Source organism: Canis aureus, chromosome 36, assembly GCF_053574225.1.
Source record: "Canis aureus isolate CA01 chromosome 36, VMU_Caureus_v.1.0, whole genome shotgun sequence".
In the NCBI taxonomy this organism is placed as follows: Eukaryota; Metazoa; Chordata; class Mammalia; order Carnivora; family Canidae; genus Canis; species Canis aureus.
In genome coordinates, this window is record NC_135646.1 from 3,359,489 (window position 1) to 3,431,577 (window position 72,089).

The 72,089-nt window shown below is 40.2% G+C and overlaps 1 long non-coding RNA gene across 1 annotated transcript; it reads left to right on the forward strand.

Annotated features, from left to right (window-relative positions):
- Window positions 1-1,015: 1,015 nt before the first annotated feature.
- Window positions 1,016-15,961, forward strand: LOC144306000 (uncharacterized). The gene is made up of 3 exons (XR_013373034.1): window positions 1,016-1,411; window positions 7,839-8,013; window positions 14,767-15,961. It is a non-coding gene; the product is annotated as an uncharacterized LOC144306000 (long non-coding RNA).
- The last annotated feature ends 56,128 nt before the right edge of the window (window positions 15,962-72,089 follow it).

The window sequence follows — 72,089 nt, forward strand, 5'->3', positions numbered from 1 at the left end:
GGGCTCCCTTCCCCTTCAGGGTCGTGTGGCAGTGGTGTGGGGGATAGAATCTTATTCTTCCCCGCATTTTTAGGTTGTTGCTCTCTGTGGACCTGTAGTGATGGAAAAAGGAGCAGCGCCCTGTAAGTGGGATGCTGAGCGGGCTGGCGAGGTTGGAAGGAGACACCTCTGTGGGACAGGCCGGGGGTGAGGGTGTTCAGATCATTTTTTTTCTGTAGGGAAGGAGAAAGAAGGGGAAGACGGGGGAGATGTTGACAGTAATAATTAGAGGATAAAGAAAGAAATTGCCCATGAAACAGATATGCCCCAAATCCATTTATGTCCAGATATTTGTGTGCGTGTGCTTGTTTGTATACCAGTTATCGAGGAGGAAGGGGTTGGTAACAGGGGGGAATGGCCAGACTTCAAACTCACAGTCCCTGGGTCTGCCAGCACGATGAAACAGGTTATTAAATGCTTCTGGAAGAGATCTTGGGGGTGTTTATTGCAGCAGGGGACTTTGCAATTTCAAATTAAGGCTGGCTCACGATTATTAATTCTGGTGGAGGACCCTTGTAAAATTTTCCACTGGGCAAATTGGGGTGTGCACAGTTAACTGGGGTCAAAGGGCAAAAGTTATCACAGGGAGAATTATTCAGCTCTTCAGAAACATGGGACTCAGGCAGCATAAAAACAAACAGTCTATCAAAAAAGGTCCCAATTTGTCTGTAATCTTACGCGATTCTAGAGAATAGATTATGGGCATACGGGCAAGCATTGATTGGGTCTGACACCCTGAAATAGTTTGACTAGTTTAGTTCATGGGGTTTTATAAAACTCTTTACAAACTCAGCTTCTCCTAAAGAAAAGAAGGAGTTGCGGGGGCGGGGGCGGGGGATCATCTTTAAAGAGCAGTTTGATCCAACACTTAAATGAAGAGAAGGTTTTAACGTTGCAAGTTATTTGGTGGACGATTATGCAAATTTTACGGAAGATTTCTGTAACCTTTGTTCTAAGATGCTAAATAAGGGAGACTTTCTTTGGAAAGCCAGCACACTTTTATCAGCAAGGTCACACCAGGAATTTTAGGAGGACAAATAAAAAATGACTTCCTCAAGCAAAAGGGATCCTTTTAGGTCATCGGAATGAATTGTTTGAAAGCTTCAAAGCAGCCTTGCTTCTCATTACTGGAGCCTGCCTTCACAAGAAATGCCTTTTTTCAATTATTTTCACTTTTCATTAGAAGTCTTTGCAGTTGTTGCTCACCTCATTAAATCCACTAAGATGCTATGTGTTTAATTTCCATGTTATATAATTTGTAGCAAATTGTTTGACGCGAAACCTCGCTTTCGGAGCCTGTGATTTGGGAAGGTTTCCCCTGCCCTTCCCCCAGTCTCGCCAGTTCACCTTTTTGAGGATGGAACAAATTAAGGTAATTAATGTCATTTGTAATTTAACTCGTCTCCGGTACTGGGATTTTGCTCTGATAGGGTGTCCAGGCCGCAGTGCTTCCAGGGCCCAGAGGCGTCCGGAAACGCGTCCCTCCTGCTTGGGACGTGGCCCCGGCGACCCCGCCTGCACCTGCCTGACTTAGGGACCAGCGGGGGATCCGCCACGGGGTCTCGGCGGAGTTTTGGGGTCCCGGCCGCGGCCTCCCTGGGCTCCTCTGCGTCAAGGCCCCTGGGCCTGTTGGCAGCTAGTCCGGCTTTTATCCTTTGCCCCTCAGCTACTGCCCCGTCCGCTTTCTGGGTTCGCTTTCACCTGTTCTCATCGGTCCCTCAGTCCCCCCGCCCCCCAACCCCGGTCCTGTCATCATCTCCACGCGGGTTCTGCTCCGCGGCGCCCGGGGCTCGGCCATGGAGGCCGCCTCCCGCCCGGGGCGTGACCGGGTCCTGGGATCGAGTCCCGCGCGGGCTCGCTGCGTGGGGCCTGCGTCCCGGCCCGGCTCTCGGCGTCTCTCGTGGATGAAGCCACAGGATCCATATGGGGCGGGGCCTCCACTCCCCGCAGGCTGTCCTCGCTGGGCCAGATGCTTGGCGGCCGCGGTCACTTCCCGCACCGACCCCCCCCCCTTCCCAAACGGGCGGCCGCGGGACCCAGCGGGGGTCAGGCCGCGAGACGCCTCCCCGCGTGGGCGCCACCAGCACCGCCCGGCTCTCACTTCCCCGCCAGGGCGCCCTCTCTGCCCCGCGAGCCCGGCGGCCTGGAGACCCCGGAGGGCGCCGGTGCCAGCAGCCCTCGGCAGACCCCCGAGCCGGGCGCCCTGCTGAGGCCCCCGCGGTTGCCGGGACGCGAAGCGACCCTCCCCGGGCAGCCTCGGGCTTCCGGCCGAGTGTGGGGGAGCTACGGGCACCGCGGCGACGGGGCGGGGGTCAGAAGCCGGACCCCTCCTGGTACCTCCGTCTCCGCATCGCAGTGCCTTAAATTTAGGGAATTAAAAAAAAAAAAAAAAAGTTATTTCAGCAAAAGACGAGGCTCCATGCGGTTGCAGTTGCGGTGGGAAGCCCGAGGAGGGGCGCGGCCCCGTGCGCTCCGCTGGACCCCGTGCGCCCCATTTGGCCCCGTGCGCCCCGAGGCTCCGTGCGCCCCGCTCGGCCCGGTGCGCCCCGTTTGGCCCCGTGCGCCCCACTCGACCCCGTGAGCCCCACTCGACCCCGTGCGCCCCACTCGGCCCGGTGCGCCCCACTCGGCCCGGTGCGCCCCATTTGGCCCCGTGCGCCCCGCTGGGCCCCGTGCGCCCCGAGGCTCCGTGCGCCCCGCTCGGCCTGGTGCGCCCCGTTTGGCCCCGTGTGCCCCACTCGACCCCGTGAGCCCCATTTGACCCCGTGCGCCCCGCAGCCCTGTGTGTCCCATTTGACCCCGTGCGCCCCACTCGACCCCATGCGCCCCACTCGGCCCGGTGCGCCCCATTTGGCCCCGTGCGCCCCGCTGGGCCCTGTGCGCCCCATTTGGCCCCGTGCGCCCCGCAGCCCTGTGTGTCCCATTTGACCCCGTGCGCCCCGCGGCCCCGTGCGCCCCACTCGACCCCATGCGCCCCACTCGGCCCGGTGCGCCCCATTTGGCCCCGTGCGCCCCGCTGGGCCCTGTGCGCCCCATTTGGCCCCGTGCGCCCCGCAGCCCTGTGTGTCCCATTTGACCCCGTGCGCCCCGCGGCCCCGTGCGCCCCACTCGACCCCATGCGCCCCACTCGGCCCGGTGCGCCCCATTTGGCCCCGTGCGCCCCGCTGGGCCCTGTGCGCCCCATTTGGCCCCGTGCGCCCCGCAGCCCTGTGTGTCCCATTTGACCCCGTGCGCCCCGCGGCCCCGTGCGCCCCACTCGACCCCGTGCGCCCCATTTGACCCCGTGAGCCCCGCGGCCCCGTGAGCCCCGCTGGGCAGCGTGCGCCCCACTCGACCCCTTGCGCCCCACTTAGCCCCGTGCGCTCCGCAGCCCCGTGCGCCCCATTTGGCCCCATGTGCTCCACTGGGCCCCGTGCGCCCCGCGGCCGCGTGCGCCCCATTTGGCCCCATGTGCTCCACTGGGCCCCGTGCGCTCCGCAGCCCCGTGCGCCCCATTTGGCCCCATGTGCTCCACTGGGCCCCGTGCGCCCCACTCGGCCCCGTGCGCCCCGCGGCCGCGTGCGCCCCGCTCGGTCCGGGACTAGCACAGCCGCAACGAGCTCCCCGTTGGCCCCGAGCATCTTCCTCGGGAGCAGACGGCCCCGCGGCCCCTGGTGTGCTTGGCCCCTCCGGTAGCGACCGCTGATCCGGGAGGAGCTCCCCCACCCCGGGGTATCCCCCCTCCCCCGTGCCTTTCTTTCCTCTCTTCCCCGGGGACCCCTATTTCCTCGGGCCGCAGGCCTGCGGGCTAGTCGCCGAAGGAGGCCTCCCGGAGCTCACACGCGTTTCCGGGCCGCGGGTGGCCTGCCGTGTCCCCCCCCACCCTCCACCCCACGTGGGTCCCTGAGCGATTCCGAGGGTCCGCCCTGCTCCTCGGGGCGCAGAGGGACCGGGGCGCCTTCAGGTCAGTCCCGCGCACCCGCAGCACAACGTGGGCCTCGTTCGCAGACAGAGAGCAATGCCTGTGCTCAAGACCAAGAACACATGAAAGGGGATGAGGCTAAGGATGGAGACAGTTTCTGGGCGTTCACAGGTAAGCTGATACTTCGAGATTCTGGGAGATTAGTGTTTCTCTCAAACAGCAGAACATCTTTGGCAAAAAGCAACCTAAGGGATTAGCGGTGGGGCGTTGGGGGGCGGCAGACCGTGAGAGTGTGGGGGACAGATGTGCACGGAGGGTGTCAGAGTCATTCTCGGAGCTGGGAAAAGTTTAGACATTCTGGGGATGGAGCCAGCGAAATTTTATTTTAAGCCTTCCAGCTCACAAGATTACAACAGGCACGGGCAAGTTTAATTATAGCGGAGGGAAGGTTCAAAAGCACACACACGTTTACACCGAGTGTGAGCACACATACGCACAGGCAGCGCAGCTCTGTTTTTTGTTTTGTTTTTCTGGCGAATAGGCGCGAGCGCTAATTGCTGGGGGGGACAGATTTGTTGGAGCAATAGCAGAGCTCACTGGCACATGCTGTAGAATAATTTGGAAATAATCAAAAGAGAAGTTAACTTTGACACTATCCTGACACTTGGAAGAGAGCAAATAGAGTAAAAGCAACGTTGGAGCATACACAGGGCTCCTGGCCAATTCTAAACATTACACGTGTGAGTGTGTGTGTGTGTGTGTGTGTGTGAAATCAGTCACGAGGCACACAACTAGATGATGCTCCAAAAAATGCACTGGAGGTAATACAATGGATTGTTCTAGGAATAATATAGAAACAGCCACCAAAATGGAAGCTGCAGAGTTGAGTTAGGGCAGGGTTTCTTTTCTGTTGTCTCTCGAAGGGTAACAGACCATGTGCCGCAACTTAACGATTTATTTTTTGTTGTTCTCCACAATTCTCTATCTTGACTGGACTCCCTGGGGCAGCTCTGCTGCAACTCATGTCATTAGCTGGGGTCAAAGGCTTGGCTGCATTCAGCTGGGAGCACATGTGCAGCTGGGAAGTTCAAGATCACCCCACTGGGGCTCTGGTGGGGACAGCTGGAAGGAAAGGAAGGACCCCTCTTTCTCTACATGGTCTCTCTGGGGAGGTCACTGTGCGGCTTTACACGGTGGCTCAGAGGCCACAGAGAGTCAAAGCAGAAGCTACCAGGCCTCATTGTATTGATTGAAGGCAAGTCACAAGGCCAGCCCGGATTGGAGGGTAAGGGGTTAGAGACCTGTTCCTGGAGGGGTCGACGGGCCAGCAGGTACAGGCTCTGTTGGAGTTGGTGCCCGTCACTTTGTAGATGGTTTACTTCAGTCTTGTAAATATAGCCCATCAAAAGAGAGGGTAAAAATTTGAACTCTGGTTCGATTCCAGAATAAGTAGTGTCTTCACACGTGAGATGGAGTTGTACTTCCAGGTCAACGCATGGGCAGTCACAAAGTTCTTCCTTTCAGGTTTCAGCTGAGAAGTGAAATTAGGTGCCTTTATAGGTTTGCACTTAAATGCAATTCAAATGCGCCCTCGAGGTATTATGCTGAGTGAAATAAGTCAATTGGAGAAGGACAAACATTATATGGTCTCATTCATTTGGGGAATATAAATAATAGTGAAAGGGAATAGAAGGGAAGGGAGAAGAAATGGGTGGGAAATATCAGAAAGGGAGACAGAACATGAGAGACTCCTAACTCTGGGAAATGAACCAGGGGTGGTGGAAGGGGAGGAGGGCGGGGGGTGGGGGTGACTGGGTGGCGGGCACTTAGGGGGGCACTTGACGGGATGAGCACTGGGTGTTATTCTCTATGTTGGCAAATTGAACACCAATAAAAAATAAATTTATTAGTAAAAAAACCCCCCAAAAACAAAAAAAACAAATGTGCCCTCGAATTTCAGAGAATCAGTGGACTGGGGTCTTGAAATTGTTACCATGTTGACGTTTGGTTTACTTATATCTTTAGTCATTGTCTTATTTCTTATATACCTTGTATCTTAAGCTGAATAATATAAACTTAATAATACTACATGATTTTGAGTTGAAATTATCAGGTCTTTGCTTTGGCTGTGTTCTGCTTGAGTTTATAATGCTTTTGGAAAATGTGTCTTTCATTCAATCAATGCATGTTTATTGAGTATCTACCATGTGCTCTATAGTACATATATATATTTTTAGAGATTTTACTTATTTATTTATTTATTTATTTGAGATACTGAGAGAAGCAGAGATACAGGCAGAGGGAAAAGTAAGTTCCTTGCAGGGAGTCCAAGGACCCTGGGATCACGCCCTGAGCCAAAGGCAGATCCTCAACCGCTGAGCCCCCCCCCGCCGGGGCCCCATATACTGTGTATTTTAAGTAAGTGTTCTGTCAAGAAGTTGTATCATTTGGACAGGTCCTTTTGATGCTAACTCCTGTAGGATCATGAGCCCTGCATAGACTGAAATATAAATATAGAATAAATATAGAAAATAGACTGAAAAATAAATATGTTAAGAAACCTTGAACTAGTTGCTAAAAAAATGGATCAACAAAAATAAGATATTCAATGGCAAATACAAATGTAGTCTTTGGGTCTTCTCAGAAGTTAAAACATTTTTATACCACAGGAGGCCATAGGTCTTCCTAGAGATTAATGAAAATACAGAAAATAAAATATCACTAAATAACATGTTAAACATAATCAAATTATTTATAAGCTGTAATGCCATGGCAGCCAATGCTTGCAGAGTTGGATCTTCTGATACATTATTTTAATGAGATACTTAATGGCAAGTCATTATTGAAAGGTGAAACCGCCATAAGTTAAAATATATGCATACATATAACAATCAACATTATTCTACTCCACTCCGGAGTCTTAAAAAAAAAATAAAGTGTTTTACAGAAAGTGAAAGAATGAACATAGAGATAAAATAATTGTTTTTAGTTACTTATTAGCTTTTAAGAAAAAATAAACAATTATAATAATCTTTTCTATAGTCAATTTTTAAAAATTCTAAAGTCTTCATTACAGCTCTAAGTAGTTTTCTCTGACAAGAAAACATACCTTGACGTTTTAAAAGGTGAAGTCTTTCATCTCTATCAGAGGTCAGCAAACCGGATCAAGTCCTTCCTGCCACACCCATCCGTTTAGATGTTGTCTACACTGCTTTCCTGCAACAACTGGCCATAACAAAGGATGAGGCCGTACACCTGCAGAGCTGAAAATGTTTACTATCTGACCCTTTACGGAAAAGATTTGCCAACCCCTGATCTAGATTTTATGGCAGTTTTAAACATTTCTATGGTAAACATAAGGAAGACTTTGCATCAGAACAATCAGGGTAGGAATGATTCCTATGCTGTATTAAAATATACTATTCTCATCAACTCCATTTTATTCTACTCCATAGCACAAGATTTTCAAGAAGAATTGTTATTATCAGAACTCTCCCCGGCTCCTTCCAAATAAATCTTAACCTGGAATTTCTGTGTATAAAATAAAGACCGAGGTAGCGATGTAAGGGAAGTTGTGATGTTTCAGATCGAGATGGGGGCCTTGGACTCTGACAGCGACATTGTTTTATAAGCCCTCCTTTCTTCAGTGAAGCCCATGAAGTCTCCTGAAGAAGCTTCTGGACTCCAATACTGCTTGTGGGCTAAATGGATAAAATTAATGGGATGTCAGGGCTAAAAGGAATTGTTGCCATCGTTTTCCCTTTACAAAGAATTCAGAGCCCAGGGCATTTAAATGCTTTAGGCCAGGTCCTACGCCAGTTATTAAGAGAACCAAGAGCCACGACCAGAACCCAGTAAACTGATTTGCAACCCACACTGCCTCTGTTCTTCTTTCCAGATAATGATGCAGGGGCTCATCTCCTTTGGTGGCATAGTAACCCCAAGACCAGCAGTATCTTCTTAGGACGCACTCCAGCAGGTTCCTAAATAGATTTCTAAGCAGTGGGCTAGGAGGAGAGAGACAAGAAGACTCAGATGAGAACAAACAGGCACATTTCAAAATAGAAAAAAAGGTAAGAAATGGGTCGCTGGAAGTGATTTTAAAGGAAAGTTTTAACATAAACTGATGACATTAACTGTCAAGTGTTTCTCTCCTATGGAAGCTGTTGTAGGATTTCATATAGCCAGGGCTACATTAGACCATACTCATTTCTGTTTATACATTTTTTTTTCTAATTTCAGATTAAGGGAGCTGGTACAGGGCAGCAATCATTAACTCTTAGAGAGAGAGATAGAAAGAGAAAGAGAGAGAGAAGGAATGACGTAATAGAATGAATGACAAGGCTATAAAATTAATTTAGAAGAGGAAGTGGAGAATCATTTACTTACTTTAAATTATAAGGAGATTTAGGTAGAGAGAATTGAATTACTAAGGCAGGGATTTGGCAGGGCACTGAGGTTAACAGCTTGAGCCTTATGACAAAGGTTATAGGATCTCAAATGAGGACAAGTGGCCATGAGCATCTAATTAATATCCTTTTCAATTTATGGAAGAGGTTAGAAAATCTATTTTGGCCTGAGATTTCCTCAGCCTTGCAAAATAGATTTCTGTTTATTACACTTCTAATAATATTATCACTGTTCATTGATAAAAGTTAGAAGCAAATTAGACCATTAGCCTTTACTACCTGTTATATCTTTCAAGAGGAAGATGTTTTTCAAGTACCATCAAAGATCTAATAGTAATTACTGAACACTTGATGCCTGTGTCTTCTTACCTTAATGGCACTATCAATTTTATAGATGAAAATTTGAATGAAAACTTTAGGAAACTTTAGTTGTGGGCATCTAGCCAAAATGAAATTACCATGCCCAGGAGAGTCAAAGAAAATAATTGATAGGAACTCATATAGATCTCCTTTTCCTGAGATACTCCTTGTATTTGTGTTCTATATTGATCTGTCCTTTATTATTTTAAAATTTATTTTATCCACAAATTAACTTTTAATGGTTTGATCATAAATAGCCTTGCAAGAAAAAAGATGAAATTCATAGTATTTTTAAAATTTTGTATTTAAATTCAATTTAGTTAACATATAGTGTATTATTAGTTTCAGGGGTAGAATTTAGTGACTCATCAGCTGTATACAACACCCAGTGCTCATTGTATCAAGTGCCCTCTTTCATGCCCATAACCCAGTTATCCCATCCCCTCATCCCCCAACCCCTCCAGCGACCTTCAGTTTGTTTCCTAGAATTAAAAGTCTCTTATGGTTTGTCTCCCTCTTAGTTTTTATCTTACTTTTCCTTCCCTTCCCCTATGTTCATCTGTTTTGTTTCTTAGATTCCACATATGAGTGAAATCATATGGTATGTGTCTTTTTCTGACTTATATCTCACTTAGCATAACACCCTCTCTTTCATCCACGTCATTGCAAATGGCAGGATTTCATCCTCTTTGGACCTGTCCTTTAAATGACCACTGATCTTAGAGTCAAAATACTTATAAAGAGAGTTGGCTTCTGCTTCCAAGGGGACACATGTGACCAACATGCTGTAACCATACCCAAGTATATTGAAATAGGAGTAGTAATAGCTTGCAAAGAGAAAAGAATAATCAACTAGAAATCAGAATTCCTGAATATGAGTTCTGATTTGTCCATTCATTTGCTTTGTGACTTTGGGATGAAGTGCTGAATCTCCCTAGAAATGGCTGTACTTGTCTATACAGGATACGGTTGTAAGTACAGGAATCTGCACAGATCTCGCCTCATGATTTTAAAATGAGACATTCTGTGATAGCTTCTATTTTATTTGGGCAGCCCCAAAGGAACTTTATTTATTTATTTATTTATTTATTTATTTATTTATTTATTATTTATTTATTTATCTATTTATTGGAGAGAGAAAGCATGAGTAGGGGGGAAGAGCAGAAGGAGAGGGAGAGGGAGAAGCAAGCTCCCTGATGAACAGGGAGCCCTATGTGGGGCTTGATCCCAAGACCCTGGGATCATGACCTGAGCTGAAGGCAGATGCTGACTGACTGAGCCACTCAGGCACCCTGAACTTCATTTATTTATTTTTATTGGAAAACTTTACCATTTCTATTAATTTTTGCTATCCCTTAGAAGTTTCTGAATCCTATAGATTTTTGATTGGAAAAGACCTGAGATTACTTCGCTCAGTGGTTCTCAGATTTAAGCATGTATCAGAATGAACTGGGATTGTTTGTTAAAATAGTGAGTCCTGTATCCTCCACCCTTAAGGTTTCTGATCCAATAGGTCCTGAATAGGATCCCAAATTTTGCATTTCTAGAAAGTTCCTAGGTGATGTTAACACACTGGTCCAGGCACCAAGCTTTGAGAACCACTGTTCTCACATAATCTCTGTTTTTACCAGATTGGAAAACAGGCCTTGCAAAGTTAATTGAATTACCCATGCTTACTCATCAAGTTAGTGACTGAACCAAGACCAGCAAAATCCTGGTCTCCCAGATGCTGAGGTCAGAGACTTTTCAAGGACACCACAATTCCTCACTTTGAATTTGGGTTACATGATACAGACTAAAAAATCCAAATGAATTTATTCCAATCCACACTGCTGCTCAGATTAGGATAAAGGAAAAGCAAGAAGTCTTTACACTTCTATAGAGAGAAACGTTAGCAACAAAGATTTGTAGTTAGCAGCATTGATTCTAAATGCCCAGTAATTTGTGTTTGTTGTTTTTTTTTAAGTTTGTGGCCTACACCTGGGCCGTGTTTGCATGATGAAGAATTAAAGCTGAAATGGGGGAAAGAAAGCGAGACTCACTGTGAGTGAAGGGTGTCTGTCACAACAAAGGCAGACTAAAAAGAAAACAACCCAGCTTGTTTCCACAAATGCATTTTTAATATTTTCATGTTTGAATTTTTTTATCAATAATCAAACTGAGCAGATTTTGGTTTCACGAAAGAATTTGGTAGCTTTGGAAACATTATGTATTAAGAAAAATCTCCTCTAGATCTTGATCTTGCAGAGAAAAGAGATTTTATTCTCCAGTCCCCAGAAATAAGCACACACGATCTGCTTTGAACACAACTGAGAACTCTGAAAGGCAAATGGGGTTCCCTGAATGCCCTGAACTCTGGGCTTTCCTAGTGCTTTCTTCCTTCTTTGGAGTTTCCTTTGTCTCTCCTCTTCTTCCACTTTGTCCAGCTACTCATCCTCCGGGGCTGAGCTAAGACGCTGTTTACCGACCCTCCGAATCCAAGTAGGGGACTTGTTGGTGGGCACTCTCCAAGAAGGTTCTCGATCTCCCCACATTCTGGTATTCTTGCCCTTGATGAGCTCTTGCTGCTTAAGTGTAACCTGGTGATTTGCTTCCAATGGATCTAATGTGACCAAGTGGTTAGAACTACATTCCCAATAATGTTAGGTTACACAGAGACTCTGATTTGTATCTTGCTTGCTTTCTCATACTTGCTCACAGTGCCATGCTCTGAACTACTTTATGGCAAAAAAAACCTCAGGGCTCTGACCAACAGCCAGGAAGGAACTAAGGTCCTCAGTCCCACAACTCACGTGGCACTGAATCTTCCCAAAACCATGTGAATACCCTTAGAAGCAAGCAGGTCCTTTTGCTGCTAAGCCTGTGGGTGAGACAACAACCTGGCAGCTTTACGAATGACCTAGAGACAGAAGCACCCCAATAAGCTGTGTCCAGATCCCTGACCCCCAGAAAATATTTGCTATTTTATGCTGCAAATTTGGGGGGAGTGGTAATTTGTCACATGGCAGTAGAAAACCATTACAGAGCCCATGCTATTTATCGAATCTCCCCATAGGCTAGGAGATCACAAGCTTTAGGTGGCAAGCTCTTAAAAATCGACATACCCAAGCCCAGCCTTCAGATAATCAAATTCAATAGGTCTGGAATAAGGCCCAGATATCTGTGTTTTTAAGCAAGCACTGTAGGTAATTTCTAAGCATTATGTAGTCTCAGGACTACAGTTCTGAAAACACTCTCTAATTTGGGAGCCACAAGCAACCATATATGTCTTATACATGGCTAAATACCATGTCTGAAATATTATAGATTCAAAAAGAGATATAATTGAATTAATGAGCGCATACATACTGATACATAATATAGAGAAATTTTGGATGGCGTTACAAAAATTTAGTTGTAAGTATAATATGAATAAGCAAATTAACTTATATGTTCTCAGAACTCGTCTGTGGTTGTCATAACTGTTAATGCATTTGCATGTGCAAATTTAGTTTCTCCTTAAGAACAAAGATTGTGTTTTATCCTTTTTATCCCTCCACTGTGACCCCCATGACACCTAACGGTGTCTTGGCATATATTTAAATTTCAACCATATCTGTTTATTTCTTTCTTTTGTTATTGTAAAATAAGTATAATGATGTCGATGTTTAAAGATCAGATAACTCCATCTTATCATGAGTCCATCAACATGTCAATCTAGCATCATGGAAAGAATATGACTTTTCAAATTACACATGCCTGGTTTTATTTATTTATTTATTTATTTATTTATTTATTTATTTGAGACACAGAGAGAGAGAGAGAGAGAGAGGCAGAGACACAGGCAGAGGGAGAAGCAGGCTCCATGCAGGGAGCCCCGTGTGGGACTTGATCCCAGGTCTCCAGGATCAGGCCCTGGGCTGAAGGCGGCTCTAAACCGCTGAGCCACCTGGGCTGCTCTATTCCTGGCTTTAAATTCTAGTTCCTACTTCTAATAACTGATGGACCTTTGGGAAATCATTTAAATTCTTTGAGTCTTCATTTTCTTCTTTTTGAGTGGTGGCTGGTGTTAAGAAATATTAAGAAGCTAATGTGCAAGAAGCTTTATACCTGGTAGATGCTTAAGGCTACATCATTTCCACGTGTTTTTAATAAACTCCTTTTTATTTTTCTGTTTATTTTTGTTCATGTTATGAATTGAGTTGTGTCTCCTCAAAATTTTCATGGTGAAGACCTAACACTTGGCACCTCAGAATGTGACTATATTTAGAGATAAGCCCTTTAAAGAGGTAATTAATTTAAAATGAGGCTATTAGGGTGGCTTTAATCCAATTTGGCTGGTATCCTTCCAAGAAGAGGGAATTTGAAAATACAAAGACACCAGGGATGCATGTGCATGGAAAGGTGACCACGTCATGACACAGGAAGAAGGCAATCAGCCGCCATCAGAGAGAGACCTCAGGAGACTCCAAACTTGCTGAGGCCTTGATCTTGAACATCTAGCTTCCAGAACTATGAGAAAATATATTTCTACTGTTCAACACCACCACCACCCCCAGTCTGTGCTAGGTTATGGAAGCGCTAGCAAATAAATACACTTAATAGCATAGTATGTTTTCATGCTGCTGTATACTCAAGGTCATGATTTTGAGTGACTGCATAATATTCTATTGAATATTATGAGCTCCATTGAGTTGTCATCATTTGTACAGCAATCCCATTGGTTATTTAATGGTTTTGTTACTGTGAATGGAGACAGTTCCTTTAGGTCTGGCTTGTTTTCCATCCTGGCCCTCCCTCCCCTTTCATATGTGAGTGATGGCATTCATACCAACCAGCTTACCCTTTCCTTTGGTTTAAGCACTAATCTTGACCTGAAGCAGGAGATCATATCTAAGGGATAGTATTGAGGCAACAGGTCTAAATTCACCCTGGCGGTGGCCTGTGTCTTTCTCCTCGCAGGCCACTTTGGGGGATTTGACTCTGCCCCACTGTTCCTTGGGCCTCTGTCCTTACTGTTGGTCTCTTGACTTGGCCCCAGACACTGACACTTCACCAGCTGATCATCACTTAGAAGGTCAGAGACAACATTATCAACAATTCTAGTTCATCTTTCACTAGTTTTTATTTCCTAAACCAGAAATTGGGGAGTTATAATTCTATTATGTATGGGGAACCATATAAGCGTGCCCAGAAAAAGACCAAGGATGAAAGTAAGCATGCTTGTTGGTGTGTTGCAGGGAGGGAGCATGGCAGTGGTGGAGAAGGTAAGTGGAAGGACCAGGGCTTGCCTTCTGTCCCTCTAATGGTTTCTCTGTTTAGAGGCTGAGGTTCCAAGCCATGAAAAACAAGGCCAGAAAATATTCCATTTCCTCAAAAAGTTAAAAAATCGTTCACTCAACTAGACCTAGCTCAAGTTTCAACTGCAACCAGAGGGCTTTTGATTACAAATAAGGAAAAATATTCTGAAAAGAAGGGTGGTAAAACATCATAATATGTTCCTAGAGGGGGTTGTTGAATTACTGTAATGGTTAGTCTTTAAAATACAGAATGTCTCCTTTATTTAGGGTCATTTAAGTATAGTTGACTCAAGCCCAAAGTGGAGAAAAAAACAGGAGGACTTCTTACGAGCACATTCACCCTGTAATTCCATGGTCTTCATGCATCAGCAGCCGTTTCTCAGTGGGTTCACCGATTTTTAATAGTTGATATTATTTTAGGCTTACCAGTAGCTGATTCTTCAACATGCTTTAGCCTCCAAGGCTGTGCATACCAAGATTTCTGGTAACAGCTGGAAATCCATAATTATAGTTCACGGGTACAGTGCTCATCTGGCAAAATCTGTAAATAAAGCCTGAAAAAGCAAATATACCATTTATATAAACAGTTTCTGAATGCTGGTAGATCTATCGCCAAGGGAATGGAAAACTAGCTTTTCTCAATTATTTCTTTTCCTATATCAGAGGGTAACAGTCTAATACTTGGTGTTAAAAGAAATGCTTTTAAGAAATATTTAAAGATTTGGATGTAGAGAGTGAAATGTACCTAAAATGTTGTCCTCTTTTGCTCTTCGTATAGCCTGAAAAATTGGTCGACTCTACATTGTTGAAACATCATGAGAAAGAAAATTATTGCTTGAAAGCAATTTCCTCCTGGAATCTATCCCCTGCAGATTTGTTTTAAGGAAGCTTCTGGATTAGCTGCCAAAGACTGTGAGGTCTTTCTGTCTTAACGTCTTTAAAAAAAAAAAATTATTTGAAGTACTGTAAACCAACATGAATAAAATGATATGGGATCGAGAAATAATTTGTGTTCATAAATGGAAAACAATCCAGTGTACGAGTTGCACTGAAATAAGCAGTATGAAACAGTGAAAGGCTGCCTTTTTAAATACCACACTTTAAAAACCCCTCACTACTTTTCATTTTATTCCGAGTACTTATTTGAGACTGAATTTTGATGGAAAATATTTTAAACTGAACGAGCTCTTAAGCAATTAATGATTACAATTCTAGTAGAAGTGACATGATATAACCCCACAAATATACCACAAGAGCCGTGCCAGTGACTGCTTAGTATTTGTGGTGGCGGACGAATGGGAGTGTGGTTCTGGCTCATTCCAGAACAAGCAATTACGATGGTCAATCACACTAAATTGCATGCAGTACACCGCTGGTGTAAGAATAAAGGCAAACACATTTTCTCTTTTGCGATATTTTTACTTTTGTTTGGCTTTGAGCATATTTATACTAATTATTTAAGTACTTAACACAATTTAGACAAAATAAATGAACCAGAAAAACTGCCATTTGCCCGTATTCGTCGCGCATGAGATTGACTGACATCGGTCACTGTCTCAATGTCCCAGGGCACAAGCAGATGTAAAATCTGATTTTAAAAATCTCCCAAACTAGATGATTGCATATTTTAGCATATAGAAGATCTGATTATTGTGTATTACTTCTTTTGCAGGGTAATTGACATTAGTATGCAAGCAACCCTGAGTGCATCCTTATGCTTCTCTTCTATCTTTCTGTGTCTATACTTCACTGACTTGTCGCCATTCTCACACGTAAAGCTCTATATACATCTTAGCTGGAAATTAAAATCAGCAAACCTAAGGGGAGCCCAAATGGCTCAGTTCCATTAGCATGCTACTCTCAGTTTTGGCTCCGGTCACGTTCTCAGGGTTGTGAGATCGAGCCCTGCATCAAGCTCTGTGCTGGGCATGGAGCCTGCTTATGATTCTCTCTCTTCCTCTCTTGCTCTACCCCTCTCCTCCCTAAAAAAAAAAAAAAAAAAAAAAAAAAAAAAAAGTAAACCTAAAAATCAATAAAAGAAACAACCGTTTTCTTTCTTTCTTTTTTTTTTAAATTGAGGTGTAACATATGTACAATAAAATGTGAAACTGTTTTAATCTCAGCTGGTAAATGTTTGTACCTTTGTAATCGCCATTCACATTGACTATCATGCTCAGCAATCCAGAAGGTTCCTTATGCCCTTTCCTGATTAATATACCTCTCCTTCCCCAGGAAGTAGCCACCATCTTTTTATTGCTCTCAGGTAGTTCAGTGTGTTCTTGAAATTTCTATCAGTGGAATTATATATGTTCTCTTTTGTGTCTGAATTCGTATTTACATCATTAAATTTTTTTTTATTTTTTTAATTAAAAAAAATTTTTTTAAATTTATTTATGATAGACAAACAGTGAGAGAGAGGCAGAGACACAGGGGGAGGAAGAAGCAGGCTCCGTGCACCGGGAGCCCGACGTGGAATTCGATCCCGGGTCTCCAGGATCGCGCCCTGGGCCAAAGGCAGGCGCTAAACCGCTGCGCCACCCAGGGATCCCCTACATCATTAATTTTAAATGCCAATCTAATATCAGCTATGGAAAATGACAAGCAGAGCAGTTTCTCCCTGTTTCATTTTAGTAGAACTGCTATTAAAGAAATCTGCTAAATACTTAATTTTTAAAAAAGGTTTTATTTTAAATAATCCATACCAGGGCTAGCAAAAAGCCACAGAGAAGTTAAAAATTAAAAAATAATACATGTCTTTCATTGTTCTAAAATTACAGTTGTTTTTTCAGAGGGAGGTGAGATAAAATTAGCCAGACTGAACACCTCTAAGTATGTGAGTTGTTTTTAGAGGAAAGATTTGGGGCAGTTGTTCTATATACCCAGGGAGGAATAAAGGGGAAATAGGCTAATTAAAGTGGGAAAGATTTAAGTTTGGGCCAAAAAAATAGTCTGATGTCCCAAGAAAGTATTATCATGTACTCAGGTTTCAGTTTTAGGTCTGCTACTATCTGTACTTCGAATGGCAAATGACTGTGTACTTCACTGGTCACAGTTTTTCACATCTGTAAGGAAAAGGAGTTGGCCTAGATTAGGGGTTGCAGATGCAAATCACTCGGGAAGTAATATCAACATGTGAGAAGACCTGTAAGTGAGTGTGACCGGCAGGACAGGAGCAATCAGATTGAACATGGAATGCCTCATGGGAACGCAGGCAAGTATTGCCAAAGCCTCCCAGTGTTTAACAACATCTAGAAATTTAGAAATCTGGAATTGTTCATATGAAGTCTCCTAGTCTGAAATTTTTATCTACAAAACAAGGTGAAATTAATCTTTTCAAATAAACACATAGGACCTTGCAGTGTATTAAGCCATACGGGTGAGATCTTTGATTTAGATATTTTCTATCCTATATGGTAACCATTAGCTACATGCAGCTATTGGGCATATGGAATACGGCTAGTCCAAATTAAGAAATGATATTAGTGTAAAATATGCTTAGTACATAAACAGTTTATCATCTTTCTTGTTAATTTTCATATAGATTGCAAGTTGAAATTATGATATTTTTAATATATTGGATTTAATACCTGCAACCAATGTATCTTTCTTTTCTTTCTCTTCGACAAAAAGGAAGAAAAAGAAAGGTTAAGTATACTTTGGTCATATAACTTTTGAATACATTAAATAACAGTTGGCAACCCTTTATAGACACACAGTGATTTTCCATGAGGGGGGATTGTGGATTTCTGTATCTTTTACACTTACCTGACCATAAACAGAATTGATTTGGTTTGTAGAGATTCTCACAGCAGGGTATTCTGAAAAAACACATGAAATAGTGAGACTCTAACCTTTTTCTGCCGCTCAGTCTCAAGAAACCAGGCACGTGTCTCTGAAGAAACTGCAATAGCTCTAGGAAAAAAAAAAAAAAAAAAAAGGTAGTCACACTTGGTGATTCGTAAGGGAACAACTAGGGCCCCTTATATTGAAAGCCCTCATGTCCTCAGAGTTTGTACTCAGCTTTCCAGTGCCCAACTGCTACTTGAGAGAAACCTCCAACACAAAAGGCAGAGATCAAATCAGACAAAAGGACCGCAGAGGTATCAGAGTCAATGCAAGAATCAAAAGGAAACCTCCAATGACAAGCACCTCCAACTATATTTACCATTGTCAGAAAGTTGATAGAAGATACTGTGTGAATAGAATAAGGAAAAGATGCTATTGTAAAGGAACATCTAAAGAAGGGAGAGCTCTCAGAAACTAAAAAGTGACAGCAGGCAATTTAAAACATTGGTAGGAGACTTGGAAGACAAACTTAAATAAATCTCTCAAAGAAAGTAGAACAAAATGCTTGAAGTAAAGAAAAAAGAGAGAAAAGATAAGAAAATTAGAACTTTTATTGAGAGACTCATATATCCAAATAAGGGGAATTTGAGAGAAAAGAAATAAAATGGGAGCAGGGAGGAGAAATTATTTTAAAAATAATACAAGACAATTTTCAAGAATTGAAAGTTACGAGTGTCTATGTTTTTTAAAGATTTTTTAAAAATTTATTTATTAATGAGAGAGAGAGAGAGAGAGAGAGGCAGAGACACAGGCAGAGGGAGAAGCAGGCTCCATGCAGGGAGCCTGACGTGGGACTCGATCCCAGGACTCCAAGATCAGGTCCTAGGCTGAAGGCGGCGCTAAACCGCTGAGCCACAGGGGCTGTCCACGAGTGTCTATGTTAAAGGGGTCCACTGAGAGCCCAACACAATTAATGAAAAAGACCTGTAAACAAGTCATGCTTTTGTATGCTTTTAGAACACAGATCATAAGAATACTTAGACTTCTACGTCCAGGGTGGACAGGGAAGATTACATACAAAAAAATGAGGATAAGAGTAGCTTTGACTCTCAATAATAGCAGCACTAGAAGCTAGAAGTAGAATATCGCCCAATTGCTCTAAGTGATATTTGACTTAAAATTCTATACTCAACTAACATATCAATATAAAGACATAAGATATTCAAAGCCTTCAAAAAAAGAGTCAGGTGATTTTGGAAAGTGGCTGAAGAATATGCTCCAACATATAAAGAGGCAGTAGATTGAGGAAAAGGAACATAGCAACAGGACCAAACACAGAAAAGATGGTAAGTGAAATATAGATTAGTAGTTTTACATGAACCTTAAGAGGAATCATTCCAAATTGGAGAACATCAGAGAATCCCAGGAAGAAAAGCTCCAGAAACCAAACCAAACCAAACTTGTATAATCCTGGATGTTTGACCATGTGGGAAACAATATTAAGAGAGGTTTTAAAATTCAATAACGAAGTTTGGGAAAACTTAAAATAGATACATTAAAAAAAAAAGAAATTAAGTAATTTAAAAAACCCACTTATTTATTTGAGAGAAAAACAGCACAAGCAGGGGGAGTAGCTGAGGAAGAGGGAGAGAGAAATCCATGTGGGGCTCAATCTCAAGACCCTGAGATCATGGCCTGAGCCAAAATCAAGAATCAGACACTTGACTGACTGAGCCACCCAGGTGCACCTTAAGTAATTTTTTTTAAAGGGACATGATTTTTGTTGTTTTAAACGTACACTTAAGTGGCTTTTAGTAGATTCACAGAGTTGCACAGGCATCTCCAGTATCAAATCACAGAACATTTTCATCACTCCAAAAGGAAATCCTGTTTCCTTTAACAGCCACTCCTTGTCCTCTTTTCTTCTGCTTCTGACAACTATTAATCTACTTTCTGTCCCTATGGATTTACTGATTCTGGACATTTCACAGAAATAGAATCATACAATGTGGGGCATAAAAAGCATTTTAGTCTCTCTTCCTTCTCTGAGTCTAATGTTTTCAAGGTTCATATGTAGTAGCGGGTGTCTGTACTTCTTTCCTTTTCTTTGCCAAATAGTACTCCATTGTATAGCTATACCACACACACTCATCTATTCATTAATGAGGGACTTTTGTTTTTTATACTTTTGATTATTATGAGTAATGTTACTGTGAATATTTAGGTGTAAGCTTTTATGCAGGCATATGTTTTTAATTCTTTTGGCTATATACCTGGAGGTAGACTTGTTAAGGCATATGATAGCTCTATGTTTAATTCTTTGAGAAATTGCTAAATTGTTTCCCAAAGTACCATTTTATATTTTCATCAGCAGCATGTACATATGCAGCTGTTATTGTCCGTTTAAAAAATTATAACCAGGCTGCAGCAACTTCTTGCTAGACATGTCTCCAAAAGCAAGGAAAACAAAAGCATAAATGAACTATGGGGACTTCATCAAGATGAAAAGCTTTTGCACAGCAAAGGAAGCAGTTGACAAAACCAAAAGACAACCTATTGAATGGGAGAAGATATTTGCAATTGTCTTATTAAATAAAGGCTGGTATCCGAGTCTATAAAGAACTTATCCAACTCAACACCAAAAAACAAATAATCCAGTCAAGAAATAGGCAGAGGGCATGAACAGACATTTCTCTAAAGAAGACATACAAATGGCAACAGTCACATGAAACACTGCTCAACATCACTTGGCATCCGGGAAATACATATCAAAACCACAGTGAAATGCCATCTCACCCCAGTCAGAATGGCTAAAGTGAACAAATCAAGGAATCACAGATGTTGGTGAGATACGGAGAAAAGGGAACCCTCTTACACTGCTGGTGGTAATTCAAGCTGGTGCATCTACTCTAGAAAATAATATGGAAATTCCTTAAAAAGTTAAAAATAGAGCTACCCTACCACTCAGCAATTGCTAAATATTTACCCCAAAGATACAAACATAGTGATCCAAAGGGGCACCTGCACCCCAATGTTTATAACAGCACTATCCACAATAGTCAAACTATGGAAAGATCCCAGATGTCCATCAACAGGTGAATGGATAAAGATGTGGTATCTATATACAATGGATTACTCAGCCACCAAAAAATGAGATGTTACCATTTGCAATGATGTAGATGGATCTAGAAGGTATTATGATAAGCAAAATCAGAGTATGACAACTGTCATATGATTTCACTCATATGTGGAATTTAAGAAACAAAACAGGTGAACATAGGGGAAGGGAGGAAAAAATAAAATAAGATGAAATCAGAGAGAGAGAGACAAACCATAAGAGACTCTTAACTCTAGGAAACAACCTGAGGGTTGCTGGAGGAAACAGGGGTGGGGAGATGGGGTAACTGGGTATTAAGGACGGCACTTGATATAATGAGCACTGGGTGTTACATGCAACTGATCAATCACTAAATTCTACCCCCGAAACTAATAATACACTATACAGTAATTAAATTGAATTTAAATTAAAAAAAATTAAAAATAAATAAAAATAACCACTTCAGTGGGTGTGAAGTGCTATTTCATTGTGGTTTTGATTTGCATTTCAGTAAAGATTAGTTACATTGAACAGTTGAGCAAATTTTGTGTACTTTTTGGCTATTTGTATATATTCTTTGGAAAATGTCTATTCAAATCATTTATCCATTTTTTAAAAAATTTTATTTATTTATGATAGTCACACACACACACACACACACACAGAGAGAGAGAGAGAGAGAGAGAGAGAGAGAGGCAGAGACACAGGCAGAGGGAGAAGCAGGCTCCATGCACTGGGAGCCCGACGTGGGATTCGATCCTGGGTCTCCGGGATCGCACCCTGGGCCAAAGGCAGGTGCCAAACCGCTGAGCCACCCAGGGATCCCTCCATTTTTTTTTAAATTGGGTTTTTTTTCTTCTTATTGTTGAATTGTAAGGCTTTTTTATGTATTCTGAACAATTCATTTATCAGAAATAGGATTTGCAAATATACTCTTTCATTTCTTGGACTATCTTCACTTTTTTGATGATGTCCTTGGAAGCACAAAAGTTTTTAATTTTGGAGTTCAGTTGATCTATTTTTCCTTTGTTGCTTATGCTTTTTGCTTCATAGCTAAGAACACATTGCCTAATCCAAAGTCATGAAGATTTCCATGTATGTTTGTCTCTTATACTTTTAGAGTTAAGAAACTTTTTTTCTCCAAATTTTTATCTAGATTACACTTAGTTATTAGTTCCCAAAGGAATAAAAAGAGATGTAACCCTGTTATACTATCTGGGTCAGCAATGAACAATATTTACATGGTAGTTAAAATATTAATATAATTTTCATTCAACAAAAATGTGATGACAAAATATGAGGAAGATGGAAAGAGGAAATAGTGACACTCAATGTTAAATCTGCATTTTCTAGTATAAGAAGACAATGGATAAGTGTCTAACATTGACAAATCAAGGAATGGCAATTATTATGAATTATTAAGAAATATGAAAGTAGAAAGAAAATCATCTCGGAAAGTTGAATTTGTTGCCTCTGTTGAAAAAGACTTGAGAGTTAAGCTAAAGACTGCTGTTTTTCATTATACTCCATGTAGCATTATTTGACATTTTACGACATGCATTTGCATTTGTGTGATAAAAAAAAGAAAATATGTAATTAAAAATTACTTCCAAATACATTTAATTTTGAAAACACTTATATAAAATCTGATACTGCCTAAAGAGGTCATTAATTAAGGTATTTATCCTATCAATTTATGTAAATATTTTTCTTTTCTTTTTTATAAGATATTATTTATGTATTTCCACATGAGAGACCCAGAGAGAGAGGCAGAGACATAGGCAGAGGGAGAAGCAGGCTCCCTGCAGGACTTGATCCCAGGACCCCTGGATCACAACCTGAGCCAAAGGTAGATGCTCAACCGCTGAGCCACCCAGGTGCCCTAAGTATTTTTCTTTAAAATGAAATATTGGAAATTTACATTTACATACTGATTTATAGTAATCAGAGGGAAAAAAATGCCATTAATGTCCCTGAGATGTCATCAAGTAACTACCAGTTCAAACATAAGTTGGTTCATATATGATTTTTAAATTGAGGTTTTTAGAAATAAAATAAAGCAAGTTTCTCTAGAAACAATTAAGTAAAAGTAAAAGAACTAGACTATCCTAGGAAGATCATGATCTACAAGAAGAGTCAAATTTATTTAAAGAAATCTTTAACATACATTATGTTGAGAGTGAAAGTACATACAAGAACACAGATCAGTAGGACACAAATAAATTGATGAATTGAATGAATAATGAAATATTTTGAGAAAAAGTTGGGGATATGTTGGAGAATGACTAGCTGTATAAATTTAATAAAAATATAACATGAAGTAGGGAGACAAAAAATGAAAATTGGAGGTAAATAATGAGGTTGAGAAATCAGTGGATCTGAAGTTTATTCATTTATAAAATGTAGGATGCATAAAAAAATGAGAGTTTTTCTTTTTAGAAACATTCATTTGAAAACATTTTGATGTAAATCATTTCTAATATATTTTCTGTGATTTTTTTTCCACAATGAAATAGCTACAGATCTATATAACATTGCAGTACAGATGTTCTCTAAAATAATTGACTTAAGAAAAAAACACACAAATTCTTTTAACTGTAGTGTAGCACAAAGAAGTTAGGAAGAAATCAATAATTGTCCTATACACAACCATAAAAGATAAAAGATGATTTTATAATATTTTCCCAATTATATTCATATTATAGATTATTTAGAAAATGAGAAAAAGACAAAAAAATCATTTGTAATCGCATTACCCAGAGATGACAGCTTAATTAGTACACCATAGGTGCCATGTGGGTAGCAACAATATTTGCCTTTTCACACTATATTTCCAGTACCTAGCACAGTATCTGAAACAAAACAGGCATTTGATATTTGTTCAATGATTTTACCTTTTTTGGTACATTTTTCCAGTGTTTTTCCATGCATGCTATATGTATTAGTGCATAGAGTTTATGTTTCGTCTTTAATACTAGAGCGTATCACTAGCTATTCTTAGAAAACATTATCTGTAGTGGATATGGAGAGATCCACTGCCCTCTCTACATATCATAATTTAGAAAAGTGTGGTTTACAAATATTCTGTAATCTTTTTAATTTGGCTTGAAATTGAAAGCATTTCATTTAATGCCAAGTGATTAACAAAATGCCCACAACTCTTATTTTTGTAGCACAAATTTAATTTCTGAGGTTTCCAGTAACTTCATTTCTGAGACCAAAAGGTGATGTAGCAAGAACTGGACAGATGGGATTCACAATGTGTTCCTAACACTAGCCGTGTGGCCTTGTGCAAGTTATGAACTTCCAGAAGTCATTTCCTCTCCTGTAATAATGGGGGATTAGTAATAGTTTCCCTACAGAGTTGTTGTAGTGATTAACAACGTTTAATAATTAGTTTGTAATAACAGTATGTCATACTAAATGCCGTGTATCGCAAATCGTGCCTTGCACATAGCGAGACCTCACCAATGTTAGCTCACGTTCATTCTTTGTCATCTTCAGATCAAGGAATATTTTCCAATACAAATACTCTTCTTAATTGCAAGTGAAACTTTTGCCACATATTCTTGACACATGAAAGAGGAGGAAGAGACAGGACAAAAGATAAGATCTTATTACCAAGTCTGGGAGAGACCAGGCATCATGTTCTAGAAATTTACCTTATTGATATCCTGACCAGCACCCATGGTCTGATTCTAACTACAAAATTCAATTTCTTTGGAAGTAGATGCTATCTTTTCTGGGATTTCACATAACTGGATAGTTTATGAAGATTCTCAGCTGAAAAAAGCAGGTTTCTCTGTATGTGTGAGTGTGATTTTATGATCTGCACATTCAGTTATAAGCAAAGTGGCTGAATGAGACCCCGAGGCTCATTTAATCCAAGATCTCCATTGTAGAGATGAGGAAATGAAGATTCCAAGAGGTTAAGTCATTTGCCAAGGTTAAGGAGATTAAGTGACAAAGTTAACATTATGCCTTGCCATTGTGCCATGCAACATTTTGCTATCCTAGATGATATTTAAATATCAGTTTTAAATTGAATCATATTTTTTGTTTGTCCTTTATATTTCATGTGCATAATTACGGACCCTGCAAACCCAACCAAGATTTTTTTGTTGAAGATTTTGATAATTAGATAATCAGTTCTGGATATGAAAATGGGTGGCCTCGAGCCATCTGGTCTTGATTGTAAATTAATCTTGAAAGAGTCAAGATAAATAGGATTCCAGATGAACAGAGATTAGAAGAAGGTCACCATCTTCCAATGTTAAAAAAATAACAGATACTCATTCAATTGATTATACAGAAATTTCGTGCATATTTATATTCTTTGCATTTGGAGAATTTTATCTCCCATTAACATCATAGAATATTAGACATCACAGAGCCCAATTGCTTTATTTTCCAGATAATAAAATTGAGACTCATTGAAGTTAAGTGACTTTTTCATCGTCATTTTACCAGTTAGTGGAAGGACAGGCACTTGTTAAGTGGTGGATACTTTAAAAAATATTTTGCTAAGTATTTTCATATATATCTCATTTATTTTTTTATTATCTTTAATGTATTATTTTCCACATTTAACCTTTGAGCAAAAAGTTCTTGAGAAAAATTTTAGTTGTTGAGTTTCAAAAATACGTCCGCTGATTCTAAGATGAAATTCTTTTACCACCATATATACTTGAGATGAAGTGGAGCTTAGCTTCAAATTCACGTCTTTTGATAATTTTTTGATGTTATTTTAAATGTGGGCATTGCTTTAATCCATTTAACTTTTCAAACAAACCCACTGATGTGATATACCTCTGAAGAAGCAATGTGATAAATTGAATATAGGTATGTGGCATATTATTACCTCTGTATTATTGGTAGTTAAGAACTGAGTTTGAACCAGTGCCTTCAAAAGTTCTGGTCAAACAACAGGCAACTCCTATATCAACAGAGTATATTTAAAATTGAAGACTTGTGGGATGCCTGAGTAGCTCAGCAGTTGAGCATCTGCCTTCATTTCAGGTCATGATGCCAGAGTCTGGGAATCAAATCCCGCATGGGGATCCTTGTGAAGAGCCTGCTTCTCCTTCTGCCTATGTCTCTGCTTCTCTCTGTGTGTCTCTTATAAATAAATAAATAAATAAAATCTTTAAACAAAATTAAAGACTTGAGATCCACTTTTTAAAATTAGCAATCAAAATACCATGTCTATATAAATAGCCCTTGAAATCTGAGGCAAAATTGTCACCTGTATTACGGTTATATTTACTACAGAGAACTTTTTTTTGAGCACATCATTTATTCTACTTTACAGCCAGATCCATGTAATAAATATGTGGCACAGGCTGCTATACTAGCAATTATTTTAAAATAGACCACACGTATATTTTTTTCAAAGTTGTCTGCTTTGCCAACTTATGTTCAGTCAACATAAAATAAGTTGGACTCCGTGACCTTGCAATGAACCATGTCATTTAGTTACACATATTAGTTTCAAAAGGATTTACTTTTCCGAAGTCATTCTCTGTGTGTAATACTAGATAGGTAGGGGAATTTTAATGGACATTAAACATTTGGAGAAAGTCCTTATATGTCATATTTAAAATAAAATATGTTGGTGATATATAATATATTTTTCAATCACGTGCACAGCTGTTTCATAGAGGAGAAAAGGATTTTTATCAGTAGTAATGGCTAGAACTCACTGACTGTATGCAACTCAGTGGGTATGAGCTAAATCTCTCCTCTAATTCTGTATCCATAAGAATGCTCTAGACACTAAAAATCAGTGTCAGGAAAAATTTGTTTTCCTATATGATCTGAAAAATCTCTAATCCAATAACAAAAATATTTAACTTTACCAAAACACACACGTATATCAAGAATCAAAATTGAAAAAAAAATTATATGAGAAGATCTTACGGTCTTTTTTGGGGAAATATCTTCACTTGTCAGTATTTTGTGTGTGTGGTTGACCTCAATTCAACATGAACTGTAATTATAATTTCTCAGTAAACAAATATCATCATTTGATCCTAGGAGTGGATACATTAGAATACAAACCCAGAATTCAAGTGCTTTCCCGTCGTAATTAATTAGACACTCCCATACACATTTAGCCAAGGAATAAAGTGGGCTTTAAAATGTCTTTCTAGAAGGGCATCTGGGTGGCTCAGTTGGTTAAGTGTGGGCTCTTGATTTTGGCTCAGGTTATGATCTCAGGGTTGTGAGATCGAGTCCCTCCATTGGGCACTGCGCATGAAGACTGTTGATCCCAGGAGCGGATACATTAGAATACATCTCTCCCTCCCCCTTCCTCTGGGTGTTCTGTTACCTCCTACACTTGTGTGCGTGCTCTCTCTCTCTCTCTCTCTCAAAATTATCTTCATAGATTGAAGTTTGAGAGGTCCCTCTCAGGTATGGCCTACCTGCCTTTGGCAATTTCTTTCTTTCTTTCTTTTTTTAAAAATCACTAAAAAGTATGATTAGTTTTGAATCTGCCTCACCCAACAGTCAAATGGTTCGTCCCCCCTGTGCCATTAGCAATAGCCTGAGAAGTCAGGGAGTAGAGTCAAAAGGAAGAAAAGTACATTACAGTCAATTAAAAAAAAAAAAAAAAAACTTTAACATTTCCTGGCAACCTCCTATGTCCTGGGAATGTTGCTTTTAGTGTATCTTCAAGAGCTTAGACATGCCATCTATAGGAGGGAGAGGAAAATTCACAGACTGTGATGTCCAATGTTTTTCAGTATGAAGAGCCTTTTCCTGAAAAAAAAAAAAAAAAAAAAGTTAAAGATTTCTCCAGTATGATAGTATCCATATTTTATTATCGGTGGAATCAAAAAATAGCACAGCAAAAAGCTATGAATTTATGTTGTATAATTAAAATAGCATGTACAAAAATTTAAAAAATATATATGTATATTTATGTATGATATAAAGAGCTGTAAATATGATTCAGGCACTTATGACATATGCATTCGTTTATAGTACATATAGATATTTATGTAACAATATACATATATTTATATGAGATAATATAGATATGTATACAAATAGTGCATAATCATGGATTTATATGAAATACTATTTATCCAGCCATTCTACGTATAATCTTTTTTTTTTTTAAGATTTTATGTATTTATTCATAAGAGACATGCAGAGAGAGGCAGAGACACAGGCAGAGGGAGAAGCAGGCTCCCTACAGGGAGCCCAATGCAGGACTCGATCCCAGGACCCTGGTATCAGGCCCTGGGCCGAAGGCAGATGCTCAACCACCGAGCCACCCAGGTGTCCCTGTACATAGGATCTTAAGATGTATATGAATAACTAATCACTTGAAATAACCTTGAGGCTATCCAAGGTGAGAGCCAATACTTTAGAGGATTTTTTTTTTCTTTTTTAGAGAGGGAGAGAGAGAGAGAGAGAGAAGATGGGGGAGGCAGAGGGAGAGAAGGGAGAGAATCTTAAGCAGGCTCTATACCCAGTGCAGCGCTCAATGCAGAGCTCAATCTCACAACCTTGAGCTGAAACCAAGAGTTGGTTGCTTAACCGTTGAGCCACCTGGCAACCCCTGAAGATGACTTTTGACTGAACCTTGGTGCCATGGCTTAGCCATTCATGTACAACCCCATCTGAGGTGCAAAAGAAGCTGATTTTATAGCCATTTAATTGCATTTTTGTGTGTTTTGTTCTTTAGAAGTATCTGTGTCATTCGTTGAAGGTTTCCATTCTCACATGAGAGACCGACTGTCCTTTATAGTAACTCCATTTACACCATATTTTAAGATCTCTATTTTTCATTTTTAAAAATTATATTTTCTTATCAATCAATATATTGTGAAAATCAGGATTTCTCAAGCTCTTTCAGGTTTTTTATTTGTTCTTTTTTAGCCTCTGTTGTTTGGCCAACAAAATTTCTCTATGCCTTGACTCTGTGTGTGACAATAAGTGTACAAAAGCATTGCATTTGTGCAGCCAATATAATTTTTGCAAGGGCTGTCATTCTTGACTTGCTTCTCATCATTTGCTCTTTGGACAGTCTGGTTTCTTAGGGTCATTGAAACAGGCTTCCTTAAAATTATTAGTCCTATGTTTTTCCCACATTTTCTAAAAAAATCCTTAGCTCTATTTATGAGTACTTAAAAAAAAAATGGTACCTCTTACCTAAAGTTTAAATACTGAATGTTAGTGTATTCCGATTTTCCCTGAAGAGTGGCCCATAGTTTTTTTTTTTTTTCCCCATCTCAGCAAAGGATATAGACTTTTAAATAAATAAGTAATCAATATGTATAAGTAAATGTTGTTCTATGGAGACCTTTAAAAGTCAAGAGGATTCTTATATACCTGGAGAGGCTTAATTATCACCTGGTTGGAAAGCAAAGGACCTCATCTGTTAAAGTTCCAGAATCCCAGAAATAGTCTCAGGATCCCAGAAATGGAAAGAACACCGCAAGTTAACTTAGTGACTGAATTCACTTGACCACTCCCGGAGTCACAAAGAAAAATCTGTTTTCTCTTTTCTGTGGCAGTCCTACAAGAATTTAAATCCCATAAACCTGTCTCATCTTCAGTCTTAACATCCAGCCTGACATGACATGGTGGCTAATTGCTCCCAAGACATTTAGTTAATCGCTATAAACTGAATGAGGCAAATTTATCAGGAGTGGTTGGAGAGTAGCGGAATAGATAAGAACCATCACCTCCCTTATCTAGAAACTAGACCACTATTAATGTAACCCAAGAGAGCATTAAGTTCTCAGGCAGACATAGCACATAATTCCCTAATTATGATCTGTTAGCTTCCTACCATTTGACTCTGTGCTTGTGGAGTTCATTCCCCCCACCCTGCACCCCCAAGCCCTTGTCCCATAAAGCCTTTGTTTTTTTTGTTAATAAGAAAAGAGATACGTGCTTTATTGTCATCTGGGAGTTCTGAGAATGAGGAAGGTAATTTTCTAGGCCACATGGGGAAGGAAGGATTTCAATTCAATTCTATTGAACCTGAAACCCAGATGATAGGATAAGCATGAGAATTATAGACACTTGGTTTGGTCGTTCCTTCAGCCCACTTACCTATTTGAGCCAATATGTCTTAGATTCTGTATAAATTAGCATTCTGGAAAAGATAATACATTCAGACTGGAGTTTAGATGTTATTTTCATGCATCCATGAGAAATGATGGTTGTATATTATCCTGAGGATCTAAGTGGTTCTCCCGGTCAGTCCTGATGATTTAGCACATTCACCCCGCAAAACTCAAATAAATAAAACCCCCATGCCTGGATGATTTGATCTGACATCGTGAGTAAGCAAAATGTCTTCATAATTAATTGTACTCTTCCAGGCCACTCTATTTCTGCAGCACATAGGCACAAACACAGATATTTATTTGTGCAAAAAAAAACTTTTTTAGTGTAAATGTGTGCGTGGACATACAAATAAATTTGTGTAATGGGAAAACTAGGTTTAGCTGTTTCCCCTAATTGTATAGTCAATATTTTCCTTGGCCACTCACAGTTGAATCCCTTCTATATTCATGAAAATTCTATGAAGCATATTTGAAAAAGCATTTACTCTCAAGCACATTGAAATGTATCTCACTCTTCTCATATTTGTGTCACCCGTTGCCCTGTGCTTTTATTGCCACCTGGGGTTAGTTCATAATCAGAAAAAAAAAAAAGAGGAATGAAAGAAACATGATATCTAATTATTCCACCACTAAAGAATGTTTGAATCAAGCAAGTATAAATGATTCTCATCATGAAAAGATGTGCTTAATGTAAAGGCTCATAACTAAATTGAGAGAGAGAGAGAGAGAGAGAGAGATACATACACTGGGCTGAAACTGAAATTTATTAACACTTGTGAAAACCCCATTAAAACCCTTCAATTTATGGCAGTTAAGCAAGTTTACATGCTGGAATCACTTGAGATTTCACATCGAAGGCAGATCATTTGATGTTTTATGAATTATCAGAGGTTTAAGAGACGGATACTCACAGCATAGTATCACATTTTATGGAAGACTTGGTTTTCATATTCATCTGAGATCTTATTTTACTTACTGCTTTTGACAAGAGTGATTCCAGGGAAATAGTCCCTTATTTATAGCCTTACAGGAAGAAATAATGGAACAGGAAACTGGAGAGAAATTCACCTGTCCTTCCTGGCAGTAATGTGAAGAAGTTGACATTTATAAGATGAAATAATCCAAACAAAACATATGGAACTTAACATTAAATAAAAAGGAAAAAAAGGGGAGGAAAGACTAGAGTATAAGGGGTGATTTGAGAATAGAGATAGCACTTTCTCTCTCTCTCTTTTTTTTTTTTCCTTTTTGTTCATCAGCAAATTAGAACATATGATAATCCATGACTTGTCATCCTTGCATTAGGAATATTCTAATCAACGGGCCAGTCATTTAGCTAAATTTCTGGGAAAAGATACTCAAAAGAAAAGATATCCGGGAAACTGATAATGTACTTTTGCTTTAATAAATCTGCCTCTTTAGGGGCACCCGGGTGGCTCAGTGGTTGAGCGTCTGCCTTCAGCCCAGGGCATGTTCCCAGGGTCCTGAGATCGAGTCCCGCATCGAGCTCCTGTGGGGAACCTGCTTCTCCCTCTGCCTATGTCTCTGCCTCTCTCTGTTTCTCTCATGAATAAATAAATAAAATCTTAAAAAAAAATCAGCCCCTTTAGAATCTGTCTCTATTTACAATATTTAAATACCTGGATGGAAATTCATGTTGTTTATGGCTTTCAAAGACAGATTTTTTTTTTCTTTAACCTATAGGTAGTAACATAAGCAGTTGGATCCATACCATATCATTGCTTAGCCATCTTGGAGGTTGAGACAGAAGAGAGAAGTTAGTAATTCCTATCCTTTCTTTATTTAAAACATTGATATTTCATTTACTAAAGATTTTGGTCATTGATTTTTATTTTTTTAAGATATTGCATTAAAATGCTCTTTATCCTGGATACTGAGATTTTGGTTCCATTTCCTGCCTAAGGTGGGTGCCTTACTTGCCTCGCCCTAGAGTGTGCGTAAATCCACATTTTGAGAATTGTTATTTATATTTCATTTTACTCTTTCCTTTTATAGATGTGGCCCATTCCCCTCCCACTCCTACATTTTCAGTATGTTTAAAGAACTGATAATTACATTACATTTCCTCATATTTTAAGGTTAAATCTTCCTCTAGGCTCTGTTGTAGGTTGATTAACCTCAGAAGCTTTTGCTTTTTCATTTTTTTTAATGCTCTCATTTTTATGGTTTCATGATCAATTTTCTTCAGATTTCCCAAAGAGTTTGGTATTGGAGGAAAGATCTGCTCTCAGGGCTTCTCCTTTTTGCATCTTTATATTGTACTTGTTTAAAAAAAAAAAAAAAAGCATCTGGACTATTCTTCCTTGTTCCATTCCCATACTGTTGTTAGGTGGAGGGACAATTGATCACAACCTCAAAATTTTTATTGTTGAATCCAGTGGTGGATTTTAATTTTGAGGAAGGATAAGAGAGGAAGAGCTTTGTGCCCAAAGACTCAGCGTCTGTGACGAAAATTCCACATAATTCTTTGATGGCCAGACTTACACACACTTGACTTTGTCTTTATCAGGCAAAATGTGTTCCTCACTACCCCACAGTTATCCCCATTAAACTTTATTTTGGTTGTAGCTGATTGTTTTGACAATTTACTCCGTTGTTTTGGATTTCACTGCCCCTTTTCCAGGAATCTGGCCTTCCCCCCAACACCCTTTGGAGTTTAACAAGAACCTTCTCTCTGTAAAATCCTTCAGGTCACTGATAGAAATGTTAAATGACCACAGGTTCTGAGTTGACCCTGGAGGAACCATGGCACCATTTGTTGTGTGTCCCTGGGTTGACACTGATCCATTGATAACCTCTCTCTGGGTCTGACTTTCCAGCTGCTTTTCCACTCACCTCATAACTGAGTAGTTCAGACCTTGTTTTTCCACTTAATTGATGTGTGTGTTGTGTGGGGCAAAATCAAAGACCCTGCTAAAACTTAAGATTGATTGTATCTCTGGCTTCCTTTGGTTGACCAGAACTCCCACAAGGATATCAGCCTGGTCAGACTAGACATGTTCTTGTCAATGCCATGCTGGGTTTCTTATCAAAGTGTTTACTGTTTCATATTATTTAATGACTTCTCCGATATTTTTTTTCTTAGTGTCAAAATCCCGCTGAAATTCCAACACAGAGCTCATCTGTACCTGTGGTTCAAAACCCAGGATAGCTTTTAACTTTTCTTTTAAGGAAGAAAAGAACCATGAGCAATTTTTTGGTGCGTGAAACCAAAATCCGTAGAGTTTAGGGAAGAAGGTTTCTGGGAACAAAATAAAATAAATCTGGGCTTTCAAAAGAGCTTTCTGGAATATGTCCATGCCACTTCTCTCTTTGTTTCCTTCTCTTCTTCTCCCGGCGTGGCGTACAACCTGACAGTCACTCAGGTAAGAAATCACCCCGTTTTGAGAGCTATAACTTCATCTTGTTCATTAATGTCTCTGCTTTAAGGTAAAAAGAACGGGTACATCAATGTCTACCTGCAGGTATAATAAAAATAGATGTATCATGCGGAGATGGATCATTTGTCTAGTTTATAGGGAATTCCTTTCCGTGCCCAGGGAATTTAAGTATTCACTTGAAAGGAGCGGCCGTGGCAGTGAAGCTTCTGCTGTTCTTCATTCGCCACAAAGCAGTAATTCAATTAATTTATTACTTTGAAAGACTTTGACGCAACAGTGGTGTACATGACCTACTCATGTTGGGAACAGATGAAAATGCTGTGCTGGCAAAAGGCTTCCATCTTCTTAATGAGATGTGATACTGTTTAGGGCATTCTGAGGCAGAGGAATATGTTGAAAATTCAGACTATAAGGAAGGGAACATAAGAAAATGGGATGGATGAGATGCATAACAATTCCCACGTATTTGTCAAGATTTTTGACTGTGAAAGAACGAAACTTTCCCTTTGGAGGGAAAATTTTATGTTTTCCTATTTTAAAGGGAAAACTCCAGGCTAACTTTCTGGATTTTTTACATGGATGTATGTTCTTCCGAACTAGGGGTGTCACAGAAACACAACTGAGAACCTACAGTGCAAGATAGACACAAACTCTCCATGAATATTTTAGTTGTGGGGAGAAGACTCCCAGGCTGATGACTCCCCCATACCTACTGCATGCTAAGGGCTCGCCTAGAGCCAGGTGAGGGCAGAGGAAGGAGGCTTTGTCTCTGCCACTAAGGAGCGTCCAGTCTAATTCTGGAGTTGGGCAGACGCTCAAGAATGATCATCAGTCACACTGCTGGTCACAAATTGAAAGTGAAGCTTGGGTCATCTCTGCACCATGAAATTGCCTTCCTCCACATTTAGCTCCACTCATTCTTGTCCTCACAGACCCTTACTTTCACCTATTATTAGTGAATAAATCTATTTTCCTCATTGAATTACAAATTCCCTGAAGGCAGAGCACTCAAGAGATATGATCTCAACCAAGTATTATAGCTAAAAAAGAAAAGAAAGCACAGGGAAGAATTACACAGACGAAGTTCAAAAGCAACTGTAAAACAGAGCAAAATCCAATGTGTGAGGCCAGAATGTATGGTTGCTCAGTTTGTGTACTGAACAAGGACTCTATACCAAATGAGGCCAGCCTGGGTTTTGCTCACCAAGCCTTGTGCCTGCAGTACTGTGCCTGTCTGGTGAATAGGCTTTTGCCTATCCTGTTAGGGTCCCTGCAATGGGATGGCGCCCTATAGATGTCAACTTTAAATACTTGATTAGCAGAGAGTCAAAGAATTACATGCTATTTGTTTTATTATCACTCAAATTCAAGAATCCTACGGCAGATGGTTTAGGACACAAAAAGCATCAAGAGGCCACAACAGAGAAGAAATTTAAGTAGGATGAAGAGCTCTCATTTCTTTGAACCATGTCCACTAAAGGCCCAGGAATTCTGAAGGGAAGAGAAATGAGAAGCAGATATCTGAGGGATATTCCTTCTTCTCATTGGTAACTCATTTGATGAATACTGATGACTATGCTTCCAGTAGTTATTTAGTAAACTGGTTGCAATTCACATCCCCGGTGTGGGTTCTCATTCTCAAGGATGCCTACGATTGTCTTTATGATGAAGAATATCCACAAGAATTATTATAGAACATCCTTGAACTGAGAGGACCCCCCATGGCAATGGCAATCATGATTCCGGGGTCAGGGTGGGTACAGCAGGGAAGTGGGTTCATCCAGAATGCCTCACATGGCTTGTCCCGACCAGTTGCGTCTCCTATTAGGAAAGGTAAATGGTCCTGCCACTCACCATTGACACTGCCACGGATAGGAGCCCACCATGGATGCGGAGCTAGTTGAAGATGGAAATCATCGGGGAGCTATTCCTGGAGGTTGCAGATTTTGAGGGAAAAAAAAAAAGCATTAGAAGAAGAGGAAGGCACCTGGAAAAAAAAAAAAAAAAAGAAGAAGAAGGCATTCATTCCAGGTGGAGGCTTCCTGCCGGAGGCCTACTGGGTGAATTTGGCGACGGTGTATATTTGATTTGGCCTGCAGAGTGTTTATGTAACTAGGGAGATACTATGCTTGATCAAAACATAACTGGCTTAGCACCTGATGTCTTACCCAGCAGCTTTAGTCATGTGTGCATTCCGCTGGGGCCCTCAGAGCGGTTGAGCCTTCCGATCCCATGAGCATCTCCCTTTGGAAGTCGAAATGGAAAAAGCACAATGACGTCCTGAGAGTGTGGATGGGAACAATCTTGAAAGCACATATTGCAGGATTTAATCACGACATAATCAGCAATGGGGAAGTTTTTGCGAGATGTTGAGGTTAGTAACGCATCCTGGCTACCACATTATAAAACTGACCCCAGGCTATTTGCAGGATGCATGAATTCGTGTTCTTTGAGTACTGAGCAAATATCATCACCTGCCTAACAAAACGGATGGAATCGTGTCTTTGGTCCTGCCGTAGAAGAGTTCAGACTCTTCTAAGGTACTTAATTTTTTTAAATAATAAATTTATTTTTTATTGGTGTTCAATTTGCCAACATACAGAATAACACCCAGTGCTCATCCCGTCAAGTGCCCCCCTCAGTGCCCGCCACCCAGTAACCCCCACCCCCCGCCCTCCTCCCCTTCCACCACCCCTAGTTCGTTTCCCAGAGTTAGGAGTCTTCATGTTCTGTCTCCCTTTCTGATATTTCCCACACATTTCTTCTCCCTTCCCTTCTATTCCCTTTCACTATTATTTATATTCCCCAAATGAACGAGACCATATAATGTTTGTCCTTCTCCGATTGACTTACTTCACTCAGGATCATACCCTCCAGTTCCATCCATGTTGAAGCAAATGGTGGGTATTTGTCATTTCTAATGGCTGAGGAATATTCCATTGTATACACAGACCACATCTTCTTTATCCATTCATCTTTCGATGGATCCCGAGGCTCGTTCCACAGTTTGGCTATTGTGGACATCGCTGCTATAAACATCGGGGTGCAGGTGTCCCGGTGTTTCATTGCATCTGAATCTTTGGGGTAAATCCCCAACAGTGCAATTGCTGGGTCGTAGGGCAGGTCTATTTTTAACTCTTAGAGGAACCTCCACACAGTTCTCCAGAGTGGCTGCACCAGTTCACATTCCCACCAACAGTGCAGGAGGGTTCCCTTTTCTCCACATCCTCTCCAACATTTGTGGTTTCCTGCCTTGTTAATTTTCCCCATTCTCACTGGTGTGAGGTGGGATCTCATTGTGATTTTGATTTGTATTTCCCTGATGGTCAGTGACGCAGAGCATTGTATCATGTGCGTGTTGGCCATGTCTGTGTCTTCCTCTGTGAGATTTCTCTTCATGTCTTTTGCCCATTTCATGACTGGATTGTTTGTTTCTTTGCTGTTGAATTGAATAAGTTCTTTATAGATCTTGGAAACTAGCCCTTTATCTGATACGTCATTTGCAAATATCTTCTCCCATTCTGTAGGTTGTCGCTGAGTTTTGTTGACTGTATCCTTTGCTGTGCAAAAGCTTCTTATCTTGATGAAGTCCCAATAGTTCATTTTTGCTTTTGTTTCTTTTGCCATCGTGGATGTATCTTGCAAGAAGTTACTGTGGCCGAGTTCAAAAAGGGTGTTGCCTGTGTTCTCCTCTAGGATTTTGATGGAATCTTGTCTCACATTTAGATCTTTCATCATTTTGAGTTTATCTTTGTGTCTTGTGTAAGAGAATGGTCTAGTTTCATTCTTCTGCATGTGGATGTCCAATTTTCCCAGCACCATTTATAGGGTATTTAATTTAATAAAGAAAAATAAATCTTCAATGTTCCTAATGCAGGAAAGAAAACACAAGCCAACCCACAAAACAAAACACACACAAAAAAATCCTAATTCTGTAATCATATTTTTCAAACTATTTGAAGTCAGTGGATCTTACCAGTCATAGAATCATAAAACTGTTTTTAGGATGTATAACTTGTGTTCTATGAATATTTAGTAAATATTATAACCTGCAGATATATCTCATGTGAACTTGAACCCATAATGGTTTGAAACTGTTCCACAAGATCACTTTTTACTGGGGTGGAGGTTTAAGGAATGCATGAAAGAAATTTAAGGGCTAGGAAGTTCTGGAGGTTACCACTAAAATAACCTAACATGCATTTCAGCTCTGCAGCATCTCAGTGATGCCAATCATACTCTTGTTAGTACCTGGGAGACTGAAAAATACAGAAGCAGATGCTTCTGAAAGAGGATTTAGGGCACTCAGCAGAACTTCATGAATCTTTCTACTAGCAGAGCAAGGAGAAGTCCATATGGGCTTCAGAGGTGGGGTCTATCCAAGGTGACTACAACCAGAGAGGTGTCCTTTCTTACTGAATTACTACTATTGTCCACCTGTTACTGAAAATTGGAGAATTTCATATTTCATCGTATGGTATTTTTATGCTAGTTTTTGTATGAAGTGTATTCCACATTTCTTACCATTGAACAAAACGGATGCTCTAGGAAAGGACACTTCATGGATTCCCTAGACCTCAGCATTCACTCTCTCTCTGGGTGGATGGGGGTGGAGAAGGCGTGTGAATAACCAGTTTGAGAAGCATGGTGAGGGGGGCAGACCATGGGGATAGGAGATGGAAACTTTTGCACTGCTACAACTCGATTCTAATGAGGAGGAGACCAAAGAGCATGCCTGGAGGAGGGCTCCGTTTACATGGCTACTCGTGTCTGGCTTCCATCCCAGCCACAAAACGCAAGAGACACAGGACACAGTCACGAGGACATTTGACACCTGTCCAGGAGAAGAGGGGTGTCCAAAATTCATCAAGTGGATGAGAACAAGGTCCAGTGAAGTTTCAGGTACCCACAGGTTGTCCTTAAAATTTTGCTCAGTTCAGAATGAACACACAGCAGCCCCAGAAGCATCCGGCTTCCACTTTTAGCTGACATTTTTTTGCAAAGCTGTTTTCACTTTCTGCCTAAATCTTCTTGCGAAGTGCTACGGTTAACTATCCACACATCACAGATGATGTGCTCTGACAGACATGAAGAAGAATTAAAGTGAAATGCATGCACTGTTTAAAATAAAATCATCTATGTCATGAATAAGAAAAACAAAACAGATGGAATTGTGTCTTTAGTCATGCCTCAGAAGAGTTTCAAACTCTTCTAAACCACTTAATTTAATAAAGAAAAAAAAAACTTTCAATATCCCAAATGCAATAAAGAAAAAAAAAAAAACCCGACCTAATTCTATAATCACATTGGAATTTGGTATCAATAGCTTTAATGTCAGGAATTCACAGATGAAATCACATTCAGGTTTATGAGCAGTACATTGAGGGTAAACTATTGAGGCAAAATGACTATTGATTTGAATGTCACTCTCCTGACAAAATGGCTTTGCCTCAGCAGATTTGGTGCTGGAAGAAGGATCTAGTAAGGAGAAGCGGGAAACAAGGGGGAAACCTCGTATCGTATTGGGGAAGCATGTTTGCAATTTCTTTGACACAAGTGTTCGAGCCTTCAAAAAAAATTCAAAGCCAACAATTCTTCCCATACCACTTCTCTTTCCTAGAATGAAAGAGGGGTACGCTTGGCATAACCATTTGGTTAGCTCCCCACCACCAGAAAAGTCAACAATTTTGAGGTTGCCTTCCAATGGAATGCTTCAACTTGACATCAACAGGAAAGGCCAATCAGTCTTAGATTGGACGTGCGGGAAACTTTCTCCCCAGCTGATTGGTGGGGGGAGGAGGGAAGAGAAGGGAAGAATTTACTCAAGACTAGGGGAGCCGAATAAACAAATGCCATTGCAGTTTCCTGCAGGAAAGTGGAAAGATTAGTCTGGTTTATATTGAGATGAGGATAGAGCTTAAGGCAGGTTGTAGTTGATTAAACAAGAGTGAATCATGGCGAGGTCCCATCTAGATAATCTTTGGCCATTATCTTTCATGACAACAGAAACCCCATGCGTTCAGTTAGCCCTGACTGATTTAGTCGGTGAGGATGTGGTGCTCAAAAGCATGCCATGGTGGCTGTCACCCCCACCCCTACAAGTATTTTCACTTGCTTGAGACTTAAAAATATAATAATCCATAAGATAACATTACAAATCCTAATCGCGAGTTTTAAACCATGTGTTTGGAAGCTCAGGATCATTTTTAGCGTCTTGGGAGAAACGTCTCTCTTGCCAAGTGTCCTTGGGGACCTTTGTTCCTGGAAGTGGGCATTTTGCCAGACGCTGCAGCAAAGCTTTATAAAAATAGACAAGATAAATGGACTTTTAGTGCAGTGTCGTGCCAGACTTTTAATTTTCAGGAAATTATTTTTTTAACCTAGCTGAGAGTCAAGTCAATTTGTGAATTAGTTGAAAGGATGGCTGGATATGGGGGGGGGGCGAGGTATCTGACATTTTAAGTCAGAAAAGCCTGCCACACAAAACAGATTTCTCTTGGCAATCAAGATAACTTAACAACCATAAACACATTGTCAGAGGGAAAAATTACATTTTGCTCTAACACAGATCATGTACAGATGACTGATTTTTCTTTCAAGTTCAAGCACAGAAAGACTGTTTATATATATCAACTTCTGACCCAGGCAGGCGGAACAATCTCAGAGGTCTGAATAGAGATGCTGAATGAGCTTTGGGATATTTCTTTGCTAAGGATGGAGCAAAACCATCATGAGATGTATAAACAGCCTGGGTTGCTAAGAATCAGAATGAAGGTGCTACCATAGACAATTTGTGATATTTGTATACTCTGTTCTTGTAACCTGCAGGAAGAAAAAGAAAAAAAAGGCAGCACAGAAATAGTTTTAAAAAATGCATGTCCTTTTGCTTAGTTTATTTGGAATAAGACAAAGTGTGTTTCCCTGCTCCTCAGGGGTGCTTGTCTCATATTAAGAATGTTCTAAACTGATCATCTCCCAATTTTATTATTATGATTTCATCAAATGTTCAGATTACTGGCCCTTCAGATGGGGGTACATGTATATATTTTGTGCAAGACAATTGAAAACTGTTAAGAACGACACGAGACCCAAGGTATTCATTCTTCTTTATTCTTATTGAGTGTGCTCAAAAAAAAAAAAAAAAAAGCATGGGGAAATTTTTAAAATTAATGTGAGACTGCTGTTCAGCATTATTTGATCTATTTGTTTTTATTCAGTGAGAGTTGGGGAGGGGCACCCAATTTGGCAATTTGGAACAGCTTGTTGCAACACATGCATTAATAAATATATATTTATTGAGCACCTCTGATGGACGTGCGCCGTGTTGAGTGTTTTCGACAAAGCAGCAAATAGTCCCTGCCTCCCTGAAGGTTGTAAGCTGGTTGTAAAGAAAGGACCCACTTGGACTCACAGACACATGAACACGCCTGGTAACTATTAAACAACAATACGAGACTGTAGCGCAATGAGTAAATGTAAGCAGTGGCGTATATGAATATCAATTTTCATTGTAAGTTGACAAAATTACAGAAAGGTGACTCACGTGTGTGTGTGTGTGTGGGGGGGGGTGTCTTCTTGTATCTCTGCAAATGGCTCAAAGATGTATTCCTACAGACTCCTTGAAAGGGACCCGTGTTTATGGAACTCGTGCTATGTGCTAGGCATGTGGCATGTATTAATTGCCTCCTATAATTGTCAGAACAATAACTTGAGTAGCTGTCATTATTAATGGTTGTTTTATAGACCTGGAGTTGAAGCTCAGAGAATAAACAAATTATCCAAGTTGCACCAGCCAGCTAATGGCAGACCTGGACTGTGAATCCATACTTTTTAGGTTTGGGACACTGTTATCTTTCCCCTGCACCAGCATTTCTCAAAATGAGATTTGCAGACCTGAACTAGAATGGCCTGGAGTGGCTGGGAGGGGAGGGAGGTCTGGTCACTGGGTCCCCAGGCCTTCTGAACCTGTTTTGTATGTTGCTCTGCACTCTTCATCATCTGTTTCAGTAACTTAGAGATTTTGTGCTTCAAGTAAGCACAGTTGTCTGAGATGAAAGGAATGGAAAAAAAATAACCCCCAATTCATTGCTCCTTGAGCTGAGGTCGCTTGAGCTGAATTCTCTTCAGTTTCTGCTACAATTTCTCAGGAGTCTACAAATCACTAAGCAAGTAAAAAGTCTCTCTCTTCCCTGAGTGAAAAAGAAAAAAAAAAAGGATTCCCTCATGAGTGGCTGGCATCTGAAGGATGCTGCATCCCTGAAAGATAAATTTTCAGGTAGCTAATTGGAACCTAATGTGGATCTCATCCCCGATCTGCAGGCTTCTTTCTCACGTCCCTTTTATCTGGAGCCATAAACTCAAAATAAATTTTGCCAGAATTTAGAAGGAAAGAAGTTTCCTTATTAGAATCTGGGTTGAAATGAAAGCTAATTGTAGCAAAAAGATTTCCATCTATTTTCTAGGATCGTACTGGGAAATAACAGAAAATTGGAAACGGATTCATAGAGTTAAGAAAATCCTCAGATCCAATGGAAGTGTGATTATGTCTACTTGGGAAAAGAGATGCGTGAAATATTTGTGTTCAGTGCCCCTCCTCTGAGCAGAATCATACTCAAGTCAAGCTCTGTCTTATTCTGAGAAAAGGGTCTCTGGGACTGAAATATAGGATTGTACTTTAACTCTGTTAAATTATAAATTTGATAAAAGAATTTGGTAATAGTCAAAGTAGGTAGTATTTATTAAGCAATGGCCAACGGGTTAAGACACTGCGCTAATCACTCAATTGCCGTCTTTCATTGAGAATTAGATTATTTCACTCTGCCAATCAATGATGATTCCCTGCTTGGTTATTTGATGAAGAAAGGATATTTCATTTTATACCACTGCACACACACCACACACATATGTACATTTTAATATATACACACACATATATGTGGTGGTGTAAAATGGAATATAGTTTTTGCATAAAATATATATAAATATATACACATATGAACATATATATACATATGCAGGTATGAAATTTAACATGCATTCTTAATTTATTATTAATATGAATAATAACATTAATAATTGTGATCAAATTTAGTCACCATGAAAGCCTTTTTAGGAAGGCATGATGCACATATTACGGAAGATGAAATGGGGCTTAGGGAAATTAAAAGGTAAACCCAATACTTCTGTGAGCTCAGCTTGCAGCACTGAGAGGGCTTTTTACAACACGGTGCTGCCTCCAGAGTTTCTGCTTTGGTATACTTTGGAGTCACTTTGGGGAAACGGATGCTGTCTGGACGCAGAGTCCCCATAGACACGCCACGATTTAGTGTCCTATTATTTGAGAGCATCCTGCTATTTAGCAATATATTTTCCTCAAAGTACACTTTGTAAAAATGTTCCTTTGTCACGTGAAAACACTGCATGTCAAGCAAACATACTCGATGCTCAAGTCGCACAGGAGACAGGCAGTCCATTCCCAGGGAAGGGAGGTTGAATTGAAAGATCGTATCATAGAAAATAATAAATAAATAAAATCGAGCCAGGTTGGTGTTGGGCGTGGAGAGGCCGGAGGCGGGGGGTTAGTCTATCGGGCATTTGGGCACATGTCACTTCTGTGTTCCAAACAATTCTCCTACTTGTCTCATTTTGTGTCAGCAGCCTCTGTGCTGCACAGTCACAGAAATTAGAGATAGCGGAGACCCGTGGCCTCCTCGGCTGTCTTGTCCATTGCCACAGGGAGCACTTTATTGTAAGAAATGAGGACGTGAGATGTTTAAAGAAAAATAACACTTGGAAGAGAAGATTTTTTTTTCCCCAGCTGAAAATGTCAGGAGTTAAGAAAGCCACCGTGTGTTGATTTCTCTGCCACCGGGAGATTGGGGGCGGGGGGGCACTGTCTTCGGTGTGCAACACTGCTCACGCCCTCATGGTGCTGACCCACTCACCTCTCATGTGTCTGCTCTGGCTTCTCAAGCTCCCGGAAGCTGGAAGACACAGCAGCACTTGCCCTGTCGCCCTTGACTCTATGCACAGGGGCAGCCGTGTGTGTCACCAGTGAACAGTCTTCTTCAGGGGCTCTAGGGGCATCCGGTGTGTTGGCCTATCGACCAGTTCTTTTCCAGTCTATTTTATTTTATTTTATTTTATTTTATTTTATTTTATTTTATTTTAGATTTTGTGTGTTTATTCATGAGAGGCACAGAGAGAGGCAGAGACACACGCAGAGGGAGAAGCAGGCTCCATGCAGGGAGCCCGATGTGGGACTCAATCCCAGGACCCTGGGGTCATACCTTGAGCCGAAGGGAGGCCCTCAACCCCTGAGCCACCCAGGCGCCCCTCTTTTCCGGTCTTTAATAACAGCACCCTGATTTTCCTTTGTGGCAGGGGTGAAGCTCTAAGAGTGAGACAGTCAACCTGTGCCAGACTGACCAGAACCTTCTGGAGACTTTTGTTTTCTTTCGACCAGGCTCTCTCACTTGGTAGAGGGCAAGCTGTGGGTTCCTGTGTTTATAGTCACATGGGAGAGAACCAGCTGCGAGAGGATGGGATGGGGGAGAGAAAATAGATTCTGGGGATGGAGAGAAAGATTCCCTAGAACCTGATAACCGGAGTTCCAGATGTGAACCGATAACTTGATGCTTCCTCGTTTGGTGTGAACGTTTTGAGTACAGTTGTAACCACCCCCTGGCCCTAGTTCTAGGAAGTTAGAGCAGAGTAACGAACAAGCCCTTCTGCATCTAAATAAGCAGGCCTGTCTGCAGGTGTGAATTCTAGGTCCAGGGACCTGGATTCTAGTCCTGCTGGCATCACCGGTTAAGGTTCTCTGGGGACCTTACCCTCTGGGCGTCACAGCATCTTGATTCTTTCTTATCAGCCCCCAGCATCACAAAGTGCCTTCTACGAGCAATGAGAATGCAGTGAAGAGGCTTCTGGGGACATTGGGAAAATGGCCAGGGAAGGGGAGAGCCAATCAAGGTCGGGGTGGCCGAGAGAGGAGGCGGGAAAGGGCAGAAGCTGCAGACTCGGCATCGTGGGCAAGTCACAGACAATGGAGTCTTTGTCCCTGAGTCCCCGACACCAGGCAGTAGCTCTGTTCACCTCAACCGCTGGCTGTCACGCGAAGCCTGGGATGAAAAAGCCAAACAAGGCATCAACTCTGGAAACAAAACAAACCAACCAACAAACCAAAAAACAGACAGCCTGTGTCAATTACTGGTACTTTGATTTGTGGTGGGGATGCTTGCTGCTGCCAAAGTGGCAGAAGCGAAAGAGACCAGGTATTGCAGAGAAGCCAAGAAAAACTCTTTCAAGAAAGGCCCCGGGGGTGGGTGGGGGTGGATGGGGGCGCCTTCAAGATTTTTGGACATAAGATTCGAAGAATTCTCGTAAAACTGAATCGTCACATTTCACACCATTCTTTCTTCCCCACTGAGGTTTGTACCAGAGCCCTGCCCTTGGCAAGCTGGTGCTCGCTCAGCAGCTGCTCTCCAGGGGCTGCAGGGAAGCCCCGATCCCAGGTGTTTCGCCGATTTTGGTGGCGTAGATAGTGTCTCCATGACCAACGTCAAGCTACTAATCTGATGTCTACTGACTCCTAAAATTCCTGAAAATTTATCAATCGGATCTGGTGGGAGCCGACTCCAGCCTCTGCTGGAATTAAGGAGCGGGACACTCTATCTTTGTGTGTGCAATTAAGGGGGAGCCACGGGTCTTCATAGGGGCTCCAGTGCCAAGGAGAGGTTGCCGGGCCCCAGAAAGAAAGGATATAGAGTGCTCCGGTGTCCCGTTCGGGAGCACGGCTGCTGTGCTCCCCTGCACGTTGGGCTTCAGAGCAGAGCCTGGACCTGCCGCGAGGGCCTCCTGCTGCTGCGTGCGGTGCAGGGGTGCAGGCTGCCCTGGGGTTCCTGGTGCTGGGAGGGCGAACACAAAGACGGCCCTTGTGGGACAAGGGGATGGTGCAACCTTTGCAAAGAAGAGAAACATTTGCCCCCGGCGGGGGGTGTGGGGGGAGAAGACAACAACAAAGGGGTGAGGAGGTGGAGGCACCCTCACCTGTCCCAGGCCCAAAACAAGTTTAAACAGAGCCGGAGAGATAATGAAGCAGCCCAGGAAAGGACATGGGAAAAGCAGGGAAGGGTGGAGAGGATTTCAAGGCAGCAGCTGCAGGAGGAATGAGGAAGAAAGGAAAGGAACAAAGAGAGGAAGCAGAGAAGTTGGCAGGACAGCCCTTCACCTGTCAGACCTGCGCGTGGGCACAGGTGCGATCGGGTCAGTGGGGGCCGATTGCATAAAAGGGAAGGATGACGGATGTTTTTTAAGGGAACTGCAGAAGCTTGGATCAATTGAGACACACCGTGAACTTCCCACGAACAGGTATAAATGTGCATAAATATAGAGAGAGTTTATGTATGATAATAAACTGACACCTAATGGATATATATTTTAATATTAACCATTGAGTCAGGCAAGAACCAAAGCCCAAACTGTATTTACAGATGAAAGAGCAACGGGTGCCATTAAAGCGTGGATCCCCAAATCCTGATGTCTGGGATGAAAGTTAGTGAAATACCAGTTTGATTTCTCTTTTTAAAGGGAAAGCTGTAGAAATCGCTGCTAACTCTTCAAATCTTTTCACTTATGATCTGGTCACAATAATGCCCAAATGCCTGCAACTAAAGGGGCAGCGGATAGTCTTAAGGGAAAGGGGGCCCCAGGAAGATGTCTTTAGCTTCACCTCAAAGATGAGACACGAGGAGATTAAACAAGATGCTTGGGGAACTTTGAAAAGAAAGAAAAGATACATTTGGGGGTAGTTTTTGCAAGAAATAGTACACATGCTGTTTGCTCTTGGGGCAGCGAGTCCTACTATGCTCCTTCTGGACTCGAAGGGCCAGAAATGACAAGCTATAAACTTCTTGTCTTGCATCACACAAGACATGTATCCGTGTACTTGAAAAGAGCAAAATTTTGAAAAATAGTCAAAGAATGATCCAACTGGTGTCACTCGCCGACGTGCCTCCCGAAAAGGAGAGAATCAAAGTCTGTGTAACCAGGTACGTTGTCAACAAAGGTATTAGGGAACCGATGTTTCTCTCTATCCTCATGCTCACATCTGAAGAAGAATATTTATGGCTTCCCGACAGGATGAAATCAGAGATGTTTAAATGCAAATACAAATTAGTTCACAACAGAAAAGTTTTAAAAGTCAAATGGAAATGTTGCAGACTCCGCTTAGGCAGAGCTGGGTTTTCACCCAAACCTTGCTTTGAACTTGGTTGCTACTGCGGACAAGTCCCATATTCTTTTCTGGGCCATCTTTAATAATTGGCAGAAACTGGGGCAGATAGATAAGCGTGGTGTTTGGCAGGAAATTCACAAAGTATTTTACAATCAGGGAAGACTCAGTCTTTCTAAATACAAAGTAAATAATTCATTTTAAAATTTAATTAATTCATTTTAAGTACATAAATCATGCATGAATAAAAGTTCTGTATAAAAACTTCAAAGAATACAAAAGTATAGAGAGAATGAAATATCAAATGCATCCCTCCCTCCTCCACCTCCTTTCCCTGAACAAAGATCACCATCACTCATGCTTTGCTCGGTATCCTTCCTGGTTCTTTTTCGACTTACTTATCCATAAGACCATTTTTATACTTTCTGCCATTGAAGCAATGCAGAGAAATAATAATAAAAAAATGCCTGTAATCTCATGACCCAACACAAATTCAGCAGCCAGTTTGTTATGTGTTTTTCACATTTTTGCCTACGCAGAATTTAAAAAAAAAGGGGGGGGGCAATAACCCATAAAGAGGGAGAGGTATTCAGTGCCTGGGTCACAAATTAATATGATTGTGTATTCTGTTTTGAAGTGGTATGTTAGCAGTATTTGGTGGTTTTAATAGTACGTGTAACTAGGAACCAGACATCTAAGAAATAGATAAGGGAGTGAATTTCATGCTTAAGAACTGAAAAATATGAAAGACGGACCCCGTTTTATTATACTCAAGATGGACAGCAAAGGCATTGGAAACAGCAAAAATGCTGGTTGGCAGACGATTTAGAGAACTGCAGAAGCTTGGACCTCAAGGGCATCCCAGTGGCACCTAACCCATGGTTCTTATTTTATTGAAGAGACAACATAAGCTCAGGAAGGCCTCCCCAAGGTCACAGGACGAACGTGTGATACAGCCAAGATTAGACTCTCCCCTCACTCCTCCCCCACTCCTTCTTTTTTTTTTTTTTTTTTTTTTCCCAATAAAATGGGGCAGTACAGAAGGGACACTTTCAGGGCTGGAGGACCGACCAGATCCAGCTAGTCCCTTCTAGGGAAGAGCTGTAAACCAGCAGCTTCAGACCAAATCTGACCCATATGGTGGTTTTCAAACTTCAAACAAAAGTCCTTAAATACAGTTAGTTCCCTGTCTCGGAAAATGCAATTTCTGACTTTCCCTGAAGTATCTGAAGATCTCCCCACTTGAGGTCCAATGGTCCTCACATATGGACCATAGGCAGGAACTACTATGGACCTGTCCTGTCCTCTCCCAAGCATCTCGGCCCTCACCTGCTGGCCTCACGCATGCAGGACACCTGCCTCCGGAGACACCACGCGGCGTCCACACCTGGACACTTTTGGGAATGTAAGTCTTTGTGAATAATTATTAGGTTGAAACAAGAGACAAAACCCAGGACTGTTCCAGACAAATTGGAACATATTGTCACCCTACAGACGTCTGAGTCTGGGAATGCCACCTCAGACCCTGAGCCCCCCTGTGCTCCTGCTCTCCCCTTGCATACAGCTCACCTCTAGCTATTACTCTCTTTCCCTGCTCCTCCCCAGCTCAGGAGAGCCAGCTGCCTTCTCCAAAGCTGCCCAGTGCCCTAAGAGTTAAGTATATCAGACACCCTGCTAGGTGCATTTGGGAATAGGAATTAGGAATCTGTCTATAAGAAAGGAATTGATGGGGGAATATCAGAAAGGTAATTTCTTCATCAAATAATTCTTGAGTGCCACCACTTGGTAGACATCTTTAAAACTACTAAGGAATGGGAGGCACATTTCTTGCTTTAAAACAGCTTAGAAATGAACTAAGAAGCTCTGAAGGGAGAGAGTGTTCAGAGGAACCATGGTTCAAAGGCACATGATTTTGCAGTGGCTTGGGCTCCCCGAGAGGGCTTTGTGGGGAGCGGGTCTTGAGCACAATCACAGCCAGTAAGTAGGAATCCGGCCAACAGGGAAGACAGTAACAGCATCCTAGGCAGAGAGAAATCAGAAAGATTGGTGCTGGAGAGGACGGTAGCCTGGGCTCACCAGTCTCTTTCCTCAGATTGAGCACCTTCTACTCGTCCATTCCTTTGGTTTCCCCATCAGAGACAGAGATGCAGAGAGACAGAGGCAGAGAATGTGTTATCATCACCTTTTTTCTGGCGATGGCTTTATGATTCTGAGCAAATGACTGGTTTGCTTGCCGAAGAATGAACACCCGTTAGCTTATTTTGCTGGTTGAAGAGCCAGGTGGGGGGGGTTTGGTACACACTTGCCTTCTCATTTGTCTGGGGAGCTGGTCAAGTGGCTGGGGATCAACCTCTAGACAAGTGGTTCTCAACCTTCTCACACTCACAGGTGCTCTGTTATATTTTGTAACGCCCCTATTGGCTATCCTGAAATAAAGTAGATTCTATTAACTGTCCTCCATGTACATAATTTATAAAAAAATATAATTATAAAACTCTAAATGCAATAAAGAAGAAGTGAGAGAGAAGTATTTTCTAACAAAATCACACACATATTTCAGTATGTACCTAGTAGGGCATAACTGTAATAGGAGACGTAAAAGAGCTGATGGGTCTACCTCTATACACAGATCTATGGGTTCTTTTGGTGTGAATGAGATTATTAGGATTTTCTAAAATGGTGAACAACTTACTAAGATTCTGAATAAAACTAAATCCAATCTTCCCTCAATCTAATACACTTCATTATTGGAAAGTTCATTTTTTATTTGGAACATGAAAATAATACTGTGGCTGTATATCAAGGCGAGTGAGAATTCAGGCCTAATTAATTGCAAACAGATTATTATTTATTTGAGACCGTCCTGTTCATCGCTGCCCATCTGGTAACATTGGTGCTTACCTCAATAAATGTCAGAGGTGTCCCCGTTGTGACAACCCCAAGCTGTCCTTCCAAATGTCTAAATTGCTCTCTAGGGCTAACAAAAACCATTAATAAGAACCACTGACTTGTATCAATCAAAAGCCACTATTAGGACAATTTGTATTTCATTTTATTTTATTTTTTTTATTTTTTAAGATTTTATTTATTTATGATGGAGAGAGAGAGAGAGGGAGAGAGGGAGAGAGAGAGAGAGATAGAGAGAGAGAGAGGCAGAGACACAGGCAGAGGGAGAAGCAGGCTCCATGCAGGGAGCCCGATGTGGGACTTGATCCCGGGTCTCCAGGATGAGGCCCTCGGCTGAAGGCGGCGCTAAACTGCTGAGCTACCGGGGCTGCCCTCGGACAATTTTTAAATGCAAGAAAGATAAAAGACTTGACCTAATAAACCTTTAATTCTGTGTTAATTGCTTATCAATACTAAGTATTAACTGTTGACAGTGCAATTCCATAAGCACTCTTCTGTGAAGACCTCTTTCTCACATCAATCGGTAGATTTTTCCCAATTCTGGGGAACACATTCCTGAGTCCAAAGGAACTTCATTTAGAGAGAGATATATCTATCTGTATGTCTTAGTAACAAAAGTGGCTAGAAATAAGAAAGACCAAGGGAAAGAGAATACAGTATATTTTACAAAGGGAGAAATGGAATTAAATTATAAGGACACCGCAGTTTTAGCCATTCCTGGGGTAAAATAGATAATTTGAATTCTAAGGTTTGGAGGATCTTGTACCTGACGCTGAGCAGTGACTTAGAAAGGCGATTGGAGGAAGAAGTAGGAAAGGGAGTTGGCCACCTGTTTCTAAGCTTCACAGGGTGACATGCCTTCAGGCACCCCAAGGCACCAGGGACCTGTAGGGAGAATGCCCCTCCCTGCATTGACAAGTTCTCCAAAGTCTGACCTCCTGTGGCTTTGAAGCTCTCCCTGGTGACCGGTGTAACCTGTTTCAGATGGATAATATGAGTAATGTAGGGGCATGCAGGGGATTGGCTCTGAGCTGGAGAAATCTAGGGCAGTAGGTGTGAGTTCCTGCGTGACGGTGGTACACAACTCCAATCATTCAATAAAAGAGATATCTTTTTATCTTATCAAATTAAAAAAGATTTAAACGTTCTGGATTTTCCATGGCCTTATGAGATAAGCACTTTCATATACTACTCAGGAGACACAATTTGACAATTGGAACAAGAAAAAGATAGATGACGGATAGATGATAGATAGATAGATACACATCCTATCTTTTACCTAGTGATTTCCTTAAATGATCTAAACTAAATAATACACATGAAACCAAGCAAAGAGATTTGTGTACAATGATGCCATCTGGAAATATGTAAATAGTAAAGAGTTGACAACTCCCTGAACCAAGGATTCTCTGGCTAGTTATTTAAGTGTCTGGAGAATATAGGTGCAAAACAGGCATATACATGTATATATACATATATAATCAAAACTCCTCATCTTGGCATACGCTTGAGATCTATGATAATTCTTTATCTTATATTGTTTGATGTCAGTTTTGCAGTTTTATATGCAAGTAGATAGGTAAGATTGCTTATGCAGATATACAAATATATATTAAAATATATATTATGATTGTTCAGGTAGTAAGTAGTTCATCACAATATTTATAACCAATATTACTAGTAGTATTTTAAAATTTTTTTTAAGTCATAGATGTTTACATGATCTTAAAAGTGAGAAAAGCCATATTGACACATTAATAAAAAGAGAAAATAAGCCCGATAAGCAGAAGTATCCTCTTAAAATTTTGGTATCTGTTCTTCTGGATTTTTCCCAGATGTGTATGGCCTTTACAAATGATGAGAGCCATATTTCCCCTAATATTTCTCAGATTATGTGGCCTTTTCCATCTCCATCTCTATAAAAGTCAAGAAAATAATGAAGCTTTAATGGAGGTGTGTATTTAGTTTTATTTATCCATCAATCAGCTCTAAGTCTAGATCCATAATTTAATTTCTCACTACTTAGATTTAATGCATTTCCATCACATTTGATTGTATGTTAAAAATAAATATAGTACACTGAGAAGGGCCAAATATAACACCCAGCTATTTACCACTCAAAATGCACATTTACCCTTTGTAAAATGCTTCAGGTTAAGAATTATTATTATAAAGGTGGAAAAAAAATAAATTATTATGAAGGTCAAGTCCTCCTGGCACTTTTCCCAGTCTCATCTGTCTCTTTTCCTTCCTCCATCCCCAGAGGCAGCGACAGAGACTTTGACCATTAGTATATACCTCCGGCAGCTATAATGGACTAGGTGCTCAAACATTTGTTGAATGAATATTCATCTATAAGCCATATATTAACACAACTACAGTTACATATCCTATACATTATTATACATTAGATCTATGTAACTCATATATATAGTGGTTTTTAAAAATAAATTTCAAAAGTGGTATTTCATTTGATATTAAGGACAATATGAAGTATTCACTATTTTAATTTGTATGTATCTCATTTATTCATTTTACTTTTTCTCCCAATTTTAAGTCTGTGTTACACTTACGTATGATAAGCTGGGACTATTCAAAGTGCTCAATCCAATGAGTTGCACACACTCACGATTCCACCAACACAATCGAGATATAAAACACTCCATCACAGCAAAAGGATTCCCTATGCCCCTTTTCCTTTGGCCCTGAACCAAGGCAACCATTGATTTGCTTTTTGTCACTATAGATGAGTTAGTTTACATTTTATATAAATTGAATCATAATGTATGTATATCCCCGTGCCAGGCTCCTTTCCCTCAGCAAATTGATAGAGATTACTTCATGTTGGGGTTTTCAGTAGCTTTTCTTCTTTTTATTGACAAAGAGTATTTCATTGCATGGGCATACTGTGTTTTATTTATCCATTCACCCAGTAATGGACATCTAGGCTGTTTCCAGTGTTTTGGTTATCATGAACAAAGCTGCTGTGAATATTCACATATGTGCTATATTGTGTGAACTTTTAAAAAATTTTCTCTTGAGGAAATGCCAGTGGTCACACGGTAGATACATATTTAACTTTTTAAAAATTGCCAAACTATTTTTTCTGCTCCATTCTCTGCTTCCCTACTGTGACTCTATTGACTTGTATATTCAACTTTTTGCAATTGTCTCATGGGTCCCTGGGACTGCCCACTCTTTTTTCTTTACCTTCTTCAGATTGTATGCTTTCTATTAATCTATTGTAGCTTGATATATTCTTCTGTAACCTCCATTTTCCTCTTATGCCTATTCAACAATTTTTTTAACTTTAGATATTATATTTTTTTATACTCTCCCAAATGTTCTATTTCTCTGCTGAGAATTCCTATGTGTTTACTCATTTTGGGTTTATTTTTCTTTACCCTACTGATCATCCTTACAGTCACTGCACGAAAGTCTTTAATAATTTCAGTATCTGGGTCATCTTGGTATTGCATCTGGTGATTGTCTTTTCCCCTGAGAATAATTCACATTTTCTTGGCTTTTGGTATGTGCATATTTTAGGGTATTATCTAAGACATCAAACACGTTACATTGTCCACAATTATTACAAATGTTAAGTATAGCTTTTGTTATATTGCTCCAAAAGAAGAATTGATGCTTTTGTTTTAGGAGGCAATGAACTTGGTTAGACATAAATGTCAGGATCTCATGCCCGAGTTCAATGATTTTTTTGAAACATTAGTTTCTAGACCTTTCATTTTGACTTTATTTGTTTAGTCCATAAGTCTGCAAAGATAGGCTGAGCTTACACATGGTCAGGGAGTCCTCTTCCCTAGCACTTTCATTTCTGGGGGTTCTTCTTGCTCTTTGGAAGCTCTAGTTTTAACTGATTCCTTTCATTCTTGCTCCATCTAAAATTTTAGTTTCCCATGCCACTATGGCTGCCACCATGAGTGGCTGATTTCAGGACAGAGCCCCCAAAGACAAGGAACTAGTTCTTTTTTTTTTTTTTTTTAAAGATTTTATGTATTTATTCATGAGAGAGAGGCAGAGACACAGGCAGAAGGAGAAGCAGGCTCCCTGTGGGGAGCTCGATAGGGGACTTGATCCCAGGACCCCAGGATCACGACCTGAGCTGAAGGCAGATGCTCAACCACTGAGCCACCCAGGCGTCCCCAAGGAACTGGTTCTATGTCACTCACTTTCTCCAGGTTTTGATTCCCCTCCAAAGTCTCCATGCTTTAACTAAATCTCCAGACCCTTCAGAAGGGTCATTGTTCTAAAGGTTTGTCCAGAGTTTACAGCTGTTGTCTATGGGAAAATCAGTGTCAAGAGCATCCTTGTTCATAGGCTCAGTCATTCATATGCACTAATTGCTGTATAGTATTCTATTGACTGACCATGTCTGTCTGGCTCTTTTCCTTCCTCCCTCCCTCCCTCCCTCCCTCCCTCCCTTCTTTATCTATTGATGCATCTTTAGTTTTTTTTCTAATTTCTAACTATCCAAATAACACTCAGTAAATTTTAAGTGCACGTGTCCTGATGCACTTGTATTGGAAGGTGTATAATAGAAGTGGAAATTGGGGGCTAAAAGCATGCACGTCTTTAACTTTACTGGGTATTAATCAGTTATCCGTCAATATGTTTGTAGCAATTATACTTTCACCAGCCATTTTGCAGCTTCTCATTTTTCCACAACCTAATCAATATCTGATATCCTCAGTCATTTTAATTTTTAGTATTCTAATGGAGGCATGTTGCCTGATTGCTGTTTTTATGTGCAATACCCTAATTACTAGTGAGTTTGAGCAACTTTTCATGTTTATTGACTATTTGTTTTACCTCTCTTGCAAATTGCCTGTTCATATTTTTTTTTTCCTGTTTTTCGATTAGGTGTTTGCCTTCTTTTCATTGATTTATAGTAATGCTTCATACATTTCCTGATTTCTAATAATTTGTATTGCATATCTTCTCATTCTGTTGCTGTTTAACTTACTGTTTAGCTTTATTGTGGTATATTTTATATACAAAAGCTTTGTATTTTGATGGCATCAGGTTTGTCATATTTTATTTTATAAGTTCTAGCTTTGATGACTTTTTTGAAAAATCTCTATTTTTACATTATGCGTTAACACATATTTTTGTGGGGCACCTGGGTGGCTCAGTCGGTTAAGCATCTGTCCTGGGCTCGGGTCATGATCCTGGGGTCCTGGGTTGGAGCCTCATATCGGGTTCTCTGCTCAGTGGGGAGTCTGCTTCTCCCTCTCCCTCTACCTCTCTCTGCTTGTGCTCTCTGTAAGTAAATAAATAAATAAAATCTTTAAAAAAATATATTTTGAACACTATTATATTCCAGGCACTCTTCTAAACTTGAGAGAACATGGTAGTCACAAAGCAGTAGGAAAGGCAGGCAATAAACATATAACCTGATTAATATAAAATATAATATCAGATAATGATAACTGCCATGAACAAAAATAAAAGACTATAAAAAGCAGCATAACAGCATAGTTAAGGGCACAGTCTCTAAAGCTAGACTGTCTGGGTTTGCATGTTGGTTCTGCCACTTAGGAAGCTCTATGTACCTCAGTTTCCCCATTCATATATAATGGGGAAGATAGTAACCCCAACTAGACATGCTTGTTTCTAAGAATTAAATAAGCATATCTGCATGGTATACAAAGTGCCTAGCCTATGCTAAAAACTACATAAGTATTTGATGAACAAAACAAAACACAATGAGGTGAGACCAGATGATAGACAAGGCCTAGGAGCATGTTATAGACTCTATATCACAAATTTGACCAAGGAGGTAGCATTTGAGCAGAGATCTAACCGAAATGAGTTGGGGAAATCCTTTAAGTTCAAGTTGTGAAAAACCTAACATATTATTCTCTAGTTTCTTTTAACAATTTAAATTTTACTTTTTCATTGTTTGCTTCTAAATCCATCTGGAGTTTAATTTCATGCATGGTGTGAAGTAAGGATATAATTATATTTCCTCCCATATGGAGAGACAGTTGTCCTAACAACATTTATTGACTAGTCCATTCTATTTTTTCCTGATTTAGTAATATCTTCCCAATTATATATGATAGTGTGTATTTATTTGAGGATCTTGGGCTCTGCCCCACTGATCTATTTGACTATCACTGTGCCAATACCACGCAGTCTTAACTAGTAAAATATAGTAAGCTTTGGTATTTTATAGGGCAAATTCCGCCTACCTGCTTTCAAATTATTTTAGATGTTCTCGTTCATTTATGTCTTTATACAAACTTAGGATCCCTTTGTTAATCCTATTTTTTTTCAAAAAAAATTTTTTTTGAAATCACAGTGAGTTTGGTGGAAATTCACACTTTAAATTTTTCCTCCTTTGGAAATGATGTACACGAACATTTATTAAGTTTCCATTTTATGACAACTTTAAAAATTTTCTATATGGAATTCTTACATAATTTTGTTAACTTATTCCTAAGTATTTCATATGTTTTCATGGCTATTATGGGTATCTCCTTATGCAATTTCATTTTCAAATCAGTTACTGCACATGTAAAAGAATGCTACTGAATTTTGATACTCATCTTGTATTTTGCACATTTAAAAAATATTTTTAAAATTTATTTGACACAAATTGAGAGAGAGAGAGCATAAGCAGGGGGAGTGGCAGGTGGGGGAGAGGGAGAAGTAGGCTTCCTGCTCAGCTGAGCCCAGTGCAGGGAGCCCAACATGGAGCTTGATGCACGGCTGGATCTCAGGACCCTGAGGTCATGACCCAAGAGAAGGCAGATGCTTCACCAACTGAGCCATCCAGGCGTCCCCATACTTCTTTATTTTTTAAAATGTGATTAAAGTCTCCATTATAATGCTGAGTTAATAGATGATAGAGGGCCTCTTTATTATGCTTCCGATTTAGTGGGGATTCTTTGAAAATTACATCATTAATTATTTATTAGGCTTGTGGTAGGTGTTTAATTGGTGTTCTTTTTCAGATTAAGAATACTTCCTATTTGTTAGGAATTTTATCGGATGGTTTTTCTCATTTGTGGGCTTTCACGTGTATGTTTTTATTAAATTGGTTTCGTGATGCTGAATAGATGTAGCACTCCTTAAACAGGTCACTTGATTATGTTTTTATATACATTGCTAGATTAATTGCATGCTATTTTTGGGGGGTATTTTGGTGTCCGTGTTCATAAGGGAACTTCGATTCTGCGCTTTCGTGCAATCTGATCTATTCCTTCTGTTTCTGCTCCATGTGACGCAGGAGACATTTCCCATTCCTCAGTGACCTCTGGCTCCTGAGCATATTTGGCAAGTGAGAAGTACTAGTTGTCGACTGATGGGTGGATAAGAGGGAAAAGCGAGGCTTATGACTCCAGTCTGTGGCCAGAAAATCCGGTGGGGCTGCATCTCCTGTCTGGTTCCATCTCCAACCAGATACCCCTGCCTCCGTGGTGCCAGCTCCAACCAGATGACTCATCATAGCTTCTGCCTCTGTGGGGTGGCCTTTAATTCTGGACTCTGGTAAAGTCCCCTTTGTCTTTGTACTTTTTAAAAAAGATTTTATTTATTTATTCATGAGAAACGCAGAGAGAGAGGCAGAGACACAGGCAGAGGGAGAAGCAGGCTCCCTGCAGGGACCCCGATGGGGGACTTGATCCCATGACCCCAGGGTCACGCCCAGAGCTGAAGGCAGATGCTCAACCACTAAGCCACTGGATGTCTCTGTCCTTGTACTTTTTGCCCTGGAGCCAATAGGGGGTTCCCTCTATGGCCAATCTCTCAGTGACCTCACAGTCCCCTTTGGCCTTTTGAGATGCGCATGTTTGTTTGTTCTAATCCCTTATGTTAACCACTGATCTGTATTGAATTCTCTGTGCTAAACACACCTGGAGTGGTTTGGATTTTCCCAATGAGATCCTGCCTGTGTACATCTTACAAAGTTATATCTATGTGCTCTTCTCATTCCATTTTATATCGCAGCGTGTCGTCATACAATGAAATCAGCAGTTCTCACTTTGTTTTTTGGGCGCCATTTGTATAAGATAGACCCTGGCATTGAAAACCTTTTAGGATATTAGGTAAGCTAAAGAAGCCACATTAAAGATAAATAAGAATTGTATTATTTTGTTTTCTCAAGTTGTGTTTTAAAGGCCAGCCAAGGTCGGATTTACTCCCCTGTGTCTTTTAGAAGTCCTCCTTAGAGAGGAGACTCTTTATAGGAAGTAAGTAGCATAATCAGCAAATTCTGTATTTGAATTTACCTGGCACTCTTGTGTAATTTCAGTCCCTTTTCTAAACTGCTGCTCATGTCAGGGGGAAGACCTTAGTGCCACATGTACCTTAAGTCTGACACAAAAGATGCTCATGTACCTGTAAGGTGTCATTAATTTTGTTGTCGTTATTATACAAGAATAATTTTCTTTAGTCAGTGGATGATGATTTTATGTAACTCCACCCAGCATTCCAACACCCCCCTTCCATACTAGAGAAAAGGAAGTCACTGAGACATTTCAAGCTTTGTTATTCTAAGTGTGACACACAGGAGAAATAAAACCTGTCTGATGGAATAATTGGGTGCTGATAGTTCAGTGTGGAAGTAGGTAAAGAGTTATTATACTGGCAGTGCAATTTTATTCCTACTCTCTGCCATCTTCACCTCCAAACCTATCTGTGGATGCTACACATATTTTTTAATCATTAGGGAGGTTAAGGGTGAGGTTTTCCCTTAATATTTATTGGGTAGCGCTATTTTAGTTCTTCTACATAGGTTCTCATCTAACACCCACAGAGTCCTATGATGGGGATTAGTGAAACCTTTTGACAGATGAGAAGACTGAGGCTCATGATGACCAAGTTACCTCAGATTCATAGAGTCAGTAAGTGTCCGGTTCATATTCTAAAAACAACCCGTGTGACTGAGAGTACTGCACAATAGATACCACACTACCTACTGACCATAGTTTGTTGTTTCTATACAGAGCCCTATATTCTAGAATTCTTTCATAAGAAAAAGAGCACCTCAGAATCACCTTAGGGAATTTTCACAGTAGCCAGGTGGCCAGGGATAGTATTACAGTAGCGAAGTACCTCTCTGTCTCACTAGACTTGTGGGTTAAGCAGAGTATAACGAGCTGAATACCAATCTTGAATATATTCAGACTCATCCCTTTCTCCTGTGGGGTATGTATTGAGAGTCTAGATCATCTAACTTAACAGTCCATGAGATTTTTCAGGTCGTGGTACTGCTGAGAGTTTTCTGGCATATACTGGAAGGAAGGAAGAAAGGAAAGTTCAAGGGGGAGACACAGCCATCTGACCACCGAACACCTGTCACCCTCCCCCCCCAGATGCATGAGTCATAAGTGACTCATGTTTATGGTCTATACCCAGGAAAGTCACCCTTTCCCCTCCTCCTTACTGAAGTACTCATTGCTATCTTTCTTGCAAGATGCCCAACGCCAGGACAACCGACCTGAGTTCTCACTATCCACTGAGACCCTGATTTTGACTTATGATAATTTTGTACATGATGACCGGAAAACCAACACATGCTCTGCCTCGGAGTGTGCACTTCTGTCCCCTGGTCTGGGCAACCAGTTGTCCTCTTCCACTGAACATGAATAGCAAGTCTGCTGGTTTGATTAAGCTGGAACAGACCAGCAATTCCTCAATCTACAGCAAAGCTTCTCCCCAGGAAACCAGTCTTAGGTGCCTAAGGCACCCGAGCTCAGGTGGGATCCAGAGAGGTTGCACAACGAGAGGAGCTGTCGTGACCTCCGAGACCACCCTTGGAAGCTTTCAGAGTGAAAACCTAGCTGTGAAACCAAATGAATGTCTGAATTGCACAGTGAATGTGGTATCATAAACAAAGGTTCAGAATCATGGCTATTCAGAAACTTTTTCTTGCTTTTTGGAGTACACTGGTCTCTAATGAAAGGAGTATTAGTACACTTACTGAACAACCTTCCCCTTTGGTGCCATATTGGTCTAATACTAAAACTGACCTTCCATTCAACTTTGCAAGATGCCATATTCCTTTTCGTAGACTTTGTGATTTCCAATCGTGTTTCCTGATTTTCAGATTATGTCACATTCCCGATCTTTCAAGTTCTATATTAGCATTCCTAGTTAATTCCCTGAAATTAAATAAGAACTATAACTTTACACATTCTGGGTCACGCTCATAAGTGTGCATGGTTAATTCTTGCTGCCAATTCACTCTCTATTTTGGCTAGAGACTGCTTTTATTTTGCATTTAATTATATCAGGGGTGGAATGTTAATACATGTTGGTTCTTTACCAAGGTCACCGGTCTGGGAATCAAAAATCTTTACAAAGTTCTCTTAACCTCTGTGAGCCTCACTTTCTCATCATTAAAGTAGGGAGTTAAGAGAAAATGTATTTCTTTCCTTTTTATCAAAGTCTGCAGCAGTGCTTGGTATATAATAAGCACTCAACAAATTAATGTTAAATTATATTGCATTATTTATTTTCTCTCCCGGTTCCATCTGCTGGAGCGAAAAATGTTCATACCGTTGCTGTTACTTTAATTATATAGGAATACTAGCCGGGCTTCCTTTAAAATCCAGGGAACATGACAGAATCAAATTGTGAGTAATATAACTCCAAAATGAATGTCAAAGGAATTTCAATTTTAATATAATGACATCAAAGCTGGCTTATGAATGACATGAAAAAATTCAGCCTCATTATTTCAATGTTACACCCTTCTTGGACCAAAACATGAATTACTCGGTTTGATTACCCACCTTGTTTACTGCACTTGGCTCTAAATGACTTTTGATTATTTCCAAAAATCAAATCCATCTTCAAAGGGTAGAGATTTCTTAACATTGAAGGGATTCAAAAGATTATGCATGGGCTCTGATCTGTAGGCAACAGAAAGAGGACCCGGCAGTCTCTTTGTTATGAATTAATAAGCAAAAAAACAGATGAGGATACCTGGATTCTAGCCCTGGCTTTGCAAATAATTAGCCGGGTTTAGGCAAGTTCCTTTACTATGAACCCGCACTTCTCGATTCATACAATGGGAGCTTTGGGCTAGCTGATTCCTGCCAGCTCTACTATTTTGATTTGAGTCTAGTAGAAAAAATGTGGACAAACGTATTGTTCATATGCAGAATCATCCACTTTTTAAGGATCTTGAATGCTATTTGTGATCGTTGAGTAGTTTAGAAATTGATTTGGGCTCTTTTAAATGGGAAACAGGAAAAAGGAGTTGAAGGATAATTGTTATTTTTTATAGGACAAAAAAAAATCACCTTACAAAGTCATGCAGCGCCATGTTGTAAGCCATATCGAATCTAATTAAAGCTATAGTTAAAACAACAAAGACATGTACTGGTCTAGGTAATTGAAATGTTTAGCGGAAGGTCTGCCTTCCAGCTGTGCTGGATTCGTGACTTAGGCAATGTCACTGGGGGTCCACTTCCTCCCTCTCTGTTCTGCTGTCCTCGGATGGGGTTTTTCTTCGGACTCTCCACCGTGGCTCCCCGCCAGCTCCAGCTCTCCTCTCAGAGAAACTAGAATTTCCAGACCCCAGAGATCCATTTGATGCTAGCTGAAGAAAGAGATGGATTTCTTCTGGTAGCTTTTGTGAAGGAGAAGGGATACTCTTGCTCCCCGACTCCAACAACATGGCCTATCCTCATGTGGGTTCTGATTGGCTGACCTGCTCCTCTCTGAGGTCTGTGGGCTCAGATAGGACTTTTGACTGAAGTCAATCAAGACTTGTTGCTGGAGCTGAGGGCCAGGACATTCCCCACCCAAACTATATAGTGGGGAGTGAGTGGAAGAAGGTTCCTCCAGGGACAAATTGTCACCTGAAGGGGGGGATATGGAAGCCAGGGGACAAACATAACAAATGCTTGACTCCATATTCCAGTAACAGTACCTAGCATCTTGAAAAGTACTTATGAATTACTGGCACCTTATATATTAATAGCATCTTGCAGTTTATGGAGTGCTTTAGCATCTTTGACTCCAAAATACCTATGTGGGAATGATAGGGCAAGAGTTCCATTCCCATTTTACTGACCAAGTAACTAAGACCCAGAGGATGAAATGATTTGTTAGTGACAGACCCGGGACTGAAGTCTCTGGTTTTCTAACTCCAGAATTCCAGTGCTTTTCAAATTGCCTGTTTTCAGATTTTGGCTCCCCCCACTTCTTGGTAAATGCTTTGACTTCTCTAAACCCTGGTTTCCTCATCTGTAAAAAATGGGAAAATTATAATGCTAACCTCATGCATTTGCTGTATGCAATAAAGGAGCTGTTGATTTATTTAAACCATTTAGCACTGTGCCCAAGAGACAGAAAACATTCAAGTAAACAGGAGGTGTTATCGCTACCATCATTATTCCATGGCAACTCTTTGGAAAAACATTCACCGTGGAATCCCTATCGTATCTTGTGACATGCTATTCCCCAGGGCCATCTCACTATCATTACCATGTCTCACTTAAATAGAGGCCTGAACTTCATGCTATGGAACTTGCTCTGTAATGCAATTTATTTGTAACTCCTTACACACTGATTGCCACTAATGGGGATTGGACTAATTATATTTATTATGACATTTGAATAGTGGACACCTGCATGTATTCTGGCTGCCTGAGACCTTTCTATCTCTCTTCTCCAATCTGGAGACTTTCCGGTATTGGAGCCCATCTCCCCAGGGCTAGTGAGTTTCACTTCCCAGCCTCCTTCAAAGCTGGGGTTTCAAGTCATCCGATGATCCACATGGGACGTCAATTCAGAAATGAGCCCAGTGAAGGGCTAGTTACACTGAACTCATCTTCTGATGACTTGGGTGGTGGAGTTGTCTGATCCTCAGGTGGCAGCACTGGCAGTTTTTGGTGTCCAGTCCTACGCAGTATCCACGCAAGCTGTGGCAGGGGCTCTAAGGAAGAAAGGCTGCAGAATGTGGTGAGGTTTTACTAATCATAATCTGTATTGGCTCAGGTCACCAAAACTTCCAGCAGATGTTTTCCTGCACAGTATCCACACCTGATTCTCTGGCTTCTAGGAGACTTTGTAAGCACTTAATACCTTACAGCAATTCAAGCAAAATATCTTTTGCTTCAACCATACAGAGTGGATATTGTTGTCTGCAACTAGACGGCTGAATCACATACTGAGTTTCTACCACCACCTGTCACTCATCCTTACTAGTCCAGTTCTGAGGTTGTCATGAGAATGGGAATATTTTTCTTGTAAAATATTATTGACTGGGGCAAAAGCCTTAACATGGGGACAAAAGGAAATTAAGTACATAATTTGGTGCTGATGGCATTTAACACAATTTATGGTTGAGATTTCTTGATTTTTTATTATCCAAATTTCTCAATTATCCTAGTTAAAATATAGATTTTTTAATTAAAGCTATTAGGAAAAAAAGGATTTAAAGTGACTGCTTATTGTACATTTGTCACATGCAGCTTCTCTTGAAAGCCAGTTTCATCAGAGAGCCATGTGTCATGAAGTTTTGACTACTGCCCCTTACCCCAGGGTATTCATGAATTTGAATCAGGATCTTAAAGAGCCTTTCAAACAACCCTTTGCACTCGCGGACCTTTTAAGACTAATTAGGTGTAATTAGTAGTATTGTTCTGATATTTTCCATTTATTTTCTGATCTTTAAACATCTATAAGCCAGAGATGTTAATAATTTGTGAAGTGTAAGGGAGGTCAAGTCATTCAGGTGCTGAAAATATGTTTCCTAAGCAAAAAGAAAAGAAAAAGAAAAACAAGAGAAAAGAAAAGAGAGAAAAAAAAGAGTTGGTGGTTTGTGAATCTTTTAGATTGAATCATAAAGCTGAACCCAATGAGCCACATTTTGCCTTTGTGTATCTGTTTCAGAATAGTGGGGCCCATGTTATTCCTTTCCATACTTGTTATCTCTTGGCAGAATTTCAAGAAAAATATTTTCCATTTAAGCTCACACCTCAAAAAATGTCCACAAAAGTAGTATTGGCAATTCCCGAGCTGCTGGTCTAATGAAGAGAGAGAGAGAGTTTTGAAAAAAATTCAGAAGGGAAAGATCTGTGAAAATATCAGTAAATATTAGTGGATTTTTCCCATATTGACCTATATTAATTTGTCTTAAATTTTGTCTGAGTGGTAAGCAAAAAATTGGTTCACACTGATCAGATAAATTCAGGTAATATGAGAAATATATGCATATTCTTGTTTTAAGGTTAATTTCAGTGTATATGTACAATTGGCCCATAAAGTTTTTCAATAAAAACAATAGTTCCCTTCTTACTTCTAAATATTAATAGCCCCATTTGTTTGAGGTGATCATTTTAAGCTTTCTACTTCTTATGGAAATTAAGTCTCCATTCTTAAATAATATTATGTGTAATGAATTTTATCAGCATTTTATATAAACTTTTGAATACACATAAGCTATGTATGAAGATAAAAGCAAAGATTAAATGATCTTCCGCCACATACACATATCTCCCCCACTTCCAGGCTCCCCTTTTATCTGATTTTATGTATTTACATAAAGTGGCCTCTGCTGAGCCAAGAAGCATCTTGGCTGATTATGATTATGTCTCTTCTTTCATACAATTCTTTATTTCTCTTGAAGCTAATAAACCTATGTACCTACTTCAATGTCTCACTGAGAGCTCTGACATATCTGTCAAAAACCTGTTAAATCTATTGTGCTTATCTGTAATATTTTCCAAGCATTTAATTCATCGGATAATCCATCAGGGCCACTTTCTTCTGGAATCTCTCTTTGTGGAGACCTTCATTTCCTCTTCCAATGTGAAATGCCCTTTTGGCATCTTTCTCCTGCAACCAGAGCTGAGTGGCCTTGGTATTTTCCTACTCTGATCCGGAGGGGGCCTTTTTTGACCTGGTACTGTCATCTGGAGATTAGCTTGCTCTCCTGGATAGGAAACAACATAGAACACATGAAACCGAAGTGAAATTGCATGGTTGACTGGAAAGTAGCCGCAAGAGTTCATGTCAGGGTACATCTGTGTAGCAGAGAAGGATGGCTACGGGCACCATGGAGAGCACTTAAAGAAGTTTGCTCTCCTTTCATACTTCATATGAAATCCATTTAGATTGTACCCAAAAGTCTTCTATTGCACATTGACACTGTTCTTTGAAAACACATTTTTATTACTCAATAGGATCCCATTGTCTTAGGTTAAAAACAAAGTCCCTGAGTGGACCTATTAATTTTCTAAGGCCCTTTATTATCTGGCCAGCCTCAAGCATCATCTTGCTCAGCCCCTTTGATTCAGCAAAATGGCTTTCTGTGGGTACCTCACGTATGCCCCCATCCCCAATTTTTACTTGAGCTTTTCCATCAGCATAGCGTGGTGTACTCTCCAGCTAACTGGAACCTCTTGCCTTTACCTGGTTGACTCATTCACATCTACTTCAGCCCTCGTTTCCTTGCAGAAGTCTTGCTGACATAGCAGACAAAGCCAGTGTCCTTACTTATGTGCTCCCCTGGGGCCCTGTACTCTTTTTGCACCTTGTCTTGACCACAGTGTGAATTTACATATTTGTTGGCTGCTTGATTTTCTGACTCCCTCAAGAGTTCATCGGCAACGTAAGAACTGGGGCTCACTATTTTGTTCGTTTTGGCTCACTATTAATTCCTCAAGACCTAGCACTGTCTCTGGAAATAGAAGGCACTTAATAATTACTGACATGAATAAGTAGCTAGATAAATAACAGCTAAATAATTAAAATTTGATAAGAAATAAACATGTCAGTGTGACTTAATTCGCTGTATATTGAACATGAGATAGTGCCTGCACATGGTTTTCATTTAGTAGATATTTCTTGAATTAATGCTTTCATTGATGAAAATTAACACGTTAGGAGAGGGTTGACTCCCAGAGAAATTCATATATGAACATACATCTTTCAAAGTGTCCAGGATCCAAATTATCATTGAATTCAGATGCATGTCTATTACACTATTATTTTTAAACTTGTCCAAACCATTCTCTCTTCTACTGTGTCTGTACAGTTAAGAACACTCATTAGGTTCAGACTATAAAAGTGTGTGTTACACTTTTGTTTTGGCTTGTTTAGATATCACAAAGCCCATGAGGGAAAGCCATGTTCTAGATATCCACAGAACTCCTCAGGTTTTCACCTTCTGCTTATTTATACTTACATTACTACATTTTAACAAGCTTGGTTATCTATATTCAAATTTGCAAATTGAAAGGGTAGAGAGTTTATTAAAAACTAAAAAAGAGCTGATTGCAAGAATATGACAAAATCTTCCAAAAGCAGACACAATTACACACACACACACACACACGCACACACACACACACAGAGTAGTGATTTAATTAATTGCTGAAGTGTTCTACATTACTTGGTTGAATCTAAGGACATTTAAGTAGTATTAAAGTAAATGATTTGCGTTAAAATGCTTTTGACTAATTAAGAAGTAACCAACTCAGTTTAACATGCACGAAATGCCTCGCACATTTTCAGAATGTTTCAATTCAGAGTAATTAAATCACCTAGTTCCAGGACTTAAGGGAATTCGCCCTCAGGGATTTCCAAAGCTTGGCTTTCTGGAAGGATCCAATCCCTAAGGATTCTGAATGGCCAAGGTTTTATTGTACTTCCTGAGCTAAATTTCCTGCTGATAATAAAAAAAAAAAAGAGGGTTTCCTGTTTGGTTTCCCTTGTTTGTGTGTTTCCATAGAATTCATAGTGGCCACAGTTTCAAAGTGACAAAGAAAAATTCAAAATATGAAGAAATAACTTTCCCCATGTTGAGGACTGAATTTTGAAAAAGTGTATATCGTTGTGTATATTGCCTTTGCCTCTGCAGTGATCATGTTACCTGAGCAGATGAAGATTATTTCATTTGAATAGGCAATAAAATACTAGCAAACACTCTTTTAGGTACTGCTGAAAAAAGTATGCTAGTTTTTCTATTGAAGATACCGAGTTAAACTTAGAAGATCTAGTGGTTCAGTAGGAATTGTGCTATTATCCACTTCTCTTAACAGAGTGGGTCTGAACCGTCTTGGGCAATAGTTTTTTTATGGATTGAGTAGAAATACTAATAAATATTCAGCCTACTAGGTTGCCAAGATATGGACAAATTCAATAAGTTATTAAACATTGAGGTGGGTTTTGAAAAGAAAGCAAATATAGATGTCAATCACTATGTTCTGATATGCTCATAATCAAAACAATATGACCTCGTTGGCTTGGCCTCATTGTATAATTATACTGGTTCGCAACAATACTTCTTACGTGTGTTTCTACCCTAGCAAAAGCAACCAAATGTAATAGCTTCATATGAGGATAGTGTCAAAAGTAATTGTCAGAATTCTTAGGGTCTTGGGGTCTCATTTCCAATGGGTGCAAATTTCTTTCAAGTCCTGGGCCTCTTTTAGTTGCCACCCACATTGCTAAAATTTGGAACAATGCTAGCACGTCCCTTTCAGCCAAGTTGGGGTGGAGGCACCTTCCTGTAAATGTCTGCTGACCCAAGTTGTATTTCTGCCTTTGAGCTGGAGGCGAAGAGACAGGCAGCCCAAATTCCTTCGAACATTTCTATTTCTTTGTTATGTATTAGCAATGCCAGACTAATTGAACTATTTTAAATAACATCATCTATGAGCAAAATTGTCAAAGCATTTGAATGCCACAGATATTTACAATGCTCATGAAATGATAAAGTTTCTTATGTGTCACACTTACCAGATGTTCAGTTCATTTGGATGAAGCTGACACTTTGGAGCTGGGAGCTAATTAACTGGACTCTTCTTAGACCTCAGGATAGAGTCTGCTGAGGGCTGTGTCCTTAATATCCTCTGGGTATGGGCAAGCAAGGGTATGTGTGTGCAGACACCATGAATGAATTGCCTTGCCAGAAATTGCTCCTGTCATAAATGTTTAATTGTTTAGACATTCTTTCCTACAGCTGGTATTGTATTATTTAAAACTAATATTTTCCAGGGATGCTAAGGAATTCTAGTTGTCACGAGCAAGGAGAAGCAACAGAGTATTTCTCAAACAACGTGAGGGCAAGAGTCTCAGAGGGTCAAGAGAAAGGAGATGGTCTTCACCCGTAGTGATGACATAATGGGGAGGAGCTAGCCTACATATTTTGAATCCTCTGCACCGGGGAACTGACATTTCAGTGATACAAACATGGCTCTATTCCAGTCAATGAAATGCCCCCAAACCTCAGTTTTGGGGGGATGTCAGCAATACGATTTGGAGAGCAAAATGACGAAGCCCTTTCTTTTTTTTATGATGCTTGCAGCTCTATTCAAGCAGACTAAGTGAAGAAGATGCCAAGATTCTGCTTCTATCACTCCACCTTTCTATAATTCTTCACAAATTATTCTATCCTATAAGTATTCTAGATTTCTACAGCGACAGACAATAGCAACTAATTAAAGATCACTGAATCGTCAGTCAGCAAGCTGGTAGGAGTAAAATGTTTTGGGCATAAGAGGCACACCAGACTGAAACAAAGAAACCAAATAAAATGATTGCATTTTCAGGTGTTTTACAAAAGCATTGATAAAGCCCCGGTTACTTTCCTCCTCTTCCTTCTGAATCTTCCGTCCTGTTAAGGAACCATCCCGCATTTTTCTAATTGCTGTAAGGCTGGCTTGCACATGCCAAGTTAAATAACATTGGAATTTATTGAACTCCAAATATAGTATCTGATGAGTGACTCCTTGTTATCTTTAGTAGGAACTCTTTATCAAGGATCCTAAAAAAAAAAAAAGAATTAGAAAAATAATCTTGTATAAGAAATTTGACACATAATCAGACTGGCAGTTAATATAAGTCAGAGTTAAGATGTTACACAAAATATTTTTGTGCATCTTTTTTCCCCTTTATTGTTGTCTAAGTCCCATTTCCTAAATCATCATTTTAAAGTCATTTATAATGTTGCCAACAGTACTGAGAATCTTCTGCACAAGACAGATTATTAGGGCCCAGACTTCATAATATCCAGGAGGCAGAGGAGGGTCCAGAGATTTCTATAATTTGTAAACAAGCTTGAGTTTTTCTAGGGATACGACGAACCCTGATTGCACCCGAAGGTGCCTAACTATAAAATCTAACACACCTGTCACGTTGATTTATTAATTCCGAATAATCTTGGACATGGGAAAGGAGATGCATGCTGAGATTCTTACACCCTGATAAATGCTTTTGTACGTATCTATTGTTCCTTATTTCCTTGTTCATTCCCAACAATATTGTAATTGGGCCCAAATTTAGCTGATCTTTACTTAAACAAAGAAGCTTTGAAAGAGAGCAAGAGAAAACTATTAAGAGTAATGCAAAAGTAAAAATTATTCAGGATTTAAAAATCTTACTCTGGAAAGCTAAATTTAATGGGTTAATTGTATGTAACTAAATAGCACAAAAAATTAAACAAACAAACAAACAAACAAACAAACAAAAACCTTTTAGAACAGAGTTTGGCAAATTGTGGCCTGTGGGACAAATCTGGTCTGCTGCCTCTTTGGTAAATGACGTTTTTTATTGGGGCACAGTTGTATCCATTTGTTTACGAATTGTCTGTGGCTACTTTCTCACCGTGATGGTGGAGCTGAGCAGTTGGGAAAAAGACCACACGGCTGGCAAGGGTCCAGATATTTACTATCTTATCCTTTATGGAAAATAGTTTGCCAACACCTGTTTCAGACAAGATCAGTCTTTAGTCTAGTGGTCTCTAAGTATAATACAGAAGGCACTCGTCTTGGAGTAACTGATTTACTTGGTTCTCTCTCTCTCTTTTCCCTTGACTGTTGCTGTGTCCCAGGGACTGTGTGAGCTCTTCATCTATCTTATTCCATTTAATTTGAACAGTCCCTCTCTGTGGGAGGTCCTATTAATATTCTCATTTAGTCAAAAGGAAGTCAGGTTTTGAGAAGCTGAATAACTCACATAAGTTACCCAACTAATAATTAAGGAATCAGAGACTCAAGTGTGTCGGACCCTAATTTGGAGTTACAGGTACATATTTGCATTTACACAAGCATTCTCCAGGAGGGATAATGTGATGGCTAAATAATAAAATAGATGTAAGATATCTAAAAGTGCCTGACATAATAGATGCCTAGTAAAAGTTCATCTTTGCCCTCTTACATCTGGATTTCATTATCCTGGTTGAGTAGAAATTAATTTTGAAAAAGCAATGAGAATAGCCTACGTTCTTTGACTAAAAGGCAAAAGTCATAAGAATTTCTTCTGTTTAGGAGCGGCCCACCATGGGTGGATCACATGTGCATTTGTAACCTTGTTAACAATAGGGAAAGATAGCCTGGAGCCATGCACATGCTCCTACCCAGTCTCAGGAATAAGGATGGGCCTCTGTGACAGAAATGATCGAGGTTAAAGCTCCAAGCTAGGGTTATGAGAATGATTTTATTTTATTTTCTACTCAAAGCTCACTGACTCCTAGGGGACCAACTCCCTGACCTTAGCATTATTAGCACCATGTTCCAACCAACTCAGCTATTTGTTCCATTAAGATTCATAAACATGAGAGACTCCTAACTCTGGGAAATGAACTAGGGGTGTTGGAAGGGGAGGTGGGCCGGGGGTGGGGATGACTGGGTGGCAGGCACTGAGGGGGGCACTTGACAGGGTGAGCATTGGGTGTTATTCTGTATGTTGGCAAATTGAACACCAATAAAAAATAAATTTATTATTAAAAAAAAGATTCATAAACTCAAGTTCAAAAACTCTAGGGTAGGAAGAGAAGCTACCTAGATTCATATAAGCTTTAGTTAGCTTCCTTGATTAGATGACTCTTTCCCTGTATGACTGGGCTTCTAAATAACACATTTTTGTACTGCTGAATTATTTTTTTAGAACTAAGGTACCATTGGATTTAGGAATAGACTGAAAACAAATAATAGAAATTTGGAATTGTGTGCCGAATTCACGCATTTTACACTTCAGCGTTTTGCAAAGGAGTAGAAAGTTGAATATACTTCATTCCTCCTGGAGAAAGGGATAGTCATTGGCCTTTCAGCTACAGCCCTGGGCACGGAGATGGCTTGGTGTTCCATTCCGCCACTTACCTGTGTTTGGTTCTTCAACGGCTGTACTGAGATTAACCCTTACTTCAGTCAGATTGTCTGCCAATCCATGCAGATCGACCCATATCTGGCAATGGAAAATAGACACATTCTAGATATTTATCAATAAACGCAGTCTTAAACTTATAGCCACTAAATATTTATCTAAATACTGGGGGAAGTTCAATACTAAAGGATTCTTTGACTTGGGCATTAAAAATCCGACTTAATAAGATCAATAAAGAATGCATTTGGTTGGTTTCCTACAAAACTACTGTTCTCTTAAAATAGAGATATTTTAACATTGAGATATAACTGACGTGCAACACTATATTTAAGATGATTTGACTTATTGTGAAATAGTCATAATTATTATCACAATAAGTTTAGTTAACTTCTATCATCTCGTGTGGATATAGGAATATATAAAATATATTAATAAAAATATATTAATAAAATATATATATTTCACAATATATTGTGAAATAATTATAATTATTATCACAATAAGTTTAGTTAACATCTATCCTCTCATGTGGATATAAAAAAGAAAAAGGGCAAAATGTATTATTTTCCTTGTGATGAGAATTACAAGTTCTACTTGTAGAATCTACTCTTGTAACGTTCATATACACCATACAGCAATGTTACCTGTGGTTATCCCTAGTACTTATTGATCTTATAACTGGAAGGTTGTACCTTTGGACCACCTTATAATCATGGTTCTTGAATTCTATTGTGGCATCATGCTCTCATACATGGAGATTCATGATCAAAGCAGGCCTATTAACTTCATCATAGCATTTTAAAAAAGTGTTCTTGACTATAGGGTATTCTTTCATTTTCGTGACTTTAGAGGAAATTCTTTGGCACATATTCATACCAGGAATATGTGTAAGTCACCTGAAAAGCTGTTCTTTTGATATCTTAGGGACAGTGTGTATTAGGTATTGAAGCTTGATCCTTTCAATTGGCAAATAAAAGGCTGAGGGCCAAGTGGGCGACGTTGCTGTAGTACTCATCGTACTCGTGCCTTTAGCCTATGTCCTTGTCTCAAGTTGAGCCATGTTTATTTGTATTCTTTCATAAATCCATGTTCCTTTGTTATAACAACTCTACTGTTTCTTCATAAGGCACATGTTTGAGTGTGTACTTAAAATATGGAGGGTGCTTGAGCTGATAAAATTTGACCATGCGTCGGTTTGGTAAATACACGAGAGAAACGTGCCATCTTCCCAGTCTGACTGAGATCCACCACAGAAATCGTTAATCAATAAATGTTCTCATTTCCACAAAGGCTAGACACCACTTCAGATTCCTTCTCAATCCCTGCTGCATATAATCACTACCAATTGATTGAAAGTGCACTCGAAATCTATTCGCCATTTCTGCTTTAGAGACTTTTTCCATGAAATGTCTTTTTTTTTTTTATATATTGCCTCTTACGTCTAACTTCAGTAAAATTGCTTTCTGTTGACTTAATGTGAAATACAACCTTTATATCCAT